Raw genomic sequence first — 60,948 nt, forward strand, 5'->3', positions numbered from 1 at the left:
GAACAACTAATGCTAGAAACCATTTCTAGACACATAAAAGACAAGGTGATGTGGAGTAGTCAGCATGAATTTTCAAACTCATGTTTGACTAGTTTGATAGCTTTCTCCAGCAAATTAATTAGCCTGGTGGATGAGGGGAGAACAGCGAACATTGTGTACCTGGACTTACTTTGATTTTTGTCATTGCTTTCCCTAACATCCTAGAAGAGAATGGGGGTGGGCGGTGTTAGGTTTTAGGTAAGTGAGCAGAGAGGTGGATTAAAAACTGGCCAAACAGCTGGTCCAGGGGGTTGTGAACAGTGGTACAAATTCCAGCTGGAGGCTGGTTACCAGTGGTGCCTCCACCTCCCACCTCCCCCGGGATTTGTAGTGGAGGTCGATGCGGTTTAATATCTTCATTAATGCTCAGGACACGTAGGTAGACTGCACATACTCAAAGTTAAAAGGAAAAGGGGGTAACATCTACTGATGATCAGACTAACTGTGGTCAAATACTTGCCTGTTACTGCAAGGATAGGCTGTCCTGTGTATGTCAGTCTAACTTCTGTTTCTCTCAAGGTCTGCAAACCTGTCCTGGGCAGCTCTGGTTGTTACAACTCATGATCTTTTCAATCTTTTTCTACTTGCTAGGGATTATAAACTGGGCACAGCCAGTTTAGATGAGTCATTGCCTTTGTTCACACGCTGTTCCTAAAATCTGATCTTTCATCTCCCAGAGGTGTTTTGGGTTTGGTCAGTGCAACAAACGCAGCCAGTGCTTGATGCCACAGTTCTCAAGCGACCCACGAAACCTGTCGCTCAGGGTTCTTCTTGTATGGCCGAGACAGGCGAGAAAGGAGCTGAATGAGACTGTCTGAGTGTCGCGTCACTGCACCTTGCATTAAATGTCCCTGTAAATGCACCAAGGCAGGGCAGGGAGGGGAAGAGGGTGGGATTCAGGTGGAAAGGACTTTCCGAATTTACCCGACGGCCACTGGGTGTCACTGCTACGCCACAAGAAGCAATCGCCTCCTCCGTGTTGGCGGCCGGTAACGTCAGCCTGGACACTCGGGTGCGCTCCTGTCGTCGGTAACCGGGGCTCAGGGACTCCTGCAGCTGCTCAAGGCAGGCTTTGGGTTTTGTTTTTTTTTCTGAAGGCCTGTTCCAGCTTTATGAGGGGTAAAAGTGAGTTGGAAAGAAAGCCTTCCAAAGAAAAAGGAGCTTTCTTTCCAAAGAAAGGAATTGGCTAGGGAGTACTAGAGTTCAAGGTGGGGTAAATGTTAACTTCAGTTTTGAGTGGAGGTTTCAGGCAGATCGTCATCAGAAAAGTTGGCTCTCTTCTGTGTGAAGAAGGGCAGTCCTGGAAAGACACACAGTTGAGGAGACTGTAGCCTTGCTGTCAGCATTACACGGCGTGCTGTGTGTGCTTGCACATCCATCCCATGGCAGCATGGGCTCTGCAAGCTCTCATCCATATAGACTGCAGCCGTGCTATTGGTCTGGTTGGCCTCTTCATCAGTGGGGAGCAGTGGCTAGCTAAAACTTACAGCCTTGACAAGTATTTCCCCCAAGAAAGGACATGAGAAGTATGTGATCCCATGTACAGGGGAGGCACAAAGAACACCTATACTAGACCATAATAGGAGGCAAGAAATGAGAGTGTTAACATAAAGCCCTTACCTCAGCCAGCACTTGAACAATAGTCTCTCAGCTTCTTCTTGCCTTTCTCCTCAAGCAAGGACTCTCTTCACAGCTCTGCCTTTCCCAGAAATTGGTGGCTGGGCTATGGGTGGGAATGTGGCCCTGTCTGGGGTGGACGCCCCTTTCTGACTGCACCAGCGAGTCAGAGGCCATCAGACAAGGGTGGTGACCAGAACTTCCCTGAGGCCTAGCCTAGCCATTACACGGGATGCCTCGAGCCACGTTCCAAGTGACATCCAGGCCAGGGGGATTATTGTTCGATTAAGGTTTCTGTTGAGACTCCCTTTTCCCTCCACCTCTATCACCAGAGCAGGCAGTCCAGGGACAAAGGGGGATCCCCACTGGTCTGGTTTCCGTACTCCCGTTGGCTTGGTGCACTGTTTTATTTCACCTCCCCTGGCTCAGTGGAAGCTGAACCTTTCTGCTCCTTTTGGCTGCAGAAATAAAGATTGCTTGCTCCTTGTTGCTGTAAGGCAACTGAGCCATCCTCAGGCTCATTTTGCCAAGTGAGGCTTCCAGCTGGCAGGAACACAGAATGACAGTGACTCTTATTTTTCCTTGGCTGTCATAAATGCACACCACCTCTCTCAGTCTTCCATTTGCTGTTATATCCAATCCAGTAATCTCTAAGCGATCTCATCTCCAGACATTTCCCTTGGCTCCCCACCCTGGCTCTGTATCCCCATGTTGTTCAATGCACTCAAAACCAGCTAACACTCAAAGCAGAACTACCTTTCACAAGCACAGAATTAAGACACACAGCACCTCTCCAACTGACCTGTGCTTTCTCCTCTCTCTTGACAAATCATAGCTGTGCTGGGAAGTTCTAAACACCCGTGCTTCTTCTTCAGTTTTTCCACTAAGGGTAGAGTTCTCTATGATCCAGAAAGAGCTGGCACATTACTCTAAGAGGAGCCCTCCCTCCCAAAATAGGACATAAGTCTTTTCCTTTCAGATTTCTCTTATTTTTGCAATGTGTCAGGTGTCTCTTGGAGGCACACAAAGTAGACAAAATAAACAAAAAGTTTCAACTTTATAAAAGTAAAATCTGCCTTGACTCCTAGCAACAAACTGAAAAGGACAAAAACAGATTTGCAGTCAAACTGCCTCATTTTGCTAGAATTACCCCTTTAAAATGACTTTAAATTCCATTTATGAACTTGTAAACAATCTTTGTAAATGAGGGAGGTGAGGAATCTCTGAAAATGCTCTCTTCTACTAATTCAAAGTACAGAGGTTTGTTGACTGCATCTCCCCATAGGTTTAGCATTTCTCAGGTCAAAACCACAGTGAACTGATGACTCCTCACAACTTCTATGGTGTTTTGCCCTGAACACAAATAGTTTCTATGCCTAACCTGCCCCCCATAGCAAGGATTTGTTCATGTCTCCTGGTTGGCAATGTGGCCTTAAATGAACTTCACTCCCTCTAAACCACAATCTACCCTGAGAAAACCAGAGCAGCTTTCAGGAGCTTGTGCAGTTTCCCCATGCTTGCCAATTTGTATACATTAGATTGCATTCCACCACCATGCCCCAAATGCCCTGTGTGTGTACAGAAACGTGTGCTACAGTGTGGGCAGTAATGGCCATCCCTAGTGATACCTGCAAGGTTAAAAGAGACTTGACACTGGATCCACAGGTTCACACAGAAACTGTTTCATAGGAAACATCACTGCTGTGTTCAGTCTTTTCATGATGGGTCAGCCAAATGCAATGCAGGCTTCCACAAGTCTACTTCCTTATGGCTGTCTTATTTTTATTAGATTAGAAGAGGGTTTATGGTATCAGTATTGTCTAAAACTTACACCAGGCTATCCTAGACCAGTTGAACCAGTTTAATTACCCATCTCATGTTTTTATCTGGTTTAAGGCATGCATGAAAGACTTGAGGCATTTTCTGCAATATTGAACACAATTGCATGCTATCTCTGGCCTAAAAAAAAAACCCCAAGTTTCAGTCATGTTTATCATGCAATCCTATCATAGTAAACACAGTTGTCTGATGACTTAGTAAACTGCAGAAAAAAATGAAGAAAGTAAATAGCACTGAAAATAAGTCAAAGATAAAATCATTACCTAACTTTAAGAACTTTTCGTTAAAAATTGGGGGGGGGGGTGTAGGGTTAATTGCTGAATCCTGTTTACAACAAAAAGGTTTATCATGCCAAGGTGTTTAGAAATAAAAAGATGAATGTGAGAAAACCAATGAAAATGCAGAGGTTTGTTGTAAATACCTAGCTTTCAACCCAGCCTTGGAAGACTAAAGGCAGTATCGAGTAGCCTGAAACTGTTGAGTGATAATTGTCCAGATAATTGTCCATCAAAGGGTGAAACCAGCCTTGTCTGGTTTTCTCACAGGTCCATCTGAATAAACACTGGTGTCCTGCCTACAAAGGTTAGCTTTTCTCTGGTTCTGTTCCAGTAAACCGAAAATTTCCCCTTGCAACTTTCTGGTTTTATTAGACATATGAGAAATCTGGTGCTTTCATTGGAAAAAGTGGAAAATAAACACTTTTTGACTCATGGAGGACCCATTCAGTATCTGTATCTCAGAAAACTATGCATTAAGGTGTTTGCTGTATGTGGCAAATCACTGCCATCCACAAGAGAACACTAACAACAGGTTACCAATCATTCTCCCTGCGTAGCAGGAAGTCTCCTCCCCACGCTGTGATGTTGTACGTGCTCAGTTTAATTTAACCTTCCACATTCGGACTTGTGAAGAAGCCTTCAAGCTCTAGCTTCAAAGTACATGTCTCCAGACACTAGAAATGGTTCTGCTTGGATCAGGGGTGCAACCAGAACTCCAGGACTCATGGTTGTCAGAATCACCCAGAGAGATGACCATCAGATAGTGCCAATGTCACTTGAGAAATACCACACAGGCTCTGCCCGTGCAATAGACCCAATGTGTTTGCACCACTGTCACCACTGCCTAGCCTCAATGCTTTCAGCAGAGAAAGGTAACCCATGACTATAGCAATAGTGGGTCACTTGAACTCCTTCAAAGTTTTATTTTCCAGAGTGTATTACTCTGATCCAACTTTTCTCAGTGGTCTATCAGCGGAAAAAACCCACAAGAAAAGGTATACCTCTTCCTGTCACACAGTGCTGTTCAGCTGAAAAACTAAGACACCAAGGATACTGATTTGATTGAACAACATAACTGATTTCGTAAGGTGGATTTGATTATAGTGAATTCAGACACAAGCTCAGCACAAAACCACAAGGAAGTGTTGTTCAACAGAGAGGGTGATAACTGAAGGCTAGAAATGGAGGACACGGCTTCTCTTGTGATCACTAACTTAAACAAACAGCTTAATGCCTCTATGGGTTTATGTTCCTCCTATTGTAGAATCATAGAATAACAAAACACTTTGTGTTGGAAGGGACCTCAAAGATCATCTAGTTCCAACCCCCCTGCCATGGGCAGGGTTACCCTCCGCTAAACCAGGCTGCCCAAAGCTCCATCCAGCCTGGCCTTGAACCCTGCCAGGCAGGGGGCAGCCACAGCTTCTCCGGGCAACATGTGCCAGTGCCTCACTCTCCTCACAGGTAAGATTTTCTTCCTTATATCTAATCTAAATGTATCCTCCTTCAGTTGAAGGCCATTACCCCTTGTAAACAGTCCCTTGTAAAAACTCCTGCTATTCCTGGGGTGGTTTTTTTTCTAATTTGAAGCAAAGTATTTTTATGAAAGGGCTGGTTATGTGTATTTATAGCATCTAGCACAGCAATGACAGAATTCTGTTGCAGACTTTTAGAAAAATATGCTGTAGAACTGGATATGTTCATAGGATCTCATAAATGATACGCTGGACTTGGCTGGATAGGTGCATTCTTGGAGAATTCCCAATTTGATTGATAATCTGGTTTTATGAAACCATACAGCATGCTCAATTGATTTTGGAGACGGTCTTTAGATCACTGTTTATTCCCCTGTAAATTCAGGGACTACTGATTTCTTGCTGCAGTATCCAATTCCAACATGTTCTGGTAGACAGGATGTACTCATAACCTGCTGTGACAGAAAGACTGCTTTGTCCCCAGTTACAATGCCTGGATTGCTTGGGCAGGACATGTTTGCCATTACAGGAGGAAAAACGTGTTTCCAGACATTTTGCATTGCCTGTTGTCTGACTGCAGAAAGACAGGGAGACAGGTAGTCTTTCAGCTGGAGTCTGCTGCTTGCCAGGGAGGCCCTCAATACACTTTTCCCATTCCCAAAGACAGCCATCCACAACAAGAGTCACCAGGAGAAACAGTCCACACGCTACAGCAGGGAGATTCAATTCTGACAATAAATTTTTCCATCCACATTCCAGGTTCTGTCATAACCAGAGTCTTGGTCTTAACCTACAACAGATAGAGCACACACTCTGGGAACATTTTGGAAGAAATACCACTTATCTTCCTGTAAAAAGCCCTTTCCCACCACTTCTAGACTGAAACAAGAATGAAATTGTCAGTGAGGAATATAGGAGTAATGGAGGACATGAGCAAAAGGTCAAAGAGTCTAATCCATCCAATAGCTTCTGCCCACCATCCCTAGGACATGTCTGCAACAGTGCAGTACCCAGGGAATGATAATAGTGCAATTATAGGGATGAGGCTCAACTTAGAGATGTAGATTGCTTTTTCAGCTCATGTGAACATGCACAAGGAAATGTTGGCACTATTACTCTATTTCCCTACAGACTAACATCAGGGTCACCTTTCTGTTCAGTGAATACTGGGAATGTGGCAGGGTTTGGTTGTTTTTTTACCACAGTCAAAGAAGACTTTCTGCCCTATGTAGAAAAAGGAATGCTTTGTACAGAGCCATTTGATTTGTGGTTTACACAACCAACCTCTAAAGCACATTGCCCACTCAGCAGATAACTCAGGCCATTCCAAGAGCCTGATGTAGAGCCTCAAATACACAGCTGGTACTGTTTGAAGAAAGAAGATTCAACTATACAGGCAAGCACTGTGGTTTTTTTCATCAGTTCTCATTTCCTTAAGTCACATCATCTGACTTGCTCCTTATTAATAAAAATTAAGGTTCTGACCTTCACAATTGCAGAGAAATTTTGGGCCCCCAAAAGGCTCAAAGACTCAATTGTGGCACTCAAAAAAAGACCCAAAGAGAACAGTAAGAAGGCAAAATACATTGCTATATGATTTTAAGTAAATATAAATATTTTTTGAATGCAGAGGGATGAAAATGCTTTTCAAAGAAAACTGGACTCTTGAGATTGGGAGGTATTCAGTTTTATCCAATTTCTTCTAAGTAACTCTCAGTTTATAAACAAAGGCTTCTGAGCTGAATTTCATGATACCCTTTGAATAGAACACGACAACGAAGCACATTTTAGATGCCCATTTCAGAGTGCCTGAAAATGTCCTTCCTGTCCTGAATAACAGACTACAACCCATTCACAAGCTTTCAGCAATACAGTATTTTGTGGCACGTGCTCTTCATGTTTATTATCAGCAGTAAATATTCCTGGAGTGTCTGACATGTACACCAATCCTAAAACTAAAGCAGCATAAACTACACTGAAACCCCTGAGTTAAAATATTCACTGTTTCAACAGAAGGTTAAAAAACTCTAGAGCAGGCTTCCTACTGGACTTGGCAAAATGAGAACCTGGAGAATGGTGTCACTGACCATTAACTGTGCTGGAGAGCACAGTTAGTGCTCTGCCAGATCCTGAGATGAGCCACCTCCCAGACCATCTCTTGCTTATGTACAGAACATGATATTGTACGGTATGGAATATACCTTTGTTCAGTTTGGGTCACCTATCCTGGCTGTGTCCCCTCCCAGCTTCCTGGGTGCTCCCCACCCACCTTCTCGCTAGTAGGGCAGCATAAGAAGCTGAAAAGTCCCTGGCTGCTTGGCAACAACTAAAACCATCAGTCTGTTACCAGCATTGATCTCATCCTGACTCCCAAACACAGCACTACACCAGCTGCTAGAAAGAAAAGTAACTCATATCTCTGCTGAAACCAGGAGACCCCCACACACACTCAAAAAAAAAAATCCCTTGTTACTAGATGTAAAAGCATAACCAGTGTTCAACCAGGATTTGACTATAGTGGGAGGCAGAAAAGACCCATGGGGGTATCCTGGCTCTGTACGACCACATTCATTCAGCCTCAGTCAGACCATCATTCTTTCAGTCTCAGTCACTGAAATTTTTCTGACCTCCCACCATCTCACACTTTAGCTTCATTTCCTCAGGAGAGCAAATCCTCTGAGATGTCCTATGAGATAACTTCATAGCTTTGGTTTGGCTAATTACAGGGAGTTTTTTATATAACATCACCCTCCCTGAATTTACAGAGACTAGAATATGGCTCAACAAGTCCGATTTGCCATGCCAGGCAGGATTTTAGCAGCAGTTCCCAGAAGGAGCCTGTGAATGTTTTCTTAAGCCCCAACTGAGAAGTCAAGTGAACCAAAACAACAAAAAATATTAAACTTACTTTTCTTGCTGAGAAAAGAAAATGTTTTGGTTAAACAACTCATTTGCTCAAATGCAAAAATACCTGGTCAGCAAGAAAGAAGTGCTTTGTTTTTCTTGAAAAATGCCAGATATTCATGTTTTTAAAACATCAGTTTCAATGTGTAACAAGAATTTATTGCTTTAGTTCTTAAAAATGAGAGATGTTTTGCTATTGAATGAAACTTTTTGTCTCTGAAGAAGACTCTTACAGGCTTTGGGTCAACAACAGACAGAAATTTGTATTTGTTTGTAGATCTTTGAGTCAATCTAAAATGAAAATATTTTTAAGCTTAGCCAGCATTTTAAAATAAAAATCTCTGTTGATTTTCAATGATTACTAGTAATTTCACTATGAAATACTCAGTTTCTGGTAATGTTCAGCAATCCCAGGTCCACTGTAGTTGGCCATATATGAGCCTTCAAGGTAAAATTAAATTATTTGCTGAGGAATTATCATTCCATTATGCTAGCTGCAGACCTCAGAGGAGCTGGAGCAACTACGGTGAGGATCCAAGTGTGAACTGAAGACAGTCCAAATAGAAAAATCTCATCAAATGGCAAACCTGCCATGTAGGAATACGTAGGTGAAAAGAGAGAAATTCCAGGCCCGTGAGCTTTAACAACCCAGCCTCAGCCAGCTCTGCATATCCCACCAAGGTGAGATCCCACCAACACAGGGAACAAGCAACATGCCACATTTCTGTCTTCAGTCAGGAGATGCAAACCTCGGTATTCTGCAGACACAGCCAGCCTGCTGCTGCATACAGCCTTTTGATCTGCACTGCTTGGTGTGAGAGAGCAACTGTCACATTCCTGCCGCCCTCTTACACCCACCACAGGCACAAGATGTGAAGAGGGGGCTGCTGTCTGCAGGCTGGCACGGGCAGCTGAGGTTCTGACGTAGGCCAGAACACCATCTCAAGTCTCTGCACAGCCAGGAGAAAGCTGACAAGGAGCTGGGCTCAGAAACAGAAACTACTTTTAAACAAACAATTGCGCTAGAAATAAGGACCAGTTAAAACTGGCTTGCAGAGGAAATTTGCATGCATGACTGCCATCAATTTAAGAAACGCCTTTTGGTTAACTTGTGTAGAACAGATGGTGTTCTCAGACCTACTGCATCGTGCTTATTTTTATCTCAATGTGTTTAATAATTGACAGCTTTTACCTGGTGGTTAGAAAAGTAGAAAGAGACCCTTCACTAACAGCAGCAATCTGTTAAGGACTATTTATTAAATGCACCACAGCCTGGAGCAGCATGGCCTGGTGAATGCAGCAAGTGCTACTCTTCAGACAGCTGTGACTGAGTAGAATCATCTCTCTAACTGCTGAACATTGCTTGGAGGTGGTAATGAACTGTACAGAACGTAGCATTTTGGAACCCTTTCACACTCTTTCTGTACAATTTGTCATTGTCCCCATTGCCTCCTGCAGAAGATCTGACTTGACCTGCCAAGGTCCATCATGCTATTTCATTCCCCTGACCTCACCAGCTGGCCTGTCCACAGGCTTTGATGCTGAGCCTGTCTTCTGCCTGAGGTGGTTGCTGTGCCCTGAATTTCCTGTTTATACCTTGTACTGCAGGATGCCATCACCACCTTCAGAAATATGAAACCATTAAAACCCAGACTGGACAACAAACATAACTCTACATTTCCAAGTGGAATGGACTAATCAGTGCATAAAAAAAAAAAAAAAAAAAAAAAAAAAAAAAAAAAGAGAGAGAGAGGTAAGTAGACACCTGAAAAAAAAAGAAGATAAATACATTCTAGGGTGGAGGGAACCATTTATTGCCTCACATTACAGTTCTTAGCACGTGCTAAGCAAGGAAATGCCTCCACAGGCTCAGGTGTAGTTTTTGCATGAAGAACTCAACTTTCCTAGAAGAAAAAGTGACAGTTCCACTTTTCCAGACCAAGCTACTCAAGAGACCTGAATTCATCACAGTTCCATCACTGCTTTGCTCGTTAACTGTCCTGGAAACAATAGGAAATCAGACCTTACCAGCCCATCAGCTCTAAGAACACCCTGTTCCACAGAGAAGCATATTCCAAGCCCTGAACCAGTATCACTGCATCTTTTATGTTGTGCAGTGCTTGCAGCTGGAGTTGGAATAAAACCTTGTTCTGGCAGATTGAAGGAGCAGTGTTAGAAAAATGCCTCAATTAGCCCACTGTCAGTATGCAAGCCCCAAAGCAAACTAACTACCTCTCAGCATACCAAGCTCTGAACTGCATCATTCTACCAGTAAGCAGAGCTGTTGCCCACCTGGACTTCCGTGTCAGAAGTACGTACGTAAGAGATCCAAAGGTCCAGCATGTGGTTTCTTATCTTATCTCAAAAGTTAACATTTGCTTCATTCAGGCCTGGAACGTATGTATAGGGAATGAGGGTTGGTCATAAACAGACACAAACAGAATAGGATCACAGAAATGTCAATCTCGGGGGAGGGGGGGAGGTGTGTTCTGTTTTGCTTTGCTTTTTAATTACTTCCAGTCCTTTCAGGTCTCACCTTTCCTCTCACCTTCAGAAAGTGCAGTCCCAAGAAGTAGAAATTAATTTTTCTGCATCTTTAAAGTCCAAATTCAGATATCACACACCATGAGACTGTCACTTAATACTGCTAACAATGACAACGCTGTTCTCCTTGGAAGCAACCCCTTGCCAAACCCAACCCAAATTTTCCTGATGTGAAAAACTCAGCTTCATTTAGATAAGCCTACCTACAGCTTCCCTTGATACCTGGTCTTCCTGTCCCTAATTTGCCCTTTCATCTTCCAGGGAGGCCTTGATGTGTCCTGATATCCATGTTGGTGTCAAATGCTGTACCCATAGCAGTTGAGAAAAAGAGCTGTGGTGAACTCTCCTAGGAAGACCCCTTTAGACTACACTCATCCACGTCAAGAAAGAGGTAATAGTGCCAGAGCTAGCCAATTTAAAGGGGACTTGGCTCTCTCTAATTAAAATAATTTCTTGGTCCCTTCACTGCTGCTGCAGATGAATTCTGGACACTTGACCTTCCAAGACCTGAATAAAACACACCATGAAGCTTCACAGAGTGAGACAATCCAACTGACCCATGTGAGTACTTCCCCTGCTACTTTGCACCACTTTTAGGGTGCAAAGGAACATAGAAGTCCTCACCTTATCCTAACACACAGCACTTCTCAGAGGCAATCTTTCCCTGCAAAAGGCCATAGTAAGATGTTCAAGGCCTTCCTGACTGTCCATTAAGGAATTGCTGAAGGACTCCCTTGCCCTTACAACTGTAGGCCCACAGGCTTTCAGCATACAGCACAGCTGTTCTCTGACAGTCTCCTTACATCACAGGGTTCTTGCAGTCTCAGGAAATGTGAGTTTCTCCTCACAGAAAGAAGCTGGGTTTGAGACAATGGAAAGAGATCAAGGGAAAGCAGAGAAAATCCCATACACTTTATTTTTATTCTCTTATTTCCAAGAAGGTAATAATTTTGAAGCCATGCATTCTAGATTTTCTTCATTTCTAGAGAGAAAATCCCTCCACGATCTCTGTTAGAGTATGCAATCCACTCCTGACCCCTTCTGAGAGATGTACTGAAAGAGACAGAGGTTATAGAACAAACACAACACACCCTGATTAAGGTACTGATTGACTAAGAATAAACATTCAGGTGCAGATCAACAGGGTCTCTGCTGAAAAGGAAAAGTGAGTCACTTTCTGTTGATATCTCTGGGGCAAATAAAACTTAATTCCTTGTAGACTAAAAGATAAGTAAAAGATAATTAAAAGGATGTTTCTAGTGCCAGTGGATCTAGGTGGTGGAAGGGAATTAAATCCTTCCTTTTCACTTGTCTTGAAGAAGCAGCTTTCAATCCTCTCTGCCAAAAAGATATTATATCCTGCTTACATGGTCATGTCTAATTACCTAACCAAAATTGTGTTCAGGAGTGAATTATTTTTCCATTTCAAATGGAAAAGGACTATCAAGATTCAGGTGGGGGGAGAAGAGTACAGCATCTCTTGTAGAAGTGTGGGGAACAGTTCCGTGTTTTGAATCCTCTGGGAGTTTTATTCAATAGATTTCCCACTGCTTTCAACAACTGAGAATCTTGGACTTAGGTATTAAATGTTCTATGTTTTAAAAAGTGTCTATAGGTAAAAAATACTGCCATTAACTTTGACATGATCGATATCACCTACCAATTCATTCTTCCCTGTGAAGATGAATGAACACACAGATAAAAATGCATGAATAAGGGAATGTTACGGACTTGTGGGTTTTGAAAACCACATCCTACAGTTATTGAATGGCCTTAGGAGAACCCCTAAGGACTGAGAAAGACATGCAGAATTAAAGTGGTAAGGTGTTCCCACACTGTAGGTTTCCAGAGCTCTCCCAAAGAAGACAGCCCCGACAGTACAACTAAAACGAAGATGAGAGCAAAATAGCGATGCGTGAGTTTACTTCATACTGAGTTCAACAGGGACTAAGTATATGCCTAAATTTGAGTAGTTAAATTCAAAACACTTCTACATATTCAGTCTGGCCACTACAACTTGCAGGTGCAAATGCATACAAATTGGTGTCACAGTCATCTAGGGTTAATTTAAAGATGTGTCTAAACTGGGTCATATGGATTGGCTGCATCAAAGTACAGCCCCCTGTGCAGTGGTGGCAGACATCCTAGGGTCTGGTGAAGAAGTGGCTGACAGATACCTGATCAACAGCAGGACGTCTGACCACAGCCCTGCCCTTTGACGTACTCACCCCTAAATGCTTGAACCAGGTGCTGTGAGCAATTTTTTTTACTTGTTCTCATCTGTATTTTTCAGGAAGGGAAAGACTGGTCTTGCCAAGTATTATATGCTGCAGATTTTAGCCAAATATTGACAGTCTTGTGTTGTTTGGGCTCTAGCCATGCTATTCTCAAGTATTACAGCTTTATCTACTTCACTGAGGATTTTTAACATACAGCAGAACTGTGCTTATCCCTTGCTGCTCCTTCATTGAGAGAAGATCTGCAGTTGAAACAGAGCCCTAAGAAAAGCAAGGAATAAAAGTATATCCACCTCACTGCCTCCTTTTCTACACATTTAGACTGGCTGCAGAATGTATAGCAGCAGTTTGCTGAGCACAGCGCTGCTGTGGGACTGCATAGCAAAGAGGGTGGAGTTCGGGTTCAGTGTGAGAACTGTACCTCCTGTTAAAACAACTACATGTCCTAAAGGGAGAAAGGAGGCAAAAGAAGAGTTGTCCACCATGCTCTGCCTCCTGCTGTGTGTGATGTGCCACCCTTGACAATCCTCTGACATGTCTACTCACAGAGGTGCACTGTTGCCACTTCAATTGCACAGCATACTGCAATTTTGGAAGACCAAAGCGCTGAAGAAAGTAGGAACCTCACTTGTTCATAGTTGAATTCAAACAACTAGCCTCTACATGTATGCAGGCATTGTCTTTTCTCTGTAGAACAGTGTCAGCCACACACCTCATTGAGTGTACCTTTATAAGAACAGAAAGACTTGTTCTGTCCCCTTTTCATCTCAAACATTAAGCATGAACTCATCTTCAGGGCTGCTCTCACACTGTATAATCAGTGTTGCTCCCTTTGCATTTAGTGCAAGAATAGCAACTGGCAAGAATATGGCTATGCCTTTCTGTCTTTAAAGGAAGACTTACTTAATAAATACTCCTTGAAGTCTGGCTCTATTATATGCTCCTTCCTCCACGATGCCCACAAATATGCCTGCTCTATCCATTATAGAAAGGAAATCTGCATCATATGCAGGCTTGTTTTCCCACCCCTTGCTTTTCAAAGATCTGTTGGAGGTGTAGATCCAGTGCATTTCATATCCAACACACTTCAGATCCTCACTTAAACTCTCATGACAGAATTAGGTCTTCTCTTTTGGGGACTGATCCAAAAGTAAAAATTGCTTATGAAAGAAAGGCTGTCCTGTCAATCATAATTTGGAGCAATAAAAAGTCAAAATCAAACAAAGACCTACATTTCCCCACAGAGGAGAATCCAGTACAATGGTATCTGTCCCAGTAGTCCAGCTTATAGTCAGAAACAGAGAGGAAAGGATGGCAAGTGATCTAGGATGGTGTGGTGGTTTAACCCTGGCTGGAGGCCAGGCACCCACCAAAGTCACTTTATCACTCCCATTTTCAGCTGGACAGGGGAGAAAATCTATGTTGAGAGGCTTGGGAGTCAAGATAAGGACAGGGAGAGATCATTCTGCTATTAGAGTCATGGGCAAAACAGACACAACACAGAATAAAAAAGCCCATCTAATTTATTACACACACATACACACACACATTGAAACCAGAGCAGGATAATAAGAAATAAAACACCTCTCCCCACCCCTCCCTTCTTTGCAGTCTCAACATTATTCATGATTTCTCTCCCTTCCTCCCCCATCCCAATGTCACAGGGTGAGACGAGGAATGGGAGTTTCAGTCAGTTCATCACAGACTGTTTTCCTTCTTAGCTGGGGGGGGGGGGGGGCAGATTTCTCATACTCTTCCCCTGCTCCAGCATGGGGTCCCAGCACCCGAGACAGTCCTCCACAAACTTCTCCAATGGGAGTCCTTTCCCACAGGGCTTAAGCTCTTCACCAGCTGCTTCAGCGTGGGTCCCTTCCATGTCCCACCCTTCAGGAACAGACTGTTCCAGTCTGGTCCCCCACAGAATCACATCACCCCAGAAAAAATGCTCCACCATGGGCCCATCTCTCCATGGGCTGCCAGTCCTGCCAGAGGCTTGCTCCAGTGCAGGTCACAGCATCTTTCATATGTCTCTATCTGCTCCACAGTGGGGTCCTCCACTGGCTTCAGGTGGAATGTCTGCTCCCCATCATCTTCTGTGGTCTGCAGGGGGACAACCTGTTTCCACATGGTCTTCTCCATGGGCTACAGGGGAATCTTGTTCTCCAGTGACTGGAGCACCTCCTTCATACCCCACTTCTTCACTGTCCACTTGATGTCTGCATAGTTTCCTACATCTCAATCCTTTCTCTGGCAGTAAAAAGCGGTTGCTGGCAGGTGTTTTTGTTCTTCTTAAATCACAGAATCACAGAATCACAAGGTTGGAAGAGACCTTTGAAGATCATCGAGTCCAACCATTCCCATCCTGTGCTAAACCACATCCCTAAGTACCTCATCTAGCCTTTTTTTGAACACATGCAGGGAAGGTGACTCAACCACCTCCCTGGGCAGCCCCTTCCCGGCCCTGACAACTCTTTCAGTAAAATTTTTTTTTTTTTTCTAATATCCAATCTGACCCTGCCCTGGTGCAGCTTTGTGCCATTTCTCCTTGTTCTATCTTCTGTCACCTGGCTGAACAGACCATCACCCACCTCTCTACAACCTCCCTTCAGGTAACTGTAGGCAGTGATAAGGTCTCCCCTCAGCCTCCTCTTCTCCAGGCTAAACATCCCCAGCTCCCTCAGCCATTCCTCATAGGATTTGCCCTCCAGCCCCTTCACCAGCCTGGTTGCCCTTCTCTGGACTCGCTCCAGGACCTCAATGTCCTTCTTATGGTGAGGAGCCCAGAACTGGACACAGCACTCGAGGTGTGGCCTCACCAATGCCGAGTACAGGGGCACAGTTACCTCCCTAGACCTACTGGCCACACTGTTTTTGATACAAGCCAAGATGGCATTGTTATGTTATGCCTATGATAACATGCCAATGTTATCACAGAGGCACTATGACTGTCACTGATTGTCTTGGCCTTGGTCAGTGATGGGTCTGTCCTTGAGCTGGCTGTACTGACTCTGTTGGACCTACGTGAAGCTTCTAGTAGCTTCTTGCAAATGCCAACCCTACAGCACCAAAACCCTGCCATGCAAACCCACGACAGATGGAAATATTGTGAACATGTAGGCAACTCTAGTACAATCCTGAAAGTTTTCTCTCATCAGTAAAGGCTTTTTTCCCTGCTATTCAGCACAATATTCACCCAAATCCCAAATGGACCCCAACCATAACCCCTCAGCTTAAAGACACTATCTCCCAATCCTGATTTCAACTCTTCTATCAAATTCACCTGGCCCAGATCTTCTTTCCTAAAGCACCAGGTCTCAGGCACTTGGCTGTGAGCTACCAAGACTGTAATCTCCATCTAGGAAGTATCAAGCAGCAGGCCCAGATCTATGTATCTATATATAGTTATTTAGGCTCCTAGAACTTTTCTACCTTGATACTCGAGGCCACGTGTTTGAAATTGTCCCTTCCCACCATAAAACCTAAACACATATACCTGGGCCTACAAGGTTCCAAACCACCAAACAGCAGAATCAAAAGCTTACAAAGGAAAAAAAAAATATTTGAAAAAACAACACTGTAAAACGTTCGTGCTTGGGGAAACCATCAGGAACTTCTGTAATGTGTCATTTGACACACTGAACAAGCCAACACCCTTAAGTCACGTATTTTCTTCCTCTTCAGCAGGATCCACATCCTGCCCCTGCCCTTCCACAGATACAACACAAGTGGAACAGGTTTGCTCTGTGAAGTTACTGCCAAAACACACTTAAGGAGTAATTTAGGCATTTGAACACAGGTGTCTGATATGATTTTAACAACCTTCATGGCCTTCAGCTGCCAGTAAGGTCTTACATGACCTGTAAGATCTTTCACATGTCTTCAATAATTTACAGTTATCAGAATCTTAGAATGGCTGAGGCTGGAAGCAATCTCTTAGTCCATCTGGTCCAAGTCCCCTGCTGAAACAGAGCCACCTGAAGCTGTTTGTCAGAACTATGTCTGGCTTTTGAAAATCTCCAAGGACAGAGACTCTACCACCTCTCTGGAGAGCTTCTGCCAGTGCTCAGGCACTCTCATGACAAAAAGTGTTTCCTGATCTTTGGAGGGAACTTCCTTTACAGTTGGATTCAATGATCCTTTGTCTTTTCTATCCTAGTGATTCTGTGATTCCCGTGTTTCAGTTTGTTCACATTGCCTGTCACTGGGCACCACTGGAAAAAGCCCAGCTACTTCATTACACACTTCCTTCAGATATTAGTACACGTTAATGAGGTTTCCCTCTGAACCTTCTCTGGGAGAATGCCAGCTTACTCAGCCTTCCTTCATGTGAAAAATGCTCCCAGTTGTTAACCATCTTTGTGCCCCTTTGCTGAACTGTCTCCAGTACCTCTACATCTGTCTTGTACTGGGAGTCCAGAACTTGACACAGTCCTCCAGGTTTGACCATACCAATGCTGAACAGAGGGGAATAATTACTTTTTCAGGCTGCTGGCAGCACTCCTCCTAGTGTAGCCGAAGATACCATTTGCCTGATCTGCCACAAAGGCACATTCTAGCTCATGTTCAACTTGGTGTCCACCAGGAAGGAACCCAGGTACTTTTCTACAAAGCTGCTTTCCAGACAGTTGGCTTCCAGCATATACTGGTGGCTGGGGTTATACCTCCCCACGTGCAAGACTTTGTACCTCCCTTTGATGAACTGTATGAGGTCAAGGCCCCATTAGACTGCGGCACGACCCTCCAGTGTATCAACCACTCCTCCAATTTTGTATCAGCAGCAAACGTGCACTCTGCTCCATCATTCAGATCATTAATGACGTTGAAATAGTATTGACCCCTGGGGTGCACCACTAGCTACTGGCCTCAAACTTCATGCCATGATCATTACTGGGCCCAGACATTTCAGTCCTCCTCACTGCTCATCCAGCCTGTATGTCTTTTCTACAAGGATCTTGGGTGAGACAATATCAGAAGCCTTAATGAAGTCAAGGTAGGCAACACCTACAGCTCTCCCCTCACCTACCAAGCCAGTCATTTCATCATAGGAGGTTATCAGCTTCATTAAGCAGGTCTTCTGCTTCATAAATCCATGCTGACTAATCCAAATCACCTTCTTTCCAGGAATTAACAGTTACAATGTTTCATTGTTTCACATCCCCCCCGCTCTTCCTTCTCAGGAGTCAGGATGAGGCTGACTGGCCTGTAGTTCCCAGGGTACTCCTTCCTGTTCTTTTTGAAGACAGGAGTGACATTTGCTTGCCTCCAGTCCTCAGAAAGGTATATCTCAAACACCACAACTGTTTAAAGATTTGGGTTCAGAGGAAAGCCACTAAGATGATCAGAGGGCTGGAGCACCTCCTCTACAAAGACAGGCTGAGAGAGTTGGGGTTGTTCAGCCTGCAGAAGAGAAGGCTCTGGGGAGATCTCATAGCAGCCTTCCAGTACTTGAATGGGGCCTGCAAGAAAGCTGGGGAGGGACTTTTTAGAAGGGCGTGCAGTGATAGGACAGGGGGGGAATGGTTTTAAATTGAAAGAGGAAAGATTAGGAAAAAATTCTTTACTACGAGGGTGGTGAGGCACTAGCACAGGCTGCCCAGTGAGGTGGTGGCTGCCCACTCCCTTGAAGGTGTTCACGGCCAGGTTGGATGGGGCCTTGAGCAGCCTGATCTAGTGAGAGGTGTCTCTGACCATGGCAGGGGGGGGTTGGAATTTGATGATCTTTAGCGTTCCTTCTAGCCCTACCTATTCTATCACCCTATGATTCTACGAAGATAATTGAGAGTGGCCTCACAATGACATCTTCCAGCTCCCTCAGCACCCATGGGTGCATATCATAAGGGCCCATGGCCTCAGGTACATCCATTTTATTGAAGTATTCCCTAAAGTACTCCTTCCTTCACTTTCCCACAGTCTCACAAGCTTCTAAACAAATTAATTCCTAAAGTGTTGGATAAGCAAACAGCCAAATAGAGGCCAAACTGTTTCTTGCAAGGAATGAGGCAGTGATTGTTGACTGACCACAGATTGGGGGTGTGCAGAATTACTGTTGGTAATGCATGAAAAGCATTTTTCACCTCCTGTGTTCAACTCTAGACCCCTTGGTTTGTTGGTAGGGACCCAAGTGGAAGTCTTTTGATTATTTCAAAGCACTGGGAACTGTACAAATCCACTGGCATCAATAACTCAGACCCTCCTGTGCATGCACATAGAAGAATGGACTTAATGTTAAACAGTAAGATTAGGGTAATACAGAGGGCAGTTTTCTGTCTGTGCCTGCCTTTATTCAGTATAAAATCACAGAATGCATATGACACTTACCAGACAGCACTGGGACACAGCTCATTTTAGCTGCAGAGTGATCACCATTCTTTGGAGAAAAGACAGAGAATGTGAATTTGGGTCAGTGTTGTTTTCTCACAGGAGCATGTTGTATCTTTTGTCCATCTGCTATTAACAAAAAAAACCAAAAAACCCTGTACACCTTGACCCTAAGCTGTCCTCTGCTACTCAGATTATCTTCAGCCATCAAAGAAAAGCTGATGTTTCCACTGAACTTTCCAGGGTCATACCAGAGCAGTGGCTCAACCTTCCCAGGACTGCTTTCAAGCCTAGACATATGGTGCTGTGGAGGTGAGCCACCTTCAGAGCAAGCACCTCTCTGAGACAGGACAAGAGTGCTTCTCACTGCTCTTCCAGGGAAGACATGACAGGGAGCTCTGAGGCTACCAGTCAGAGCTCTCTCATGCTTAGACATCTGACCACTGTGCTCCCTTCATAAACAGTTAACTCTGTGAAGAACCAAGTTTTATTGCAAAGTGCTGGATCTTGGCTGGTGCCCATCACATCAGGTGAGGCAGGAGGCAGGTAAAGTTTGGTTAATGGTAGAGCTTGTCTGAGGACTCTAACAGTGGTGTTCAATGAAAAGCTCTTTTGTGCATAATTTCTTTCACTAGAAATCATATGCAAGCTGGCCAAAGAGTCACATGGATTTGTCTCCTGAAAGATTGGGTAGTCCTCATGACTCCTGCACATGGTCACAGGCCTCCTTAGAGACTTTTAAAATCCATGTGACTTTACAGAGCTTAACTCCTTGAAAATATTTGTCTTTTCAGACCTGAACTCCATGAAAATATTTGTCTTTTCTAGCACAAAAGCATGTGTAACCTTTTTTTTTTAATATAGGACACCAGATGGGCCCTTCTTGTTTTCTAGGTAAACATGCCGTACCATCTTTAATGAATCCAACCTCCAGTTTGCTTCCATACTCATTTAGCTGTATAAACCTAGCATTCCCAGAATCTTATTTCACAAGAAGGATTGCAGTTCAATGCTATCTGAACAGTCAGAAGACAACCACCAGATGTACTTCCTTGAACTGCATCTGTGCAGGATCCTGCAGGTCCATCAGAGCTTGAAGCTTTTGAAATTTGAAAAGCAGGAGTGCTTTTGTCTGGCATTGCATACCTTGTCTCCTAACCAGTTATTCTAAGAGCCATTTTACATGCAGTCACATTATTGGGATTACATCAGACAATTTAGCCAAAACCTGACTCAGGAACAAGATCTGATTTCAGTGAGTGTTGGAACAGGCTGTTGACATGTAAATAAATGTATTGTTTTGTTCCTGGTAGCCCAGAGGTACTATCGTATTTCAGATGCTATTTAATATCCTCATTGACGACCTTGATGAGGGAACAGTGCCCACCCTCAGCAAGCACAACAATGATTCAAAGCTGGGAGGAGTGGCTGACACACAGGAACACTGCGCTGCCATCCAGCGAGACCTGGACAGGCTGGAGAGCTGGGCAGGGAGAAACCAGATGAAATTCAACAAAAGCAAGTGTAGAGTCTTGCACCTGGGGAGGAATAACCACTTGTATCAGTACAGGCTGGGGGATGACCTGCTGGAGAAGAGCTCAGTGGAGAAGGACCTGGGGGTCCTGGTTGATGACAGGTTGGCCATGAGCCAGCAGTGTGCCCTGGTGGCCAAGAGAGCCAATGGGATCCTGGGGTGCATCAGGAGGAGTGTGGCCAGCAGGTTGAAGGAGGTGATCCTCCCCCTCTACTCTGCCCTGGTCAGGCCCCACCTGGAGTATTGTGTCCAGTTCTGGGCTCCCTGGTATCAAAAAGACAGGGATCTCCTGGAGAGAGTCCAGAGGAGGGCTACAAAGATGATGAAGGGTCTGGAGCATCTCCCCTATGAGGAAAGGCTGAGTGAGCTGGGGCTGATCAGCCTTGAGAAAAGAAGACTAAGGGGGAACCTTATTAATGTTAATAAATCTCTTAAGTATGGGATGCAGGGGACAATGGCCAGCCCCTTCTCAGTGGTCTGTGGGGACAGGACAAGGGGCAATGGCTGCAAGTTGGGAGCACAGGAAGTTCTACACCAGTATGTGGAAGAACTTTTTCCCAGTGAGGGTGACAGAGCCCTGGGACAGGCTGCCCAGGGAGGTGGTGGAGTCTCCTCTGGAGATATTCAAGACCCGCCTGGACACCTATCTGAGTGATATGTCCTAGGGAGCTGCTTTGGCAGGGGGGTTGGACCTGATGATCTCTCAAGGTCCCTTCCAACCCCTATGATTCTGTGATTCTATGATTTTGCTTTTAATGAGTTTTACCTAACTAAACTTATTAGCCATTCACCACACTGTATGCCACTAGCTACAGAAACTCGTGCACCTTTGCCACGTTAATACCCTTGGACTTTGGGACAGACCTTTGACTTTTTTTTTTTTTTTTTAATATGAGCATGCTAGTACCATCCATTTGAAACTGAACAAGCTACTGAGTCTTATTAAGACTGCAAGCATAAGGATTTTCCACACAGAAGTTTCCCATTTGCCTCTCTCCCAACCCAGAGTCCTCACCCAGCACTGTGGGCCCAGGATCCCCTTTTCAGTCCTGTCAGACAGTCTGACCAGGCTCTTATGGATGGGATAGAAAGGGTCAGTGGAAGGACCCAGCTGGCCTGAGGAGTCCACAGCCCCTCACTGCTGTGGTTGGTAGAAACCACTCCTTCTTCTGTCATTCTGGAAATTCAGCCCTTTCTTTTCTCCTTCTGTAACTTTACAGTCCTAATTACTGTACTGAATTCCTGTAGTGTTTGCAGTGACATTTTCATAACTGAGCCTGCAGGAACTACATCAAGAGTGCCTGCCCTTCTCTGAGTGGATTTGGTTCACAGTGACAGCCTAAAGGCAAATAAAGGGACAAAGAGGATGGTAGAACAAGAAAAGCTAGTATAGCAAGGTTACTTGTTTAATCAGAGATTACTTGAAAAGCACCTTGCCTTCTCTCCCTCCTTGCCCCAAAGCACAGAGAAGCAAGTATATCTGAAGGCCAATGGTATCCTGGGCTCCATCAGAAGAGGGGTGGCCAGGTGGTACAAGGAGGTGATTGTCCCTCTCTACTCTGCCCTCTTGAGGCCCCATCTGGAGTCCTGTGTCCAGATCTGGGGCCCCCAGTACAAGAAAGATGTGGAACTGCTGGAGAGGGTTCAGAGGAGGGCCACAAAGATGATGACAGGGCTGGAGCACCTGCCCTACGAAGAGAGGCTGAGGGAGCTGGGCTTGTTCAGCCTGGAGAAGAGAAGGCTGTGGGGTGACCTCATTGCAGTCTTCCAGTACCTGAAGGGAACATACAAACAGGAGGGGAATCAACTTTTTAAAAGGGTAGAGAATGGCAGGACAAGGGGGAATGGATTAAAGCTAAAGGAAGGAAGGTTTAGATTAGATATTAGGGGGAAGTTTTTTACAGAGAGAGTGGTGAGGTGCTGGAACAGGCTGCCCAGAGAGGTGGTGGATGCCCCATCCCTGGAGGTGTTCAAGGCCAGGTTGGATGGGGCCCTGAGAAACCTTGTGTAGATGCAGGCCTGGAGGTTGGTGGCCCTGCCTGTGGCAGGGGGGTTGGAGCTCTGTGATCCTTGGGGTGCCTTTCAAACCAGACAATTCTATGATTGTATGACTCTGTGATCCTAGAAGGGGACAGAAGAGTTTACATGCACTCTCTACTTCCTAAAGCACCAGTTCAGGACTCTGACACAGGAGCAGAAAATACTTTCTGCAACTTCCAGGTCCACATTTCATTTTCCTTCATGCACAATGCCTCCTCACTTGGGCTGGACAGAGGGCTTCAGACAGTATAAACTGCAGAATGGAGATCAAGTGAATCTGCAAGATATTGTTGAAAGCCCAGGAAAAGCTAGCAAGGAAAGGGTGGTGCTACTTGCCTTTCAATAGGAAAGACTGGTGGAGGAGCGTGGAGAACAAGCATGGGTGTTCAAACCCATCAGTGTTTATCAGATAGATCACTATACTATTCCTCATTTTAATATCCCATACAACTGTAAAAAGGCAAAGCCTTTTCTTTTTCTCTCCTCTCACTACCAGACAGCTGGCCTGCTGTCAGCTGTGTGCCACTTGCCTGACCTGGCCAGCAATACATGCAGCACAAGTTCAGTTCACTGTGAAGCCTGCTTCTCAAAAATACACCCGTGTTCACTGGGGTTATCTCCATCCTCAAGCCACTCCTCTGATGAAATGGCGGGGGGGGGGGGCGGGGGGGGGGAAGGGAATGGGACTGAATGTTCTGTCAAGTTGATAAAAATTGTTCAGAATGTTATTTAAAATATATTAAGTTTTTAGACTCAGACTGAGTGGACATTGGGCAACAACTTTTTACCAAGACATGTTCCCTAAACAGAAGGCCAGAAGACAAGTCCATGTATGACAACTGAACATCTGATTTTGTGTGAGCAGATAGGCACTCAATTAGACCCAAATAACTTGTACACCCTTAGGTGACTCACAAACTCAATCTAGATTAGGGAGAGCACAACCCTATCATTTGTGCTGGGTAGGAGCAGTGGATATGTCACAGAAGTGACCTGTCGCTACTCTGAGCCAAGGGATAGTGAGGTAAAATCTTGTCAGAAATTTACTTTATGCACCCAGCAGCCACTCCTCCTGCACAAAGCCTTACACTTAGGTGTTACAAGACAAAGGCAGGTAACACTGAGCTGATCATACTACTTCAGTGCAAAGCCTCAAGCACCTTGGGGGTACTTTACTACACCTCTGAAGCCTGAGGTCTTGTTTTCCTGCACCCTGGGGAAAACACCAGTACAACTCCCATGGCACAAGGGACCAAGCCAAAAACACGTGGGTCTCCCTGCAAGCACTCAGGAGTGCCCATTTGTCTCAAGGCATTTGGTTAGTTTTCAAATCAGACACAAGAATGTCTCACAGCAACATCCTGTGCTCTCATGCCCCTGCTTTTACAAAGCTTCAGGAAAAGCAAAAAGCATGTGCTGGGAGGTAAAGCTAATGTGGAAGTGACCTAACAGAAACAGTTCGTGGCAAACTTCATTTTTCCACAGTGCTACATAATACAGTACTAAAGGAACAATTGAGTTAAATAACATACACTACCATCAATCCCAAACAAAGGCACATCATTCTGGAAATGGATTAATCATTGGGAGATTAGGAAGTAAAGGTCCCACGCCGGACAAAGGATCTGTGAGATTTAGAGAAGCAGGATGACAAATGTTTGCCAAAGTGGAAGAATGCAGTAAGAAGGGGATTTCTTTCTACGTAATGTTGCCCAGGAAAAAAAAAAAAAACAACAAGCCAGCCACCAAGTCTCAAGCTTCAGATATAACATCCTTTTCTGTCAAAATTGGAGAAACTTTAGAAACCAAGTATCTGGTACAGAGAAATCTGTACACAGCTTGTTTCCTGAAATCTCCCTTAGCTGTCAAACATATTTAAAAATCATACCTGCATATATATATATATATTTATGTGTATGCATACACATATACACATACATAATGCAGCCCTGGTAGAAGAAAGTCTGGTGAGTGAATGTTTCAATGCTGAGAAGCAGTAGGAGGTATAAAAACATGTGGAAGATGTGACTTCTGCAGAACAATGTAACACTGGTGGGTTTCAGATTAGATTGCCAACAGAATGGTGGTTTTTTTCTGAGATGAAGAAAGTGGACAACAGCAAAAGAACTCACAGTTAAAAACATTGTGAAAGAATCACTGAGATATGTAAGTATGTGGAAAATGGTGAAAAAGGCAACTAAGTACCTGCTCATTCTCTGATTCTACAAGTGCCTATTCTTTTTAAGTCTTATGCTGCTGCTTTATTGTTCTTTTCTTCTGAAGCTTTATTTAGCAGCCTGTTTTGTGGGTATATAACTGGGTAAAATGAATAGCTAGAAACACATTGTGCAAAAAAAATTACAAATGGCCATGGCTACATAGGGATAATTTAAAACAGATATCAGCCTAGGACATTGATCCCAAGTAAAAAATAACCAAATACCCATCTCTCAGCAGTAGTCATGGCCACTACAATTAAATTGTCTGTATATAGGTGTAAATCTGGTCACAGAGGAAGAGTCAATCACTAACATTTACAGATGTTGTACACTGACCAGCTTACTGGAGCACTTCCACTATAAATTTATGCATTGGGTTGAATATGTGTGTTTGTCGTGGTTTAACCCAGTTGGCAGCTAAAGCAACCACATAGCCCTTCAGTCACTCTTCCCATCCCCAATAGGATGGGGGAGGGAAGCAGGAAAAAAAAAAACATACAAGCAATGGGTTGAGATAAAGACAATTTTACATGACAGAAAAGGAAGAGAATAATCATCATAATCATGATCAGTAATATACAAAAGAATTGATGCACAGCACAGTTGCTCATCACCTGCAGACCACCATGGATAGTTCCCAAGCCATGGTCCAAACCCCTGACCAGCTTCCCCCAAGTTATATATGGAGCATGATGTCATATGGTATGGAATATCCCTTTGGGCAGTCTGGGTCAGCTGTCCTGGCTGTGTTCCCTACCAGCTCCTTGTGTGCCCACAGTGTCCTTGCTGACAGGGCAGTATGAGAAGCAGAAAAGTCCCTGACTTAGTCCAAATATGGTCTAGCAACAACCAAAACATTAGTGTGTTATCAATGTTATTCTCATCCCAAATCCAAAAATTAACTCCATCATGGACAAAAACAGGACAGTGTTTTAGGAGAAACAAGCAGGAAAGGAGAGAATGTATGGAGACAAGTAATTTGTCTGCAGTCTGTATATCAGATATCGAAAGACCTGAAAGAACAGCAAGTACCCTAAGATAACCCTGAAAGTCAGACATCACACAGGAGCCTACAGCAGCTCAAGACCCTATGTGAGAAGTGTAACTGCAGGTCTCCCTCGGGACTGGGCAAATATAGAATAGAATCACAGAATATCCTGAGTTGGAAGGGACCCATAAGGATCATCAAGTCCAACTTCTGGCTCCACACAGGGCCAGCCAGGTCAGAGCATGTGACAGTGCACCTGGGGAGCCTGTTCCAGTGCCCAACCACCCCCTCAGTAAAGAATCTTTTTCATAATATCCAACCTAAACCTCCCCTATCACAGCTTCATGCCGTTCCGTTGGGTTCTATCGCTGGTCACCAAAGAGAGGAGATTGGCACCTGCTCCTTTGATGCTCCTTGTCAGGAAGCCATAGAGGTCTCCCCTCAGCCTTCTTTTCTCCAGGCTGAACAAACCAAGGGACTTGAGCCTCTCTTCGTAAGACTTCCCCTCCAGACCCTTCACCATCCTTGTTGCCCTCCTCTGGACACCCTCCAATATTTTTGTGTCCCTCTTCTACTGTGGCACCCGCAACTGTACTCAGTACTCAAAGTGAGGACACAGCAGCACTGCGTAAAGTGGGACAATCACCTCTCTGGAACGGTTGACAACGCTGTTGGTCCTCCCCTGCCGAAGGGCCAACACGCAGGCCTCAGGACCTGAAAGAGGTCAGAGGTAAAACTGCCAACAAGACACAGCCTTGACACGGTGTATCTAGAGGCAGGAAACAGCCAGAATCAGACTTCTGAAATTCTGGTTGCTGCTGAACTGAGGACCTGTGCTTAGAAGTTTGATGCAGGTGTGCCGTACATGCTTCCCAAGCTCCTTGCCTTGAGACAGCGGCAGATTCCTGTTGCTCTGAACAGACCCGTGTGGTCTGTCTGGTCAGTGTTAAAAACGCCAGATGTCATTGATAGGAGCAGCTGATACGCACCGAGCAGGCTTAGCAGCAGCAGGGCTGCCTGCGTCTCCGTGCAACCGCCGTGTGCGCACAGGTGGTACCCAGCAGGGAAATGGCTCCCTGAGACAGAGGAGCACACCAGGAGCCAGCACCGCCTGGCACGCTGTGTGCACACCCCACGTAGCCCTGCAGGGACACCGTCACGGCCTTCGCAAACGCGGGGCTAAAGCCCTGGCCCCCGGCACGCCTGACGACCCCGGGCGGGGCTGGGTGCGAGTTTACCGCACGACAGCCGGGGAGTCCCAGCAGCATCCCACCTTCCCCGGCCCCGCCGGCGCCTCGCACTGCCGAGCGGCGGCCCCCGCCCGGCGGCGGCGGAGGCGGAGGCGGTGCTTGAGGCGCGGGGCGGTTCTGTCGTGGCCCCGGCCCCGGGTGCCGCTCCCGCGGCGGCCCGGTGGCCCCGGTCTGACAGCGACAGCGCAGCCCGCGAAGCGACTCGGCGCGGGGGGATCGCCGGCAGCCATGGGAACCAACGCGCCGCCGCGCCGGGAGCCGCTCGCCGGCGGCCCCCACGTAAGTCCGCGGTGTCGCTCGCCGCCGGCGGGGGTCCCGAGGGGGGAGGGCCCGGCGGTGCGGGCGGGGGACCGCCTGCCGCGGGCGCGCTCGCCGCGCCGGGGCTGCAGGAGCCACCCTTTGTCACCAGCTGTCCCCAGGCGGCTGAGCGAGCCGCGGCGGCCCTGCGGGGACGGGCGGGCTGGCATCCGGAGCGGGGGCAGCCCCGTGGGGGGAGCTCCACCTGCCCGCTCGGCGAGGATGTCACGGCAGGTGCCGTCTCCAGGGCCAGCGCGGAACCCGTCTCTGTTATCTCCGTTTCTCCATCCGGTATACGGCATTTGCGGCCGTGCCGGCTACTGTGCCGGGCATTCAGAAGTTTAGCGGAGAACGGTGCTAGTCAGCTGCCCATTCGTGTCCATTTTCTCTGGATTCTCCTTCCTCATTAAGTCCATAGCGAGCTGTGGGGAGCTAGCGACCTTCCAAAAGCTAGCACCGTGCCTTGGCGCTGTGGCTTGTCCGTTGTGTGGGAGATGAGAGGTTGGGTTTCAGGCTCACCAGTGCTGGGGTACTACCTGGGGGATACTCTTGGCTGGCTCTTAGGACTATTAATAGGTTTTATTTTGCTGATGTGCCAGCGGCAATAAGGAATGGTGTCACCATGCCAGGTGCTGTACAGGCACAGCGAGAAGAAAGGCATGGACCCTCAAAGGATTCACATCCAAGCAGGATACAGCTGGGCTGGGAGACAGACGTGAATGTAGAGAGGGTAACAAGGGGCTGTGATTTCTGTGGGGTAATTTTTTAGGGAGGTTTCCTGTAGTTGTAGAGACAGACATGACACACCACTCAGTGATCAATGTGTTTTAGAATGCTCCAACCCCTTTGTTGCAACTGCACAGCCTCTTTATAGTATTAACCAAAGAACACATAAGAACACTATAGGATAAAGGGTCGTTTTACACTTTTTCCATTGGTCATCTTTTTCACCGCCTTCTTGGCTGTGGGCAGTCTGCACCCCGTCTTCATTGTCCCCCTGTTCTGTGAGCTTGTGACAAAGAAGTGAGTGATTTCTCTATCTCAAGGGAATGCAGGAATGTTGTCAAGGTCAATTCCTTGGGCCATCAGGGCTGGGTTGCTAGAAGACCCGCTGTCCCCCGCCCCCCCCCTCCCCCCCGCCTCCCCCCCAAGTTTTCTTAGAAGGCATTCAGCTAACAAGTCAAGTGAAAGCTACATCAAAGATAAGGCAGAGATGTATACACCAGGGAAATGAGGGACAGCAGGTCCAGAAAGGTTGAGAAGGTGACGCTGGAGAGAAGACTAAGAAGCCAGGCAAGCCAAATCAGGGGTTGTCCGGATCGCTTTCCCCTCAGCCAACACTCCCACTACAGAAAATGGTTTTGCTGATACTGTTTGTCACCTGTAGAGCACGTAAAGTGGCTGCCCGTCAGCCACTTTCCTACCATAGGATATGGCTCTCTGCATACTGGGGGGGGGTGGTATGGAAAAGGCATCTGAAGTGACACCTGCCAAAATACAAAAGAAAAGGTGTGCGGCTATTATGCAAAGAAGGCCTGTCCCATTTGAATATGAATGTCTTATCATGTCAGCTGCAAATGCCCCTTTGAAATCTTTCTTCACATATCCTCCCTTTCCTCTTGCCTCCCTGCTAGCCTGGACTTCTGATTTGGCTCCAGGTCTCCCTGAGATCTGGAGGTGTTAAGAAGTATCATCACTTTGGATATTGTCCAAAGAAGGCTTCCATTTGGGACGCAGTTTTGGGCTTTAAAGAAATGGCTTTCCAACAAGCACTGAAAATATATCCATAGTCCTTAATTTTTGAGCAAGAAATATACATTTTTTGCCCTCTTGTAGCAGTGTTTTCCTATGATGCTCTAAGTCCAAATGTGACACCACTGTATCAGTACATCAGATGCTAAAATGTAAAGCAACTTCTGGACAGAAACAAAAATTAACAAAACTCCCCATTCATATTAAGGAAATCTAGGGAGCTGATGTAAACTACAGAACATTTGCATGTCCCTCAAGACTTTTAATTAGAATGTTAATACACAAAGAGTTATCGGACTTTTTTGATTTGGGATCACTCTTCTACCAGAAGATTTCTCACCTCAGCTGCATTGTTCCTTTAGTGTATCATATTTAATGAGTCTGCCTGCAGCCTGGAGAACTTTAGCTCGTAAGAAGTTTGGCAGTCCACACTAGGGAAAGTAATTAAGGAAAGGAGATTCTCATCAACACTGTGCTGTTCTGGGAAAGGGGATTTTTATAGGTTACGTAAAACTGAGACTAGGGCAGAGTCAAGGATCCCTGTAATCTTTTCCCTAAACCAGTATGATTTCATGTGGTTAAAACCAGTCATAGTCATTTTCCCACTAAGTCCTTAGCTTTGAAAGTAGAAAATGGCCCTTTGAAAATCCTGTTTAAATTGGATTCTTTTCCTTACAGTTCCAGTGTGAAAGATGACTCATAGAACTTTGAGAAAATACAGGCAAAAAGGGATGCTACACAGTGTTATTATTTCATAACTGCCTTTCAGAGATACATGAGGAGGTTTCAGGAAGCACAGGGAAAGTCAGAGGGAGAAACTCTCACAATGTGTCGTTTCACTAGCCAAATGGCAAGCATATTCAGGCTGAGTTTCTAATAAATACTGCCTCAACAGCCAGGCCAGTCAGAAAGTAATCTGTAACTACATGATTTTGTGTAACCTCTTACATCCTGTCACACAGAGGGCCTTGGGAAAATAGGCTGCTAGTCATGCAGTGGTGTATGGTCTTTCCTAGAGGGATTTTTTCCGTGACTTTTTTTTCTTCTTTGGAAAAACAAAATCATTTCTAGTAATGAAAACAAGGGCTACTGGTACTCAAGAAAAAATAAAAGGAGGACATTTTATTCTTGACCCAGAATTAAAAACAAAGACACAGTTTTGTTATGTCTGGTACAGAAAACAGTGTGCTTTTGACTGACATTTAAGCCTTCCATTACATCTCTGTTAGCTTCTTCAAATGAGAAATCTGAAATTGCTTTAGGAATTTATAATTGTTGTGTAATAGTTTAGGATCTAAGACTGCTGTACAAGTCACATGATTAAAGAAGACATTTGAATAACTCAGCTAATGATGCTTCCAAGGCAGAAGTATTTACCCAGCTACAGCGACATTTCTTTGCCCATTTCATTTGTTTTGTCTCTAAAAATTTCCCCATCTGTCTTTGAAATGGTAAACTGACTATATGCTTTGTACTGTAACCATCTTTACAATAACATTTTCTTCTTTCATCATATTTTTTGTCTTGGTGCAGTTAATAGTCACAGTCTACAAAGTACACACAAACAAAAAAAAATTGATATGGAAAAAGGTGGAAATACACATCTACTATTATCATTCTTTAGTCCTTAACATTCTTTAGTCCGCTTAACAGATTTTTTAAATTCTATAATAGCACTAGTACCCCTTAAAATTAGAAATGAGGAATTACCATTGGAGACAGTACTTCAAATATTTGTCAGCTATCAGTCCCACTGAAAACACATCTGCATGCAAGCAGGATGCAGGAGAGCTGTGGAAGGGATAAGGTGTAAAAGAGAGATATTAGTTGAACAAAAACGCTTATCTAGACCTCTTCCCAGCATAGGAGGTAATTATTAATAGTGATAAGGTGCCAAAGTTTGATATAGTATTCCTCCTTACTACCTGCCACTTAACTTCCTTTTCAACACTGTATGTTAATTTTAAGTGGTAAAAATAGTCAGTCTTATCATTAGATAAGGCTTCTGGCTCCTCCCCTCCTTTTCTCCCAGCTTCTGGCCTGTTGGACTTCCCACTCCACAACAGTGCAGCTCTTGCAAGCTCCTGCACCTTTGTTAGAACTCTCAAGCCTTCACAGACACACACCTTCACAGACACACTTTCTCCTCTCTGGACAGACAACATAGTGCACCCTCAGTCTTTTTGCATGTACTGAAGGGGAGATTGGAGGGAGGGCAGAGGGCTGCACAGTGCAGAGCACAACAAGAGATTAGAACCACAGCACTGTTTGAGCATGACAACTGTGGTATCTTACAGAGTGGGAATGAAGCAGAAACAATTTAGGCTTCGGTTCCACTGAAATCTGGATAGAGAATTAAGCTCAGTCATGCAAATTTGCATCTTTCAAGAATGATGAACAACTTGTTATTGTGGTAAAAGCCCAAAGTGACCAGAACTGAGTAAAGCTTAGCAGAACTTGCTTTGTGGTCTTCCATAGATGAGAGCCATTTGCATCCAGGTAACTTGCCTGTTTCTTGTTTTCCTCAAGGAAAAATGCATGAAAAATAACTCCCAGCTGTAGGTGAGCTGGAAACTGCGATCTGGCATTTGGCAAACTAGCCCACTGTACTTACTTAGTGATGACAGATTCCTCACTGGATTTTCCCCAAAAACTCTATGTGCAGTGGCTCTATTCATTCGTGTTTGAACATACCCTCCTCCCCCCCACAAGTTGTTTTAACTAGACTCTGTTGATCGAGGAGTTTAGAACAAGGCAGTATTCCATCACCAGAATCACTCCAGCCTAGCCTGCCATCATTGCCCAAGACCAACTAGTTTGAAGCCAGCTTGGGTGGGTCGAACTGCATCATATTCCCCAGTGGATGTTTGATGTGTGTCAACAATCTTCCACACCAATCATATTTTTTTCCAGCAGAACTGAACAGCAGCGGAGCTTCTGAAGAAACAGGCAAACTATAACCTTAACAGATTTTAATCCAAGCAAAGAAAGCAGTCCCTTTTAAAGGATTAAACAGATCACACAAGCAGAGTGAATCACATGATGACAGCAAAAAATGGGTTAGTTCCACTGATTTATTTTTAGAGAGAAGGAGTAGGAAAGAAAAGTTTTGTGAGGTTTTGTTTGTTTTGTTTTTTTTTTAACCTGAAATTAAGATAAAGGCTCATGTTGTTAGAGATGGAACTAACCGGAAAAAAAATCCTATTAAGGTTTCCAGCACTCTTTCCAATGTTTTGAATGGGTTTTAGATGAATATTATCTCACAACCCCCACTCTGACCAAGGAATCCCCTAGAACGAAGGTTGCTTTTTATACCATGCCTCTATCACATCCTACAACTCTGCCTAGTTACTGGAAACTTGACTCAAATTTTACAGGATATAGGCAGATTCATTTCTATCATAATACACCAGACATCAGTGTATGCCATTTTTCCAATAAAAAGGAAGCTGTAAATCTGTTATAGAACTTTGGGTGCCTTAAAGAAAATCCTGTGATATTTTTTAGCTAATTCCTAGCTATGTCGGTGAGATTCACAACTCTACCTGTTACCTGGGGTTTTGATGCACCTGATTTTAACACAGAATCATAGAATCATTTAGATTACAAAAGAAGCTTAAGATCATTGAGCAGCAACCCACCCTCCCCCACCCCCTCACACCCCACACACCCCCCCCCAGGTCCTTCAGCAGCTCCTCACAAAGCAGCTCACTTCACCAGCTTCATTGATTTTCTTTGGACAGGTTTCCCTGCCCAACACAGGGAACAAATTCTCACACCTTTCGATTTTCTCTCCCTTGGCCAGGAATTCTGTGCTCAATAGTCTTATCTACATGCAGGTCCTCTTTTTGTTGTAGCATGAGACACTGAGCAAAGATGTGAGAGGTCTGTGTTGTAGTGAGGAAAGAATAAAACCCCGAATTTCCATTTGCGTAGCATGTGTGTCATTGTCTTACCCTCCATCTCTTCCCTTTCTCTGACACGTCAGATACAAGCTGCAAACCCATGATGTGATAATTACCTAGCTACCACACTGCTGTGGTTGCTTACAGTTACTATGAACTGCACAGCTCAACTGGTAGTTTTAACTTAGAAGAACAAACAGGAAAAAGCAGGAAGGTAATAACTTGCTACACTTTCCATACTGTCTGTATCTGCTTATATTCTACTTATATCATGTAGTATGTGTCATACATGGTGTTTTCCTATAAGTGATGTTCATAATGGAGTGCATTAACAGCAGCTGAATAGTGCTGCCATAATCTTCAGAAGTTATTAGTGTGGCTGCTCTTCTGAAAGTATTCTGTAAAATTCAAATTACTTTGAAGTGTTTCAAGGCTGGACAGTACAGAATTGACACGTGTAACTGCTTCATTGCTTTTGGAAATTTTAGCCTAAGTTTCCACTTTCTTACACTTAGCAGCTGGTTTTGACATAAAATGGATGTAAATGAAGAGTTATGGAAAGAAGTGATTAAAGCTCCATCTCATGTTGATGTTGTTTTAGAATGACATTGTCCTTTGCTTTCAGGAGGGAAAAAGTAACAAGGTGCAGAAGGTTACAGTGCTACTGTCTGTCCACGCCATCCACCTCCTGGATGTAGTAGTGCACTGACAAATCCCTTGTCATGTCAGTTTCACCTCTTTCAGCATGCATTTCCAAATAGTACAAACTTTGAGCCTGCCACAGAGCAAACCTTCTGTTCAAATCTGAAGCAGCAAGATCTCCCCAGAAAGAAGCTCCTCATTTCCATCATTTCCCAAGACTTTTGTGTATTAATGTCTGTTGAGTCCCTGCAGGTCTGTTACCATTTCTGCATAGCTTTTTGATGAGCAGAAAGCCAGTGAATTAATGTGAACACTGAGACTCTGCTCCTCTGATGAGCTCCAGTACTGCCTTGATTCAGCAAGGAGAGGTGGCCATCTTCACAGTGTCATTAGAGATTTGGAGCAGCAAAGGGTAAGACTGACTGGAGCAGGCAGATTGTGGGCTAAGGCTTCTCCTCCCATCTCATCTTTCTGGATAGCATTGGTCTCTCTGCTGGAGAGACTTGGAGCAGTGCTCACTCAGTAACACAAGATACATTTCATCCTGTTTATGCAATATATGAGGTCTGCCTGTAAGAAAAAAGGAGCATAAACTTCCCTGCTTCTTCTGCAGCTTGTGCTGCAAGATGCTGACGTTTCTGGGAAAACACACACCAAGAGATGCACTGATGCTGTTCTAAGAGCAATTTACTCAGGGCAGTTGCTTCTAGCTGTATAAGTACTATTATTATTCCAAATTTGTAAAGATATACACACTTTCATACACTCATACATATGAAACAGGCTAATCCTCAGCATTTGGTTGTGGTGAATCCAGGTGTAGACAGACTGTTGAGGTTATCATAGCCCAATAGCATTTACAGGAGACAATTCAAACCTACTTATAATGACATTTCTGGAATGCACATTGGGTTTTAAGCAAGGGTATTATGCACAAAGAAAAACTGCTGATGCAGAGAACAATGAAAACAACTTAAGTGTGATATTAATTGAACCCAAGGTGCCTTGCAGTTACTACCTCTGGCCAGTATTTTGAGTTAAGATCCACAGTAATTTAAGTGGGTGTGCCGCAATTTTCTCAAAACAGTGACGCTTTTAGGAGGTCTGACTCATTGGATCACGGCTGTTGGAGGACTTTCTGAACGTCACCATAAGATGTTCTTTCTGTCTGTCTTGGGAAACAGTTCACAACTTTAAACTCCTGAGGGCAAGTCTTAACGGCTTTTTACTTAAATTGCATTTCCACAATTCCTACTTAAAATCCTGCTTTAGTCAAAGACTTCAGTACTTGTTCCTCAAAGCCTTTCTAAATAAATATTCCTAACTGCTAGAAAAGTAAGCTTTTGCTCTAGCAAAGAACAGGAATGCAACTATTCCTGTTCCTTGCATCTGTTTTCTTCCAGGTACATCAGACACAGGAGTCACACTATTAAGGCTCCTATTTTTCTGGGAACGAGAGAGCAAAAGTAGAAAGGATTTGAAACATGTCAGATATTATAATGATGAATAAAGATACAACTTGGATGGAAAAGCTGTATCAGTGCAGGTATGAAACAGCTGACAGTAGCACAGGTTTGGTCAGTGCTTTACCACATGAGACTGTCAGGCTCCAGCCACACAAATACCAGATCTATCAGAATGAGAAAACTTGGTGAAGAATTCTCGTGTTGCTGGGATTGTGTGAAACTAGCTACCAAATGCTTTTTTTAGGTGTTTCCATAGCGAAGTCTAGCAGGCATAGGTTGCTGCTGTCACATGTGGTGCCTAGGGTGCTGACACCGTAAGGGAATTCCTGGCTGAAGGAACACGGAAGTCACAGAACTCTGCAGCATGTCCAGAAACCTCATCAACTACCCGCAGGTGCTCTACCCATGGCGGCCTGTAGCTCTTCACAGCCCACGCCTTCAGGCAGCCTTCTCATTCTTCCGCTGTGGGCTCTTTTCAGCCTTTGCTTTTCATCTGCTACTGGTGACCTCGCAGTTCACAGCCAGCCCTCATCTGACAAGCTCTCAACGTGATGGCAGGCCCCACCGAACCCGCCAGACCATCCAGCAGCTTTAGCTAGATTGCTCTGATGTGCACAGCGTCAGGTTATTCTCTACGTAAACCGGCGGTAAGAAGCTGTCCTGAGAGCAGAACGCTGCGGCTCTTCACGGAGGCAAACAAGCCCGTGACCCTACCGCTGCCACCACGGTCAGGCCCCAGGCGCTCCGTCAGGGAGATCATAGAATCACAGAATCATAGACTGGTCTGGGTTGGAAGGGACCCCAAGGATCATAGAGCTCCAACCCCCCTGCCACAGGCAGGGACACCAACCTCCGGGCCTGGATCTACACAAGGCTGCCCAGGGCCCCATCCAACCTGGCCTGGAACACCTCCAGGGACAGGGAATCTACTACTTCTCTGGGCAGCCTGTTCCAGCACCTCACCACTCTCTGTAAAAAACTCCCCCCTAATATCTAATCACAGAACTGTAGGGTCGAAGGGACCTCGAGAGATCATCAGGCCCAACCCCCTTGGCCAAAGCAGCTCCCTAGGACATATCACTCAGACAGGCGTCCAGACGGGTCTTGAATATCTCCAGAGACTCCACCACCTCCCTGGGCAGCCTGTCCCAGGGCTCTGTCACCCTCACCATGAAAAAGTTCTTCTGCATGTTGGTGTGGAGCTTCCTGTGCTCCAACTTGCAGCCATTGCCCCTTGTCCTGTCCCCACAGACCACTGAAAAGGAGCTGGCTGATTCGCCCTGTGTCCCCTGCTTAAGATAACTACAGACTTTAATTAGGTCCCCCCTTAGTGTCCAGCTCCTCACGACTCCGCGAGCCGCTCTGGCGGGAGGTGAGCGGCGCTGGTCCGGGAGGGAAGCCTCACGCACCCCACACCTCGGGGATGCCGCTGCTCGGCCGCCCCGCCTGCGGTCCCGCCAGCTGACCGCGAAGCAGCGGGGCCGCGCACGCTCTGGCTCGGCCCGCGCGGGGGGGTCTGAGCGCCTAGAGGGGCCGGGGCCGCTCGGGTCGTGCCGCCGAGCGGTCAGGGCAGGGCAGGGCAGGGCTGGGCGGGGCGGGGCGGGGCCGGTGCGCGGCTTAGACCACCTCCGCAACGCCGCCCTGCAGCGCCGCTGGCGTCATCGGGCTGGAGGAGCCCCGCCCGTGCGGTACGCGTAGGTGGTGCTGCGCATGCGCGCAGGGGGCGGGGGCGGGGGGTGTGCCGCGATGGTGGGAGCGCTGGGTCAGTGCGGACCGGGGCGGTGGGTACGGAGCGCGGCGGGCGGGCGCGTTGAGACGCTCGGCGGGAGCGGCTGTGCCGGGGCACGCGTGTCTGCAGGCGTCTGGGGGGAGGGGGGAAGAGGGGGGGATGTGGCCTTTTCGGGGGGCAATAAAGAGAACGGGCGTGAGCGTGTTACACGTGTGGCGGGCGGGCGGCGCGCTCGCTGCGGGTCCCGCCTGCGCTGCCGCATTTTGCGGGGGGTGCGGCGGGACCCGCTCTCCGCGCGGGGGGCGTCACGGGCCTGCGGGAGGAAGCGACCCAGCGGGCGGGTACGCGCGCAGTGCAGGCGTGGCGGCCCCGGGGGCCGGGCTGCCCTCCCGCGCCTCCCCACCGCCGCGCCTGCACAGCGGCCCTGCGGAGGCACAGGGGAGCGTCCTGCCTGCGCAAAAGGAAGGCGGGGGTGGGCTGGGGCGTCCCAGTCACGGCAGGGACGCGGTGGGAAAGGTTTGGTGGTGATGCGTGCCCGGGGTGATGCAAGAAACCAACGGTCGGAGTGGTTGAAGCTTCCCCTGCGCGGTCGGGCGCCTTCAGGGCGGTTCCTGAGAGACCCCAGTCCCGTTTGTGGCCCCCCTGCCCAGGCGGCAGCTGCAGGGCGGTGGGATGGCGGGTAGCGCAGGGTGGAATGGCCCCACGCACACGGCGTGGGGGGAGCTTTGGGTAGAATGGGTGACCAGTACGCCCACCCTGCAGCAGCGTGGGTGGGGGGATCAGGTGGCTCCACAGGCACACGGGCCTGTGCAGAGTATATAGATCGTAAATAATGGTGTTCCAGGCTCTTTGGGTTTTGAAAATCCTTGCTTCAGGTTGCAAATGTGAAATGCGCAGGCGGTGTGGTGTGTGAGGTGCTGACAGAGAGGGCCGGCTCTGCACTTGAGACTCCTCACAGGAGCAGCTGCCTGGAGGCTGTAAAATCTGGCCCAGAAGTCCCCAGTCTTAAAATGTCGTGGCACCACTAATAGTCTAGAACTGTTCAGATAGGATATGGAAGATCAGTAGACCAAAACGAGTAGATTTTTATTTCAGATAGTCCTCCATGGAGCGCCGTTTTGTTTTCTTCTCTTTTCTGCTGAATACTACCAGTCCCAGCAAGGTAGAAGAGGTGGATCTGGGAACATGAAGATCCCAAACTCGAGAAGGCTGCGTAGATCATAGAATCATAGGATGGTCTGGGTTGGAAGGGACCCCAAGGATCATAGAGCTCCACCCCCCCTGCCACAGGCAGGGCCACCAACCTCCAGGCCTGGAGCTACACAAGGTTGCCCAGGGCCCCATCCAACCTGGCCTTGAACACCTCCAGGGACAGGGAATCTACTACTTCTCTGGGCAGCCTGTTCCAGCACCTCACCAATCTTTCTGTAAAAAACTTCCCCCTGATATCTAATCTAAACCTTCCCTCCTTGAAAATCAGTATATCACCAAACACCTAGAAACTGAGAGGCAGCTCCTAGCGATTAACTATTTAATGGAATTTCAGCGAATGGGTCTGAAAAGAGATGGTTAGCCTAGCAGAGCCTGTTCCCAAGTTGTAAAATCATAATGGCAGCAGACTTGGCTAGGACATTACAGGTCTGCTTGAAGGACTGTACTGCTAATGGTTGAAGGGACTTTGCCATTGCTTGTTGGCAGTGAATGCTGTGTGAAAATACAGAATTATTTCTGCATTTACAGGCTCAGAATAGGCCATAGTTGAGGTAGGATTCTGTGTGGATTTAAACTGTGATGTAGAAATAGGTCACATTTCTTTAGAAATCATCATACAACTTAACCTGAAAAACAGTTAACTAGTTTAATGAGTGGTACATTTATCCACTTTTGCTATGGTAGATACTCTGGGTCTTCAGAAAGGCAGGTGTTAAAACTGACAGCAGTAGAAAAACTGTCTGCACTGAGGCCTGCGTGTGGCTTACGAGCAGCTTTTTGAAACTGTGTTTCAGAGGTTTAAGGTAGTACTAAAAATAATTGTGCTTTGGATCTTACTGAAACCTAACGTTAACAGAAACTGAAATGCAGAAATAGTATGACTTGCTTTTGATTCTGGTTGGTTCATATGCCTTTGAAGTATCTCTGTCTCTACCTCTGAATTTATTTCAAGAGACAACTATTGCAACCAACAGTGACTGTAATTAAATGTCATTTGCCTGGTCAGAAAGATATATGATCCAGGGATTCAGTTCTGGGAGGTCTGTAGTTACAGTGAACCATGAGGTTTTCTTTTGCAATTTACAGGCTTGCTAATTTAGGAGATTGTATTTTCTGGATTTGGATTGGAAGGTTCTAAAACTTAGATACTGCTTAAAGTTCAAGTAGGAGAGAAAACTATTCTGCTTTTTAAAAGCCTGCTCTGCAGAGATGAAAAGGTAACTGCTTTGTCAGAGGCCAAGTGGTGTTTCCAGCACAGGCAGTCAACTTGGAGTGAGCAGACTTTGGAGAGGTAGGCTCACTTTGTCATTTCCTTAGCCTGTGCCCTTTTATTTTGGTCTTTCAGTTTAAAGAGTATAAAATATGTATGTAGCTGACTTGAAGAGTCTTGTGAGAGGTTTGTTTCTAACTACATGAACATTATTCACACAGATTGAAAGACAAAGCTTGTAGGGATGTCAGAAGTGGCCTTCACATCTTGACTGTGGTTTTATTTGAATTAGTAGCTGTTGTTACATATGCAACAACTGGGTGTCCTACTTGGAACCAGTTATACAGGATAACATGCTCCCTAACATACCTTTAGACAGCATCTAAATTACTGCATGTCTGTATATTTAACCCAAGGTACTGAATTTCTTAAATACCTTTAAAGTAGTTCCAGCTGTGTTGGGCAGAAAGAAAGACAAAATTAAGTTGAAACAGCTGTCATATATACACATAACTGCAGATGTTTTCAGCATGGGGAAAATAACTAATTCACCTGAAGGATTATCATCTGAGCCTTTGAAAGTGTAAAACTAGTTAATTAACATACTACTATTGAAGTAAGGTTCAAATGTAAATTCAAGTGAAGGGGCTCAATTCAAACCAAGTCGTAGTATCTGTTACTCTAGGGCTGAATCTATAGAACTGGGCTTAATTTGTCAGGGTGGTAATCTAATGCTGAAATTCCAGGCTGTGCCTACCCTGAAGTTGGTTGGCATAGCCATAGCTGTTTTGCCTGAGTAAATGAGAAATATAATTTCTTCTGAGCTTCCTTGTGGCAGACATCTTTGGGGTTTTGTCACGTCAGTTTCATTCTGAAAGGTAGTGTAAAATACTCTTTCTGGAATTGTGGTTAGAGTAAAACTCGGAAAAACCATGACTGCCAGCCATAGCTTTGCAGAGTCATAATGGATTGCAACTGGAGACTAGAAATGTCTCTTTCCTTTGATGACTTGGGATAGATTCCTATCACCCTAACATAACTGTCGTACCAAAATGTTTTCATTATGCGTGATAAAACCAAAACTAATTTGTGTTAAAAACAAGGAATATTTGAAAACTTGCTAAACTTTCTAAGTTTGGTAAGAGTGGGATGCCACAAGAGCCTTTTGTCTAAATACTTACTGGGGAAGAAATGTAAACTAACATAAAAGGAACATGAAATTTGATGTCAGTATTTTCTTGCCTGCATAGAAACTTCTCAGAAACTGCTACCCGCAATGTCAAAACCAGTAGTGGGGTTGATACCGCCCTGCGTCAGTGATGAGCCATTCTTTTGCTTTAATCTGAGAACAAATACTTGCCATTAAGATGGAGTAAAAATCTGACACAACATGATCATCCTGTTTTGGGGGGGAGAGGAGATGTGAGTTAATTTGGTGGAGTTATTGTTATATCCTTGTTTTGCTTTTTTTTTTTTTCATTCAGCAATTGAAAAAAAACCCCACCACCACAATAAAAGCAGCAAGGCAAAATGGTAAACAGGATAGGTAAACATTAAAAATTAATACACAGTTTAATCAGATACTAAACAAGCTGTAAAATAGTTTTAGGGAAAACAATGTGTTCCAGTAACTGTGGATGTTGCTTGTAAAAGTACTGAGTTTCTGTGTTATTTCATTTGTCAGAAACCCTTCTTTTTCAATACCCTCCAATTTTCCTTATGGTAATCATTATCCTTATTTGTCAGGCTGCAAAAGTTGTTATCTTACTGTAACCTGGTACTGTAATATTGGATATCTTGATGTACTTTGGCCTGTGCAATAGTATGGAAGGGTTTAGAAGTCAATGTGTTAACTCACTTTAGCTCACCACAGTTTGGTGAGTTAAAATGAGTAATATACATAAACTGACTCGGGCAAAATCTTCCTTTTTTTGTTCACAGTCTGTCAGTGGATGTCTCTTTTGGCAGTTGGTTCCACTGTATGGTTTTGCAGTGTGAGATAGTTTTTCTTTCTTTTACTAAGGCATCACTAAATTCTCCCCTTACACAGAAGTTTCCATCTGTCCAGGAAACTGTTTAATTGGAGTTGAACTTTGTGATAATTAAATATTGTTTATATGGAATTCATGTAGATTATAAATAGAGGTATTAAAGTTAAGTTACTTTTAATTAAAAACAAATAAATCAGTCCTTTTCTAAAGTGTTCTGATGATAGGTTTGGTAAAGTACTGCTTGTCTGTTATTGAATAAGTTAGTATGTGCCCACAATTCTGGGCTGCACTTTTGTATGCTGTTCATCAAGTCTACAGTTTAGTTGGTCTAAAGATTGTTATTATTAATGCTGTTTCTTTTATTTTGTGGTTTTTTCTCCCCCTATTATTTCAGGAAGTGTATTTCAAGAATCTTTCAAAACAGAAACAGAAGGAAGTAATGGAGAAGAATGGAAACAACCACAAGCTTCGTGTTTGTGTCGCTACTTGTAACCGTGCTGATTATTCCAAATTAGCTCCCATTATGTTTGGTATTAAGGCAGAACCCCAGTTCTTCGAGCTTGATGTCGTAGTGCTTGGTTCCCACCTGATTGATGATTATGGGTGAGTTGAATCTTTGTCTCTCTGCCAGTCTGTTTCTTCGGGTGTTAGCAATAACATAATAGATTTTAGGTAACAAAATCCTTGTCATCATGAATGCACAGAGCAAAGTTTTTAATGCATTTTCTTTCGCATTTTATTGCATTTTGCAGCTCCTTCTCAGATTGCATATTTCTTTTTTCAACCAGTCTTGGAATTTTTGAAAGTTTTGTGTAAATGCTGTAACTGAGATCTTCAGTAGGATCACAGACTCCATTCAGATTTTTTGAAGAACCTGGTGATTATCAAATGAAAATATGCTGCAGTTTCTAATTTTCCTAAAGAGAAGATAATCTTCAGTGATTTAAAGTTGCAGTTATTCCACTTTACAGTTAATAACTGGACGAAGTACTTCTATGTTCTGTATCCCAGGGAAATACTGTTCTTGCTTCTAGGATTGTGAAGGAAGGAAATAGTGATTGTCTCTTTCTGATTAATAACTTACAGATATGTTAGGTATGGTTTGGCAGGAAACATTAGGGTCCCCTCTGTAACACCCTGTAAGTAAGCAGTCAGATCACCTGCCTGGGAGGATGGAGTGTCTTGGTCCAAACTCCTTCCTTTGAAGGACTTCCTGCATTCCATGTGAATGTTCTCTTGTTTTCTAGGGAAAAGGCAAGCATGTTCTTGCTGGAGTTGTGGTTATTGGTTGGTTGGTTTTGTTCAGGCTGCATTTACCAGAATGGGTTCAGTAACTGAGGTAAGATAGAAAAAACTTAGCTTGCAAGTCAAAAAACATACTTTAGTGTAAGACTTGTAGTGTGTCAGCACTGTTGACCTTTTGGAAATGTTGTGTATATCTTCAAGTAAAGGCACTTTTTGGAGTTTCCAATGAGAAATTTTGGCACTTGATAAATTAGGGTGTGAGGAAGTTAATATTCAGACTACTAAACCAGGAAGTTCCACTGCTGCCCTTTCTCAGTGTAGTGCTCTGTTCCTTCCTTGTACAGGTCGTTGTTTTCATCTAATAACATAACACAGCAAGGTGAATTCAACACCACAAAACTAACCTAACTTAAAACCAAACTCAAACTTTTTGCCAGCTAAGCATGTTGAATTATATCCTCTCTGACTGAGGAAATAAGGGGATCCTATTTTTATTTGCTGAAGATGACCCTGATTTTTGTATTGTCCTGAACCCTCTGCTGTCTACAAGATTAGTGCAAAATAATATGAAATATTACTTTTCTCATTCCAAGGTGCCTGTCTCTCTGATGTAAATGATTTGAAATGCGTGAAGCAAAAGAGATTTTGATCTGACAATCGTTGCTTTTAGTTTATGAATACTTAAACACAAAGCAACCCTAGCGCTGCTTGGTTTTTTATTTTGGGACCCAGCCTTCTACTCTTTAATCTGGGAGGCTCTGGAGGTCCTGTAGGTCCTCAAACCATACGCGTTCCACTGATTTTTTTGTTGGGTGAGCGACAGTAGCAGAATTCAAATAACTGTGATGCTCTGAAATGTTTCTTACTGAAACATGTGGAGGACAGTAAAAGAAACAAAGGACTAAAAATGCAGTCTTGTCTGTTCCCTAGATTTTGACTTTTCAGAAAGGAAAGAATGTCAGAAGGTGAAAGGAAAAAGTCTGTAAAGAGTAACCATAAATGGAGTTGAAAATGTAATGCAGTATATGCTGTAAAAATCTGAGCAGCTACACTCTGTCATACAAAAAGGATTTGCCTTAAAAAAACCCCAAACCTAACAAGTTATTTGTAGGAATATATCCTCTGTGTTACAACAGTGAGCAGAGTTGAGTATAGGGTTTTCTGTAGGTATGCAGAATGGATGCTGCTTCTTGAGCGCTTTATCTCTGCCATCCTTGCTCAGCTTGCAGATTGTGAGAGTTTAGTTTGCAGAATGTGGGTGGATTTAAATAAGTCTAAAAGCATCGTCCTTTGAATAGGACAGTGATTTTGTCGGATGGGTTGAAGGCAAAATGCATGTTTTTCTCCCTTATTCCAGCCTGAGTGTGCAGACCACTTCAGACAGATTTATAATCTTACACAGTTGTATGATCATTCACATTTCAAATCTGTAACAATAACAATTCTCAGTATTTAATGAATGTTTTAACTTCCTCACTATGAAATGAAGCTGGCAGTATGTATGGAAAACCTTTTCAGTGCAAGAGTCTGTTTCCTTTGAACTTAGGAAATCACTGCACAAAGAGGTGTTAAGTCTGTGAGTTTATAAATCCTGACACAACTTGAATATGGAATCTGGAAAATGGGAGCTAGCTGCAAGATGTGTTCCTTGACTGTACACACCTCAGCTTTGCATAATATCTGTTGTATTTGCACACTTGTCCAGCAAAGTCAGTATATTGGTCAATATACCTTTCCTGAAAGGAAATCATGCCATGCCTGTTCTCCAAAGGGCTTTGCAAACACATGAACAGAGAGTTTGGCTTCTGAGGGTTTCTAGAACAATGTTCAGCAAGGCTCTTGGTTTATAAAGTTGTCAAGAAAAACTTGATACTTGGAATATGAGGGAAGATCATCATATGGATGAGAACATTCTGTTAAAAATCTTAAAAACCTCGTTTCCTCGATGAAGGAGATGTAATAAGCAGGCCTTTGTTCAAACCCTGTACAAACTTAACTAACCTGGTCTTCTTCTGTGATCAAGTGACCTGCCTAATGGAATGAGAGAAAGGCTGTGGACATTGTCTACTTGGGCCTAAGGAAGGCCTTTGACACTGTTACATACAGAATTCTCCTAGAGAAGCTGGTGGCTCATGGCTTGGATGGGAATACACTTCACTGGGTGAAACACTGGCTGGACAGTTGGGCACCAAGGGTTGTGATAAACGGAGTTAAATCCAGCTGAAGGCTGGTCACCAGTGGTGCTCCCCAGGGCTCAGTACTGGGGCCAGTTCTGTTTAAAGTCTTCATCAATGACATGGATAAGGGAGTTGAGTGGCAGGAGTGCTGATCTGCCAGAGGGTAGGCAGCCTCTACAGAGAGACCTGGACAGGCTGGATCGATAGGCAGAGGCCAATTCCATGAAGTTCAACAAGGCCAAGTGTCATGTCCTGCACTTGGGTCACAACAACCCCATGCAAAGCTACAGGCTTGGAGAGAAGTGGTGTGAGAGCTGTCTAGAGGAGAGAGATCTAGGGGTGCTGATAAATGGCTGGCTGAATGTAAACCAGCAGCTTCCCAGGTAGCCAAGAAGGCCAATGGCATTCTGGTGTGCATCAGGAACAGTGTGGCCAGCAGGAGTAGGGAAGTGATCCTTACCCTGTATGCAGCTCTGGTCAGGCTGCACCTGGAGTACTGTGTTCAGTTTTGGGCCCCTCACTACAAGAAGGACATCAAGATGCTTGAGGGTGTCTAGAGAAGGGCTACAAGGCTGGTGAATGATTTGGAAGACAAATCTTAATGAGGAGCAGCTAAGAAAGCTGTGTTTGTTTAGCCTGGAGAAAAAGGGACTGAGAGGAGACCTCATCGCTCTACAACTACCTAAAAGGTGGTTGTATAGTGAGGTGGGGGTTGGTCTCTTCTCACTGGTAGCTAGTGACAGGACAAGGGGAACGGTCTAAAGTTGCATCAGGGGAAGTTTAGGTTGGATATTAGGAAAAATGCCTTTACTGTAAGGGTGGTTAGATATTGGAACAGGCTGCCCAGGGAGGTGGTCAAGTCACCATCCCTGGAGTTGTTTAAAAGAAGAGTGGTGACATTGTCTAGTGTTGGACCTAGTATGGCTGGATAGATGGTTGGACTCATTGATCTTCAAGGTCTCTTCCAACCAAAACCATACAATGATTCTATAATATTCTACTTTGTCAAGCCGTGTCACTATAAAACTTGTTGATTTTACAGAGTTGCATTTACTCTAACCCTTTTTCTTCTTCCCTTCAGTAACACCTACCGTATGATTGAGCAAGATGACTTTGATATTCACACAAGATTGCACACCATTGTCAGAGGGGAGGATGAGGCAGCTATGGTGGAGTCGGTGGGCCTTGCATTGGTCAAGTTGCCAGACGTCCTGAACCGCCTGAAACCTGACATAATGATCGTTCATGGGGACAGGTTCGATGCTTTGGCCCTGGCCACCTCTGCAGCCCTGATGAACATCCGCATTCTTCACATTGAAGGAGGGGAAGTCAGTGGGACCATTGATGACTCTATCAGACATGCCATAACCAAACTGGCCCATTACCACGTGTGCTGCACAAGGAGTGCAGAGCAGCATTTGATAGCCATGTGCGAAGACCATGACCGCATCCTTTTAGCAGGTTGTCCCTCATATGACAAGCTTCTCTCTGCCAAAAATAAGGACTACATGAGTATTATACGGATGTGGATAGGTAAGCAGTCCACTCTTTATGTTTTCACGTGACTTTCAGCATTAGGCAGACTCAGTAACTAGGTTATCGGTCTGTGGGATCTGTTGACAGAAGATGTTGAGAGAAGTACAGGAAAGAAACATTCTTGCTGTAAGTTGTAAGTTTGCTTAGTTGGTGGTTATTGTCAAGCATCAACCTGCTTCTAAAAAAATATTTGGTAATAGTACGTAGTATTTATTTCTTTTTACATTTTCTTTTGATCTGTCTTCCACCATGCATAGCTAGAAAGCAACAAGTTTCTCCTATAGTAAACACATCTGGTCCTTTTGCCAAATTAAAAAAAACCCTCCTTAAATATATAATTTCTGAGCTGAACAATTCAAAACCAGAACAGTCTTATATGAAGGATACAACTAGCTGCTTGGGGCTTATGTAAAAAGAAGAAAAAGGAATTTTGTATTATGAATATTTTGAATAAAGCACTGCAACAGGCCAACATACACCAAAGGTTTTTGGTGTTTTATTTACTTAATCATTTTTCTAAGGAATGGGGTATTGTGTTTGCTTCCTTATCTCACAAAGCAATCTCCTATATGGCATGTTAACTGGTGTAGTTGGAAGCTGGAATCTTCCTAAATACTGCAGTAAATTAGTATTTCACAGATAAATTTTTTAATCAAATATACGAAAGTAAGTATGACTGACTTTTCTTAAAGCAGTGGGAATTAAATCTTTGCTTGAGGATGGAAACCTGACAGAAAACTGGAGGCTTTCATGTTACTCTAGGTTTATACTGGTGTGAGAACGAGCTCTTGGCCCTGGTAGAGCCTTGCAAAGCTTTATTTGTAGGGCTGCAAGGTAACAGTCTGTTGGGGTTTTGGTAGTGTTTAAAGTTTTCGGACTTGCTTAGAGAGAAAATAACAAGCTAGATCTTCCTGGTACTCCCTTGAGTTTAATCATAGCATTGAAATTTATGTGCTAGAGAGCCCATTCAGTGCCTTGAGTGTTCAGGCTTTCACGCTGGTAGTTTCAAAAGTATGTCCTCCCTTCCTCTTACTACTCTATCCCAATAAAAACACTTTTCTTGGGCTCCATCTGGACAGGTGAAGATGTCAAAACCAGAGATTATATAGTTGCTCTGCAGCATCCTGTGACCACAGATATTAAACATTCCATAAAGATGTTTGAGCTGACCCTAGATGCACTCATCTCATTCAACAAGAGAACGCTTGTTTTATTTCCTAATGTGGATGCAGGTGAGTAAAATACCGTCATGATGGAGGGACACAGGTGATCATAAAAGCACACACTGGTGCTTATAGAGTGCTTTTATCCCAGAACCCCCAGCCAGATGGAAGTAGCTGCCTGGTCTCAGCATCAGGTGTGCATCCACTGCAGCATTATGTTCACATTGCTGGGAGACATTTCAGCTTCATGGTGTGGAGAGGGAAAAAATGTGACATGCAGAAGCAATATTAGAAACTCTTAAATTAACTATAAACTAGAGAAAGGTTTAGGCAGTGGATTTTAGGATCAAACTTGGGCTTACATGCCTAGCTCTGCAACTTCTGGTGCAAGGATAAAAAGAGAACAACACTAACTCAGAGCGGGCAACTCAGTGAAGATCTATTAACTCTTTTGTATACTTGGACTTTCAGTTTAACAACAGAACTTGTATAATTTATTGTACCTCTTGTTTTTCTGTAGGAAGCAAAGAGATGGTTAGGGTGATGAGGAAGAAGGGCATTGAACATCATCCCAATTTTCGGGCAGTAAAACATGTCCCATTTGACCAGTTCATCCAACTAGTTGCTCATGCTGGTTGTATGATTGGTAACAGCAGTTGTGGTGTCAGAGAGGTGGGAGCATTTGGTACACCTGTCATCAACCTGGGGACACGTCAGACAGGAAGAGAAACAGGTAACATGTTTTCTTAACTGCTTTAATTTCCACACAGTTCTGAGGTGTTTTTTGTTCTGCAGGATAAAGTCGAATGAGTGCTTGACAAAGGCCATCTGGCAGTATCAGTGCAGCATCATTTTTGATCCATTTTAAGGCTTTGCTGGCTATTCCAGTATCATGTTAGTGCTGCTTATGTGTTTCCACAATATAATGAGGCCTTTAACAAGTGGACAAGTTAAAAACGTGTCTCAGTTTGCAGTGGATCCCATTTAGCAGAACAGGCAAATAATTGTTTTCCTTTAAAGCTAGCTTGGTGTTTGTCAGGCATTGAAATTTCACTTCAAAAAAGACCAACTCTTCACAATTTCAGGAAGTAACTGCATTGTAGTATTTCACAATCTGCAGATGTGGAATAGCCATTTGGGTTGTTTAGATTGATGCATTTTACATTTACTGGTATAATCCTTTTTAAGCCTAATACTCTATTCCCTAGTATTTTTTAATGCATGACACCTGTCATAGGAGTCACCTTTGCTTTACTGGGAGAAGGTGGAAGCACATAACTGATGAAGAACAACGTTGATCTGACTGGAGTGTTTTGTCTGCAGAGGAAACAAAAGCAATTATTTCCTCATTTCTAAACCAGTTCTTGTCCTCTAATGTAATTTGAGGAGCTGACCTGCCCTATTATGTCATCTTTTGTCATTTAGGTGAAAATGTTCTTCATGTTCGTGATGCTGATACCCAGGATAAGATTCTGCATGCACTTCAGCTGCAGTTTGGTAAACAGTATCCATGGTAATCATCCAGATTATTCATCGTGCTTCACTGAAGGGGATATTAAATAGTAGAGTAAAAGACATTTAGACCTGAGGTGGTTTATCAACTGGAGTGCTTTTAATGCACTAGTTTGAGGCTACAGATTATTTTTCATTTCACAGACCTCATTCAGCATCATGTCTGGTATTAGTATTAGCAGATTAGTATTTGTAGAGCAAAATCTTACTAGTAATACTTGAATATAAATAGTAATTTAACATCCAACAAAAGCAGTGGAGGACAAAACTTTATATGTTAGCTTAGACTGGCATGACTGTTCCATAGCAGCAGCATGGGGAACATCCTGTCTGCCTGCTTCTGGCTTGTGCCTGGAGGACACGCTACTCTAAAGCTGGATTAACCTCAGGCACAATACGTAGAGTCCTCAGTGCAAGCTTCCTGGGAAACTGCAGGATCATAGCAAGATGCTTTTTGTTATTCTTAAGCTATACATTATTGACCCTGGAGATAATACTGGTCTAATGAGGACAAGAATGAAAAGTATATTTTTTAAGAACCTCGGCGTAGTTAAACTGAGTTCTGTAACACTAACTGTCTGACACCATGTATGATTATATTTTTAAACCAGGGGTATATGTTAGGAACTGACATGAATGTACTGTTTTGTTAGCATGTAATTGCCATCTGTGTGATAAGTACATTTTGTCTGGACATGTAGCACATACATAAACTTCAAGTAATTTTGAAGTTTTACTGTCTGGGTCATTCCATTAAACTCTTAAATCATTAGCTTTCCAATTTTCTACATGTTTTGTATTCCAGAATGGAGTTAGTTCCCAGCTACTCAATCTGTTCAGTGATTGTCAGTCTACTGACACTATCTACCATATCCCATGTCAGACTTTAGAGTAGTGTGAGCTGCCATATTGTCAGAGTAGCCACAACACAATTTTGTAATGACACAATGTGGCAGCCTTCTGTCATAGAAAGAACTTGATAAAATGCAGTGTTATTTCTAATGAAATTAATTTTTTTTCTTATTATAGCTCAAAAATATATGGAGATGGTAATGCTGTTCCAAGGATTTTGAAGTTCCTCAAATCTATTGACCTCAAAGAGCCATTGCAAAAGAAATTCTGTTTTCCTCCTGTCAAAGATAATATCTCTCAAGATATTGACCATATTCTAGAGACACAGAGTGCTCTGGCTGTGGATCTGGGTGGAACTAATCTCAGAGTAGCCATTGTCAGTATGAAGGTAAATATTCTGTTGTCCTTTCTGATATTCTGCAAACTTCAGTTGGCTTTGTGATTTGTTCTTACAGTGGGGATACTTAGACTTAGGGTGCAAAGAAGCTCCAAAGCAAAGCAGTCCTACTGGTTTTTGCTGTCGAGACCATTTGTTGCACCTTTCTTGGTACAATTTGTCTGCTGGCTTGCTCTTCTAAGACTGCTGTCACACTAGTAAAGCCCATTTGCTGGGGCATGGTCCTATTCCTCCTGTGTGGTAGTCATACAGACTTCAAAGGATTGGACAACTTTTAGATGTGTTGGTTCCCTGTAAAATGTGACTCAGCTCACCCTGCAACTTTTTGTAGATCAACCAAAAAAGGGGAATGCTCCAAAAGCAGTCTTTATTTGCCCACTGCTTAGCACAGCCATGTAATAATGGCCACACAGAACCATTGTGAGTGGCAAACAGCATCTAACAGTGCAATTTACTGGGGCACAGTGGTGGATGGTTTCAGGGTACGGTATTTTGCATCTCTCTTACAAAGAGAAGAACAGCAAGGAAACAAAAATTCTCAGAATCTTGCTGCATAGAAGCATTATCTTCTATGTGGGAGCCTCAGTTAGGGACTTAACAAAGCAACTCCTGTGGGCCTGACCAAGGTTGGATTATTATCCACTTTTAATTTTCCAAATACGAAAAAGGGCCCTGGGACACATGGTGCAAGGATCTGGAGCACAGGTAGTGTTTTCCTCCATCATTCCTACTCCAGGAATGGGGAGGGATGGAATGAGAAGAGCCAGGAAATTAATACCTGGCTCAGACCATGGTGTGAGAAGCAGAACTTGGGGTTCTTTGACAATGGGCTCACTCGAACATCACCAGCCTTGCTTTCTAGGGATGGGGAGCACTTATACCCAAGGAGCAGAAGGATACTGTCAAAGAAGCTAGCAGGGCTCATTAATAGAGCTTTAAACTAGATGAGAAGGAGGAGAGGGACAGGGCCAGGCTAGATGGAGAACAGCCTGGGAACGGTGGTCCAGTTACTGAGGGATGGTGTGCTGGCAATGACCTCTGGGCCACCCTAGTACATGAGGGGGATGGTGCTTTAATTCAGAGTAGAGGTGTAACTATTACTGATGGGCTAGGTAACTTAACCAGCTGCCACTTGGGAAGCAAGGCTTCCCTTAGGAATGTAACAAGATCAGTAGATCAGCTGAAGTGCATCTGCACCAATGCACACAGCATGGGTAACAAGCAGGAGGAATTAGAAGTCCTTGTAACTAAAGGAGACTACGATGTGATTGCCATCACTGGAACGTGGTGGGATAATTCACATGACTGGAGTGCTGCAATGGCTGGTTGTAAACTATACAGGCATGACAGGCTGGGTAGGAGAGGGATGGGAGTCTGCTATAGACCACCTGACCAGGAGGAGGAAGCTGATGAGTTGTTTTTTAAACAACTGGGAGAAGTCTCATGATCACTAGCCCTTGTCCTTACTGGGGACTTCAGCTTACCAGATGTCTCCTAGAGGTACAATACAGCAGGGAGGAAGCAGTCTAGCAGATTCCCAGATTCTAGCACTGACTCCCAGGGTTGCAAATAGTCCTTTCCTCCTGGTCCCTGCCTCCCTTGTACGACACACCTCGCAGTAGATGGTACTCCAGAAATACCTGAAGTGACTCAAATACAACTGTTTGGCAGAAAAGCTGTTTCTGGAAGGACAGGAAATACTGTATTGACATTTTGAGTATTTCTGTCCTCCTGCTGGTAAAGTAGCAGTGCTGGTGACACCATGCAAATTTTTTTGTAGTCAGACTGGAAGCATTTTATTCTTCAAGCAGTGTGGATTTTCTGTCTTTTTTTAAAATTTTTTTAACACTTTATAGTAGTGAGCATAGGTGCATGGATATATCACAGGTTCCTCCTACAAACAGTTCCAGTAGCACCTGGGCTATATCTTTACGTTATGTCTTATGTTATGGGACATAACAACCCCATGCAGTGCTACAGGCTTGGGGCAGACTGGCTGGGGAGCTGTCAGGCAGAGAAGGGCATGGGGATGTTGGCTGACTGCAGGCTGAATATGAGTCAGCAGTGTGCCCAGGCAGCCAAGAAGGCCAATGGCATCCTGGCTTGTATCAAAAACAGTGTGGCCAGTAGGTCTAGGGAGGTGATTGTGCCCCTGTACTCGGCATTGGTGAGGCCACACCTCAAGTGCTGTGTCCAGTTCTGGGCTCCTCACCATAAGAAGGGCATCAAGGTCCTGAGCAAGTGCAGAGAAGGGCAACCAGGCTGGTGAAGGAGCTGGAGGGCAAATCATATGAGGAGCAGCTGAGGAAGCTGGGGATGTTTAGCCTGGAGAAGAGGAGACTGAGGGGAGACCTTATCACTGCCTACAACTGCCTGAAGGGAGGTTGGTCATGGTTTTACCCCATCTGAGAGCTGAGATCCACGCAGCTGCCTGCTCGTTAAAGGAAAAGAGGAGGGGGAGAAGTGTCGGGGGTGGTGAGGGAAGGGAAGGGCAAAGGAAGGGGTGAATAAGAACCCAAAACCAAGAAACCAAAAGGCCTGTGGGTTGGGATAAGGATAGTTTACTAGAATAGCAGAAAGATAAAATATAACAATGCCAACAGGACTTTAGAGCAAAAAATATATGAAGCTGTTGATACACAATGCAGTTTCTCACCGAACCCACAGCTCAGGCCGTGCCACCCAGAGCCGTGCTGGAACCCGACTGTCCCCAAAAACCGTGTCCTGGAGTTCCCCCCTCCTCCTCCCATCAGCCCCCCTTTATACTGAGCATGATGTAATTGGCATGGAATGCTCTCTTTGGCCAGTTTGGGTCACCTGTCCTGGCTTCACCCCTCCTTCCTCATGAATAGAGAAATATGAAGAGCTGAGAAAGTCCTTGACTGTCTGACAGCAACTAAAAACATCAGGGTGTTACCAGCACTGCTCCCATTTTAACACCCAAACACAGCATTCCATCCGCTGCTACAAATGCAGTTAACTCCATCCTGACCAAAACCAGGACATGGTTGTAGAGAAGTGGGTGATGGTCTCTTCAGCCAAGGGACAGGAGACAGGACAAGGGGAAATGGCATGAAGCTGTGCCAGGGCAGGGTCAGATTGGATATTAAAAAAAAAAATTTCACTGAAAGAGTTGTCAGGGCCTGGAACAGGCTGCCCAGGGAGGTGGTTGAGTCACCTTCCCTGGATGTGTTCAGAAAAAGGGTTGGTGAGTTACTTAGGGATATGGTTTAGCATAGGATGGGAATGGTTGGACTTGATGATCTTCAAGGTCTTTTCCAACCTTGTGATTCTGTGATTTCACAATCCTTGTGTTCCTTAACCTGTGTGTTTTATTTCAGGGAGGGGAGGTTGATTACAGTAGCAGAATGGAATGCCTAATCTTGAAAACTGGCCCCCCACACTTGTCAGGAATCTTGCACAGAACAGCCCATAGAGCCAAGATCTAAGGCATACCTCTGTTTAGGTTGGGTTTGTTGTTTTTTTAGAGAGAGAAGTTATGACTCCACTTTTAAGCTGACCTGCAGTTTAAATTGAGGAGAAATTGCATCAGTTACATTTATGTGTGGCATGTTTTGTTGTTCCTAATTTCTAGGGTGAAATAGTTAAGAAGTATACCCAGCTCAACCCTAAAACTTATGAAGACAGACTAGAGTTAATTCTAAAGATGTGCATAGAGGCTGCATCAGAGGCAGTAAATGTGAACTGCAGAATTTTGGGAGTAGGTAAGTTAACAAATGCTGTCTTTTCATCTAAATGGGTTTTGGTTTTTTTTTCATCACCACCACCAATTAATTTAAAACACTTTCCTAAAATGGATCTTCTGCCTTTGAAGTTCTTAAATTACATTTCTAACCCAAAAAATTTGGAGAAGCTGACTGTGAAGACTGAAGTTGCCCTACTCTGTAACAGCTAGGAAGGCAGTCTGCTAAATTGTTCTCTCAGCTGTATCTTAAATATGTGGTATGCAGATTTTGTGGAATCTGAAGCTCCTTACAGTCTCAGAATTGTGGGTCAGATGTTCAGTGTATATTGAAACAGCTCTTGAAACAACTGCAGCTGAGCCAGGTTTCCTCTGTTGTCTGTAAGCCTTTCTTTATGGCCAGGACCAACTGTGCAGCGGAATCCTCAGTCACACTAGGGCAGACTAAAGTGGCTAAAGTGCTAGATTTTATTTGCAACTGACACAGACAAAAGTAGCTTTTTTTTTGTGGGTGAATGGTTTACTTACATTGTAGTAGAGGTCCTAAATTAAACTGTGTGCTTATACCAGACAGAAATTCTTCATTTTAATGATGACTAGTTGCTTTGGTCTTAGTACAGTTTTTTAAGAAGGTACTGATTAACATGTCCTGGATTTTTAAGGAGGACTTGAATTCCTCATTTTAGCTGAGAAATACTCCAAAAGAAAAGTAGATTGCTTCAGATCAAAATTCTCTTGGATCACACAAGAGGAGGAAAAGTTAATTTGCACTTCTGTTAAAAGTGTTGTCCAAACAGATGTTAAGTAGGCGAAGCCATATGAAGAATTATGTCAGACCTTCAAATCAAACCCTTCAGACTATCTGTTGGGTAATATACTTGACCTAAGGACTCAGATTTAGCATTTGGATACAATAAAACAATAATAAGATAATAATTCCTCTAGAAAAGGTGGTAAACTCTGCAGTAGTCACTATTACAAGTATCTAAGACCAATTTATTAGGATAGTAAAACCATGAACTAGTTTACAGAGGCTTAAATGTAGGGAAGAAAACTTCTCTTTACTTTGTCATTTCACAAGAATTGGAGTCCTATTTATTCTTCAGCCCTCTTCCTTCTTTCCATGATCTTACTGATCGATGAGTGAGTAATGAGGGGGAAGAGCTATGCTATGGAGTAAGACATTTCTTACCTGGCTGTTTTTGTTAGCTGCTCTTTGTCTCCTTCAGACTTACAGTTTGAATCAGAATACTAGCTGAAATTGAAAGGGCTTTTCAGAGAATGTGATACAATATTTATGGAAGTAATTAATGTGTTAGATTCTAGACATTTTGTGAAAGCTAATAATCATAAGATGAAAAGGCTTAGGAGAATTTTTTGCAAGACTGAGCAGAAGGGCTGGACTTAGTCCTCAACCTTTTATCAGCTATCAGCTTTTCTCCCAGATACCATAGGTAAGGGTAAAAGTAATAACCACTGGAAATGAATAAGGAGAAGGGGTGCCATCAGAAAGCAATGAAAAAATGTATTTTCCTCTTTTAGTCCCACAAACTGATCTCAGCTCTCAAAATACTAGCTCTCAAAATACTAGCTAATGCTAACACCAACCAGGCTTGCAGAGTGATTAAAAAGTGGTATTCTTGAAAAAAATCCTAACTTTCAACATCTTTTTGCCTTGATCAATGAAGTCTAGGTTTCAACAGCTCTATAGTTAGTTTGAATTGTTGTTACTGTTTTTCACTCAAAACACTTACATTAAACAGTTGCCCACAAATGAGGGAAAAGTAGACTATCAGGCCAAATAAACACTAGCAGCTGTTATTTTTTTCTTTTATTTTTACGTAAGATAAATTTTAAACCAAAGGAGACTGAGATCTATACACAGATGTTGCATAGTGGTACTTGCAAGAGCTATTTATTCACTGCTACTAGGCAGTGTTTAAGTTATTTTTCTGGAGGTGATAGTAAAGAGGATGAAGAGAGAGCTTCTGCCAAGTCCCGTAGTCATTTACATCAATTACAGAATTACAGCATTTAGAAAAAGTAGACACATTTTACTCAGCTGTTTCTGAGTCAGCAACTAAATATTAAGTAAGGTTTTCTTGTAATAAACATTCAGCTCTTCAGATCCTGGAGAGAGCTTTGCAGGCTGATACTGGGAATGTCACTTCCATTAGGTACTTGCTGACAGGTTCTCAGATGATTTGTTCTTTACCAAGTGAAATTTTGAGGGAGTCTTACAGCTTTAGTGTTCAATTCACAGCTGCTTTGTGAATTCTAGCTTTTGTGTGTAATGTTAGTCCTGGGACTCTCCTCTGAACACGACACACTTGTACAGTCTCTGTACAAGAGTAATAGATAAAATGTTAAAACTTTGTTTCTAAAGCAAAGTACTTTGACAGCAGAGTGGCCTGCTTTTCAGAAGCCATCAGAGTCCATCACCTTTGGAAGCCTCTCCAGATAGAGGAAGGCTGTCTCACTAATAGTGCCTACTGTTAGCCATTATTCTTTTCAGTAGACAAATCTCTGAATGGTCTTGTGTGGGTTTTTTGGGTTTTTTTTCCCTGGAAAACAGTGGATTTTTAAGTAGAAATCACTACTCAAAAGTCCAGCCATCTTTTTAAGTCATTCTGCATCTTGAGAGCTGCAGCAAATTTCAGGACACTTCTGCAGTTCCAGAGTTTGAGCAATTTACTTTGTACAGTTTGCTATTCTGTGTCTTTCATGCAGGACTAAAAACCTCACGTATTAAGTGATTTGCTGCAGTCTTGCCAGAAGCAGGAACATTAACTCTCTGACTAATGCTAACCCTCACCAGCCTCGTTAGTCCTCAGGTACTGGGTGCATCATCATGACAGCAGTGGAGTTTTATGTGTCAGAAACATCACCACCAGTAACACTTAGACAGATTTACTCTCATGTTCTGCTTTAAAGCCTAGTATTGAGAAAAACAGGTGTTTTATGTGAAATATTAGAGACTGAGTTTTAATTTTTCTCTCCTCTTTTTCTGGGACTTAGGTATTTCCACAGGGGGGCGAGTAAACCCCCGAGAAGGAATTGTACTTCACTCCACAAAACTCATTCAGGAGTGGAGCTCTGTAGATCTCAGAACTCCAATATCTGATGCTCTGCACCTGCCAGTCTGGGTGGACAACGATGGCAACTGTGCTGCTCTAGCAGAAAGGAAGTTTGGTCATGGAAAAGGAATAGAAAATTTTGTGACACTTATTACTGGTACAGGTGGGTGTGTTACAGTTCAATCAAACCTCAAGTGAAAAAATACCAGCACTACTGTTCAGAGGCCCAGCTGATCTTAAAAACATAAACTCCACTGCTGTGCCTGCAAAACCCTAATAAACTGGGTTCTTAAACCAAAACTCCTTTAGCCTGCATATCTATTTGGTTCTTTCAGGGGACTTTAAAATTTATTTAAGCAAATGAAACCTTTTGCAATACTATAAGCTTCTTGTATGAGAAGTTCTGCAGATACAGCTATGCAGGCAAACAGTTTTTTCAAAATAAGGAAAATGTAGTAATCTTAGCTGGAACCATTTTGTTTATTCTATCTTTAGAGCTTAATTCTTTTCCAGCTGCAGAAATGCAACATCAAAATATGCACATAGAAGATAAGAAACTGAATATTTGAGATGATGCTTATTATGTCTCAAATGCAAATGTGGGGTAACTTGTCTCCTTTTTTAAGTATAGGCTTCTTTAGAGTGGTGGCAGTGATAACAAGCTGATGAACTGCTACCCAGGGTTTGGGAAGAGTCAGCAGAGAATCACAAATTTAGGTGCCTTGAGTCTGAATACAGAAATAAAATATCTCCTCTGAAATGCAAAATTTTAAAGCCACTTAGAAGTCAGTTTTGTGCATAAACAGCATCACTTGCTAGCTTAAAAGACCTGTCATAGTAGTTAAAGCATCATACAATCACAGAAGGGTTTGGGTTGGAAGTGACCTTAGAGATCATCTTGTTCCAATCCCCCCACCATGGCAGGGACACGCTGCCCTAGACAAGGTTGCCCACAAGCCCCATCCAGCCTGGCCTTGAACACTGCCAGGGAGAGGGCAGCCAAGGCTTCTCTGGGCAGCCTGTGCCAGTGCTGCACCACCCTTGCAGTGAAAAATTTCTTGCTTACATCTAATCTAAATCTACCCTCTTCCAGTTTATTGCCATTACCCCTCACCCTGTTATATGCCCTTCTAAGCAGTCCCTCCCCTGCATTCCTTTAGGCCCCCTTTAAGTACTGGAAAGTTGCTATAAGGTCCCCCAGGAGCCTTCTCTTCTCCAGGCTGAACAGCCCCAACTCTCTCCACCTGTCTTCAGAGAAGAGGTGCTTCAGCCCTCTGATCACCTTAGCAGCCCTCCTCTGGACCTGCTCCAACAGCTCCATGTTCTCCTGATGTTCAGTACCATCCTTAAGCCTTTTAAGAAAGGAGAAGCATTGTCTACCACTTTGATACTTAAATCAATAGGAAGGAACCCTGTGATTGCTTATTGGGGCTGTTGAACAGAGTTCTTCAGTAACCAGTAATTTTTAGTTTCTAGTATGGAAGATAACTGATGCACATATTTTATCTTTTCTATATTGGAATAAGCAAGTGTCAATTTCCTGGAGAATTTGGGCCCTTAAAAACTGGGGGATCTGCCCAGTTGGGGGGGCAGGGGTGGTGTTGGGCTTTTTTTTTTTAATCAAAGATGTTTTCTTATCTTTGCAGGAATTGGAGGTGGAATTGTTCATCAACACGAACTGATCCATGGCAGTTCTTTCTGTGCTGCTGAGCTGGGGCATATTGTTGTATCTTTAGATGGACCAGAATGCCTGTGTGGTAGCCAAGGATGCATAGAAGCATATGCTTCTGGAATAGCATTACAGAGAGAAGCTAAGAAACTGCATGATGGTATCTATATACTTTCATTTTTGAAAACATGATTACTAAGTTGCAATACAGGAAGAAATTTGCAGAGGTGATACCAAGAAAAATAGACTTGCCATTTTTTTCTAGGCAGAGACAAGAATAGGTTTACAGGCAACCTCTGTTGTAGGATTCCTCTGTGTGGCCAATCCAGGAGCTGCCAGAACCTGCACAGTACAAACCTTTTTCAGACTTTACCCCAAGAAAGCCATATTTGGAACCACTGGTCTCAAAATTACCAGAAGCATGTACTAGAATTTAGTCTTTCCTCCTTTTTAAACGTGCTGTAAGGTAATCTGACAGGCATTCTGTGAGGTTTGGTTTCACAATGATTGTCTTGCAACAATAGCTTCTCAGGTAAGTTTGAGAACAATTATTTTATTAACTTTTGTGCCTGAGAAGATTAATGAATCACCCTACTATAACTGTTTTGAGTTTGATGCCCTGCTTCTGCACGTAATTCCCTGAATAATACTGATATGGCCGCTGTGGATAAAACTCAGTCTTGGACAGATTGCTCAGGATTCAGACTTCAGTGTGCAAGTAAAAGAGGTGTAAAGATCTTAACTGCCTGTTTGTCATCCTCCATTTCTTGACTTACCATGTTCACTGTGTTTTTCTCTGCCTTTCCCTTTTCCCCTTCAAACAGAGGATCTGCTTTTAGTAGAAGGAATGTCAATGAAGAAGGAGGAGGTTGTTAGTGCTGCACATCTCATTCAAGCAGCTAAACTTGGGAATGCAAAGGCAGATAGCATTCTCAAAACAGGTGAGAACATAATCCAACATCCATAATTGAATTTTTGAGGATACAGAAATGGTAATGCACTGTAACACTACAACTATAGGTCTTGAGACCTCTCTGTATCAAATTACGAATGGTAATTAAATGTTAATTATAATTATTGGAGGCAGTGTGAGCAGAAGTGTGTATTGAAAGTTTCTGTTCCAATAGATGAGAAGATGAAAAGATTCTGCAAAGATCAGTTGAAAAAAATGGGGTGACAACATTTTCATATTGGGAAGTTTAGGGACATTTCGTTGTAGGCAAGTTAGTCTGTGCAGCAAAGACAATTTACATACTAGATTACATGGGACATTTTACTCATTTTCTAGCTTTAAGCACCATCTTGCATAACTGATAGTACTAAGATGGTAAAATAATGCTTTTGTATTTTCTTTTCACTTACAAGAGTGGTAATGCTTTACCTTGTCTTCCACATCTGTATCATTGGATAATGCATGATTGTGCAATAAAATTGCCCTTCTTTTACTTTTGAAGGAAAAATTAACAGCACACTCATACTGTCTGGTAACATAAATTCAGAACTGTCTGCCATAGGGAGTAGAACATTTTCCTGACCGTGTTATATGCTGCTAACTGACCTATTTCAACAACTGATGCTTGGATTGCTTTGAGTATTCTACCTAATTTCATCTTATCTTTTCAGCTGGGACAGCATTGGGCCTTGGAGTTGTGAATATTCTGCACACTATGAACCCCTCTCTCGTGATCCTTTCTGGAGTTCTAGCTGGCCACTACGTTAATGCTGTCAAGGATGTGATACAGCGACAGGCTCTGTCCTCTGTTAAAACCGTGGATGTGGTGGTCTCAAATCTAGCAGATCCTGCTCTTCTTGGAGCTGCCAGTCTGGTGTTGGATTACACTACACGTAGAATATACTAGATATGTGGAAGAATTAGATAAATGGACAATTCAAATACCTAATGGGTGGTGGCATTACTTTACCTGAAGTTTTTCTTTGATGAGAGCAGCAACTGAATCAGAGTAGTGTTCTGAGTAGTGACTACTTCAGTGTTTCTCAGTTGAGGAATTATTATCTTTTTGTATTTCTCTGAAATTTCATCTGACTTCATAGGAACTAATGTGCAATTCTGTTTTTAATCATATCTGTGGGGAAGCCCATATGTTGCTTTAAGTGCAGCTGAATTATTTAT

General features: G+C 44.0%; 1 protein-coding gene across 3 annotated transcripts; it reads left to right on the top strand.

Annotated features, from left to right (window-relative positions):
- Positions 1–27,510: 27,510 nt before the first annotated feature.
- On the top strand, positions 27,511–60,676 carry GNE (glucosamine (UDP-N-acetyl)-2-epimerase/N-acetylmannosamine kinase; the record flags this gene model as incomplete). Of its 3 annotated transcripts, XM_084278046.1 has the most annotated exons (12): positions 27,511–27,561; positions 41,881–42,089; positions 45,990–46,441; positions 47,524–47,676; positions 48,128–48,340; positions 49,033–49,120; positions 50,149–50,359; positions 53,964–54,093; positions 57,090–57,311; positions 58,795–58,977; positions 59,642–59,758; positions 60,441–60,676. In XM_084278046.1, the coding sequence occupies 12 exons, from the start codon at positions 27,511–27,513 to the stop codon at positions 60,674–60,676; spliced, it is 2,265 nt and encodes a 754-aa protein (XP_084134172.1). The 3 variants fall into 3 exon arrangements, with proteins under 3 accessions (XP_084134172.1, XP_084134174.1, XP_084134173.1); XM_084278048.1 differs by lacking the exons at positions 27,511–27,561; positions 57,090–57,311 and having other exon boundaries at positions 41,926–42,089; XM_084278047.1 differs by lacking the exons at positions 27,511–27,561; positions 47,524–47,676 and having other exon boundaries at positions 41,926–42,089.
- Between the last annotated feature and the right edge of the window lie 272 nt (positions 60,677–60,948).

The sequence above is a fragment of the Gallinula chloropus genome, assembly GCF_964237585.1.
Source record: "Gallinula chloropus genome assembly, chromosome: Z".
Classification (NCBI taxonomy): Eukaryota; Metazoa; Chordata; class Aves; order Gruiformes; family Rallidae; genus Gallinula; species Gallinula chloropus.